Source organism: Phalacrocorax aristotelis, chromosome 2 (genome assembly GCF_949628215.1).
Source record: "Phalacrocorax aristotelis chromosome 2, bGulAri2.1, whole genome shotgun sequence".
In the NCBI taxonomy this organism is placed as follows: Eukaryota; Metazoa; Chordata; class Aves; order Suliformes; family Phalacrocoracidae; genus Phalacrocorax; species Phalacrocorax aristotelis.
Window position 1 is genome coordinate 22892492 of NC_134277.1, and position 72089 is coordinate 22964580.

The 72089-nt window shown below is 38.7% G+C and overlaps 3 protein-coding genes across 5 annotated transcripts; 2 read left to right on the forward strand and 1 right to left on the reverse strand.

Moving 5' to 3' along the window:
• Positions 1-2952: 2952 nt before the first annotated feature.
• Positions 2953-40042, reverse strand: STAM (signal transducing adaptor molecule). 3 transcript variants are annotated; one of them, XM_075082715.1, is made up of 14 exons: positions 39867-40042; positions 27495-27579; positions 19988-20063; positions 19807-19902; positions 19122-19268; positions 18762-18852; positions 16682-16874; positions 16276-16370; positions 14946-15034; positions 13106-13193; positions 10413-10467; positions 9925-10078; positions 7727-7902; positions 2953-6534 (listed from the first exon to the last, which is right to left on the reverse strand). In XM_075082715.1, the coding sequence occupies exons 1-14, from the start codon at positions 39904-39906 to the stop codon at positions 6285-6287; spliced, it is 1635 nt and encodes a 544-aa protein (XP_074938816.1). In that variant the 5' UTR covers positions 39907-40042; the 3' UTR covers positions 2953-6284. The 3 variants fall into 3 exon arrangements, with proteins under 3 accessions (XP_074938816.1, XP_074938814.1, XP_074938815.1); XM_075082713.1 differs by lacking the exon at positions 39867-40042 and adding an exon at positions 39820-39838; XM_075082714.1 differs by lacking the exons at positions 27495-27579; positions 39867-40042 and adding an exon at positions 21843-21927.
• LOC142052241 (uncharacterized) lies at positions 38178-44763 on the forward strand. Its single transcript, XM_075081987.1, has 4 exons — positions 38178-38193; positions 39481-40399; positions 42202-42313; positions 43549-44763. Exons 1-4 carry the CDS (start codon positions 38178-38180, stop codon positions 44029-44031), a joined length of 1530 nt encoding a protein of 509 aa, XP_074938088.1. The 3' UTR covers positions 44032-44763.
• Positions 44764-48673: 3910 nt separating this feature from the next.
• Positions 48674-62727, forward strand: HACD1 (3-hydroxyacyl-CoA dehydratase 1). The gene is made up of 7 exons (XM_075082716.1): positions 48674-48982; positions 52609-52726; positions 53927-53945; positions 54027-54115; positions 56552-56673; positions 58974-59152; positions 60588-62727. Exons 1-7 carry the CDS (start codon positions 48855-48857, stop codon positions 60668-60670), a joined length of 738 nt encoding a protein of 245 aa, XP_074938817.1. The 5' UTR covers positions 48674-48854; the 3' UTR covers positions 60671-62727.
• The last annotated feature ends 9362 nt before the right edge of the window (positions 62728-72089 follow it).

The window sequence follows — 72089 nt, forward strand, 5'->3', positions numbered from 1 at the left end:
AAACTCAGATCACGACCAGCATCAACCGAAACAGCCTTGACTTAAAATAATCCAGAATATTTAAATTTACAAATATTGTGAGAGATAAGTCTTCATCCTGCAACAGAGTTGCACGAGATTTTGAAAAACAGCTACTCTAGTAAGACAATGCATAAAGGTCCCCAGCTTCATAATGCAATATGAAGTGACTGCTATGAAGAGAGATTACATATGAACCAGTTCATCAAGAGTTTAGTTGGTTTGAAAAGTTAGAAGACAGTTGGTTTGATCCCCTTGAAGACAGACCGATGCTTATTTTATCTGTTGCCAGATTCAAGGCAGCAGCTTTTACAATGAACTTTAAATACTGTGTCACAAACTCTCAAACAGTATTTTCATCACAGGCTTCTCAACAGAAACACGCTTTCAGTCCAAAAGACAGGGGCAGGAAAGCAAACTCAGTATTAATTCCCCCTCCCTGTTCCAAATAACAGATGTTACATGGTTGATTTCTACACAGTCTGTAGGTCTTTTAGTTCTCTCAACTGAACCAATATTCTCTTGAAACACAGAAATTATGATACTGAATTAACCCACAGTCCGCAAACACCACTTACCCTAAGGTGTTTAGCTCACATTTTTAGGAAGAGACCCTAAGAGGCCAAACTGATAATCTGCTGCTCACTGCTCCCAAAGTCCCATGGTGATCTCAGATACTTATATTGGTTTAAGCAAGAAACTTATAAGTTTAGTATTGTTTTAATAACAGCATACGTCTGTCAAGATTATCAAGTTTCAGCTGTGACTGTATTTTAAGCAGTGATGGATTCACAACTAGGCTTTAGCCTCATCTTCAACTCATTTCACATAGATCAAACACCCTAGTTTTACACTACTTTGTGTTACTGTCATCAGAAATTAACCGTCAAATAACTGTGTAAATTAACTGTCAAGCTGCCAATAGTACTTGCTCATTGATCTGTAAGCAAATATATGCGTTAGACTGTATAGTTGTTCTCATTTGTTCTTTACCACCCCTTTAAAATATTCATGCTGTATTTCTTACTGAAAGAAAGAGAACATGCAGCATACTTGAAATAAGATTTACAATGTGTTAATTGGATTTTAGCTAAAGGAAGTTAATGACAGATGAAAAACTTTCGAAGTAAAAATAATATAATCTAGATGTAAGCATCACACACAAAAAAAAACCACCAAAAAACCCCACAACCCACCCAGAACAACCAAAAACCCTGCCTGAAATCAGAAAATTTGAGTTAAGTACTTCTAACAGACATTGCCTACTGCATCTCCAAGTCCCTCCAGCAAAGGAAGTCCTTTTCTGATTCTTCTTCCATGAAATTTATAAATTGACTTTGCAACATAATGAACTAAATACTCCAACTTTAATATTTTGCATTCATACCAAAAACAATTAACAGTTTTTACAAAGTGTTATTTACTAAAACAACTGTTGTACAACAGTGCAGTATATCTAAATATATACATATGCCGACATCAAAGGGAGCATCAAAAACAAACAAAACCAAAAATGCACTTTGCTACTGTGCACACTTTATTAAAACCAAAGCAGACTGCAGCAGGCTTCTTTTCCTTTTCATGACAAAGACAAAAATTATTTGGATTTCCAGAAGCACATGCAGGAGAGAAGAACAAAAACTCTTACCACCCTTTTGCCAAGGTAGCAGCATGAAAGAGTGAACTTTAGATCTGCAATTTTACATAGTAGCAAATGGAATGGTTTTAAACAAACACCTGAATTGAAGAAACAAGGCTTCAAAAACATACATAGTGTTTTTTACATATTGAAGCAAAAAGTTCAAATGTCAAGGCCTTCCCAGGTTCTACTTGTGGTGTTGGATAGTACACACATGGAGGTTACTGTTCTTCATTGCAGCTTAAAAGGGAAAAGGAGTAGCTGTAGTGCGGACTTGGTCAGCTTTACTAAGATTGAATAACAGAGTGAAAAATGATTCTGCCTGCTGTTAGCAACGGAGGGTTTTGTAGCAATGGAGGGTTTGCAACTTTTACTTTACCTTTTTCTTTAAAAAGAAGCTCCTAATTTTTAACTGGAAAAATTACGCTCCCTTATTTTTCAAAACAGATACAAACATCTTCTCCAAAGGGAGCTGCAGTTATGGAATTCAAAGGGCCATTGTAGCTGCTGTAATTAGAGATGTTCTTTTTCATTCTTTCTGTGAAACCCAGCAGACAAGGAATAAGGCAAGACCTTTACATGTAAAGACTGCATGAGTATCTTTGACATATGAGTGAAAAAGAAAGAATACTAAAAAAAATTGGAGAATGAGGTATTAAGCAGTTCTCCAATGCAAATCTGATGTTCCTGCCATCTAGACGAAATCAGAGAACTACAATAGCAGCCTGATCAGCAAAATACGTACATGCTATTAAAAGCAAATTTATTTCCTTTGTTACACCTAAGCATGTGCAATCCGGCAGAATTCTCTGACATCTGGTTACTCAAATTGATTTCAGTCATGTGTCCCCCCCCTCAAAATTCATGAACAGTAACAGTACCATGAGGGCAATATGCTGCTCCACACCTGTTGAGAAGTAATTCTTAAATTTTGTTCCTTTCTACTGTTGTTTTACTGCTGTCTGTATGTACTTTGGCTGGTGACATTAAATACGCATCCACATGGGTACCAGTTACTAAACAGAGGTGGGTAAATACGTTGCAACTGATCCTGCAACTGCGCACTCTGGAACGTACAGCCATGACATCAGTGTAGCAAATTTTAACACGCTGCCTCGGTATTTTTCCTGGGATGCTTTACAGTAAATCTTGACATCTCTGTCATGCCCACATAAATGGAGATGATACACCTGGGTAAATAGCTTTGTTTGTAGAAGTGAAATGCACAGAAGGCACTTTCCAGAGTTTGCTCCAGTTCATGAGAAACAAGCCACTAAATTACCCCTTCTGGAGTTAAAGAACACTTTTGTATTCCTTAATGAAAGGGTTAAATAACAAAGCTTATACAAAAAATTATGAAAACATTCCAGCCTTTCATTGACAATTTACATGTAAAGAAACAAGACATTAAAAAATTAGGTCTTCTATTGGAACATGAATAACATATCGTTTCCAGGGATTTTTAACTTTCAAAGAGATTAACTTCCTGACGCTTTATTTATTTGCTAAAAAAGCTTTTCCATACAGTAGCTGTACATGTACTTTCCCCCTCTCACCAATATTCAGTGTTCAATACCATATAAGACAGAACCTATGTGAACTTGCTCATTACAACGCATAAATGAGGAATCTCAGAATAAATCACAGCGGAGAAGCCCCACCAATGGCACCTCCAGGTTCATGATAGTAAACCAGCTGAGAGGAGGTGAACTGAAATATAATCATTAAATTATCAGTTAAAGAGGATACGAGAGGAGGAGTGAAAGAATTAGTGCAATGACAGCATCTAGCAAGGTAGGAGGCATCACTTTACAGCATCTAGCACATGGGACACAACTAAGCGAGAAGACAAAATAACCTTTTCTGATGAATGAAAAAAAACAACATGAAGCAGTACAGCTCCAAATTCAATTTAATCTGAATATTGCATCTGTAATGGAAAACGTAGGATGCAACAGAAATGCTAAGACTCCGGACCTCAAAAACTAGTGATCTACTGCGCCAATTGTGGACAACAAAAACTAAGTCAACCAAAATTCACAATTTGTTACAGGACATACCTTAGAGCAGTGACTCTAATAAAGGTATGAAGGAAAATAAAAAGCGTCCATCTTTTTTTCAAAACTTTTATTATACTGAATTTATAGTGGCATTGCAATTTAGAAAGTGTTTTTTTGGTCATGATGAACACAAATGAAAGGTGATTTTAATTTTCTTAAAGATGGATAAATGCCCAAAATGAGCAAGTTGGAAGGCAGAAAAACTGAAGTTTTCAGTGTTCAAAGGAAAAACCAGGAACAAGCATTTCTGTGTGTTAAGGAAAGAAGACTTCAAAAAATTTAAAAACAATCACAAATTAGTAACAAAAAGTATTTTTGCCGAGTCATTTCTGTACAGAAGTTCCATAGGCCCTTATTAGGGAACGTGTGACACAACATGTGAAAACCTAATACAGACAGCCAATGTCAGGTGGGCTATTTTGATGCTTCAAGCTCCTCCGTGAATCAGGGCCTAAGAACTACAGAGTAAAAGGTTATTTTCACTTTTGTGTAGAAATTATACACTTCTACACACATTGTTTCTCTGATTTTGGAATAAGTTACCTAAAACATACAGACAACGTTACCTAAATGATACTACATGCCTTTTCTAAAGAAAATAGTCTCTTCAATCTATTAAAAATTACCCATGACAATATGTTGCCTTTTTTTTTTTTGTAGTATTCCCTTTCAAACTCCACAGGCTTTTGCAATGACACCAAGTACTGAAGTAATAACAGTTTGTGAGGGTGCTTAAGTATTCTGGAGAAAAAAAAACATCTGAAAATACTACTATCAAAACAGCCATCTGGCTAGAACATCCCCAACTCAAACACATCAGCTATGGGCATGTTTTATAACCACTCAGGTTAGAAGTGATGCAAAGTAGTAATCTGAAAGCATTAACAGGCAAAATACCAGTGCCTATTAAAACAGTGAAACAAAGGCATGTTAGGTAACCATGAACAGACACAGGAGTGTATGGGATAACTGAGGTCAGCTTACAGTGCAATGTACAATCGCAACATTTAATTCTGGAAGCATCATGCTAAAATATAGTACACAAAAGCAAGCAAATTCTGACACACATGCTAACAAGACTGAAAATACAGATCCGATGTTGAAGCCATCTAGTATTGCTCTAATTGGAATTAGAGTCGCTGGAAAAGATGAGAGGAAACCAGGATGCATTTACAGAATGAACACAAATGCAAAGTAACAACAGTCTGTATACAAGAAACTCTAAGCAGGCATAGCTGAAGTGATGCCTTCCATCACTGTGTTCCTTTGCAGCACCTCAGCTGTAGAAAGAAAATATCATGCCTTGAAGAGCCACCTGGCTAAGTTACTGAGAAAAGCAAGCGTTTAAAAAAGACTAATGCATGTTGCTGCAGGACAGAATTCAAAGTAACCCAAAGGTGAATGAAAATAAGATGCCTCATAAAATATTCCTACTAGAAGGGCTAATAACTGAAATGGTACAACTGGAAATTGAAACAGATGTTTAAGGCAGAAGTGTTTGTGTAAGAACAGTAAACAGAACAAATTGCTAAGCAAGGCCACAAGAGATAAAATAAAGCCCTGAAGGTTTGTTCAGCAAAGTGATGTAAATGTCCGTAATTCTCCATGTTCTAACTAAGCAGACTTGAATAAAGTAGTGTTATTCATGTTGTGTGTTCCAGTTTAAGACTCCATCGCTTCTCCTCCAACTCAATTCCTCCGTCTTTGGTGTAATCTCTACCAACACACATAGAGTACAGTTCTGGTAAAAAACAGCTTGGAAAAAATAAATTACATGCTTCTCATGATAAAATGCAAGATCCTGATCTGTTGCATGGTCCCACGATATGTTTAGCAGCCTCTGAATAGCAGTTTTAAGTTATTAATTATATCTGAAGCAGAATCATAATTTGCTGTTATCCCCCCAAATCACTTACTAGTTAACTAGTTTACTTTGGTAGATAAGCCGACTAATAGTCATGATACACTTGTGTTCAATTCAAGAAGTAATGAAACCAAGATTCAGATAAGTTTGTAAATTCATATATAGACCGTAGCTTGTAAGTGTAACCACGATATGCAGAATTACTGTTTTTCCTCCACTGGAAAAAGACATCACATCCGTCATAAAACTAGACAAAACTATGAAACAGGGTTGTCAGTTCACGATTAAAATAAAATAGTAAAGTAAATTATTTTTAAACATTGTGTTAAATATATTCACATGATCACCATAGCTATACGAAATGGCCACTACTGCAATCACACACTGTATGTACATAACATATATGCCACACCAGTTTGCAAGTGTTGACTTTTCACAGACTAGCCAATTTTACCAACATAAATAATCTTGTACCAATTTTTAGGCATTTGAAAAGGAATTAAATGTCCTAAATACATCCATTCCTCTGCAAAATTAAAAAAAAAATCCTAAAAAGTCAGTGCAAATTGAACTAGTTCACCAAGATAGATTCTTATTAAGCTGAGGATAAACGAAGTGTAAGATATTAAAGGAAGAAACTCATAGAATTGCCAACTGCCTTTAGCAGAGGTTAAAGAAGATTAAGAATCAGAAGTCCTGGATCCTATAGCAGAGCCTTCTGTGAGTAACTATGCTGTGGTTGTTGAGGTGGCGGAGGCTGTGGTTGTTGTGGAGGTGCTTGTTGACTGCCTGCTGTTTGTGGCAGAGGTGTAGACGCTAAGTTATAGTTTGGCACCTGGGACATATTAGTTCCAGCATTCTGATAAGCAGCAACATCAACAGTAGCAGGTGGTGGACTATACACTGAAGCCTGGTTAGAGTAAGTACTGCCAGCAACAGAGCCAACCATTGCACTGAAGGAAAAAAAAAAAAAGTTCAATTAACGAACAATTTACCAACAGACCAGCAACACTGTATTGCTTCTTCAGCTGTTCTATACATACACACAAAAACCTCCTAACTCTGGACACCTTGCATATTTAAAACTATAACCAATTAATATTCCAATTAAAACTCAAACACACTCCTCAGATTTAAACACAACTAATGCACCTCCCATGGATTTAAAGCTGGACTGTGAATCTGTACTTTGTTTTATTTTAACGTGCAACATGAAATCCCATCTATCTTCCATTCTGCTCATAAAAAGCCACCAACCCAGCCAACTGTTTTAAATAGCAAAACAAGTCAGGTGAAGTATGCAGAAACTCCTTTTATCAACATATGTCTTACCACCTCAAATAAGTAACTTTGGGGTTCAGGCTAACAAATACTTTAATAACTCAAGATAGATGTCTCTCCCAACTTTATAAAATAAAATTATTTTATACAGAGAGTCTAAGAAAAAAAAACCACAAGAAAACCAACAACAACAAAAAAAAAACAATAAAAACCCAAAATCATCAAACACAAAATCCTATCTCAGGTCAATTCAAAACTTTTTCACAAAACAGAAAGCCACTTGTAGCTCCTTTATACAGGGAAGCTGTATACGCTTTAGTGAGGTAAGTGTTTATAGCCCATTCACATCTTTTCCAAAATGAGCAGAATTCTCCCCATGCTTCCACAGTACAATATTTGAAAAAAAAAAAAAAAAAAGAACAATACAATGAACACTATCTCAGAAGTTATGCAAAGCCAACCAGAGCAGCAGATAATCTTCACCATTAAATGTATATTAAGTTATCTTAAAAAAGAACAAAACGAAAAACCAACACAAACCCCAAAACAAAACCGTCAATCATGTCTGTATCATTTTCTAATTTTTTAATATGAAAGAACTATACATATAAAAAAGTTCTATATTTCTTATATATAAATGAAAAACTAGAGAAAATTATTAAAACAACAGAAAAGTTTGAAGTTTGTCAGGAAATTTTACCAAATACACCAGTAAAAAGCACACTGGAAATAGCTGACTGAAGTATCTTTCAGCTGTGTTTAAAATTATACTTCTGTAAAAAAAACAAATGTCCTTTAAATATTTTCTGTAGTACTTTATGTTTCAATTGATTTAAGCTTGAATACAGAAATACTTAAAATTACTTTGTGTAAGACGTCTGTGCAGGCTGGCCAGGCAGTACTGAGCTGGCAGATGGAGTAACTGTGCCTTGGCTGAGAGAAGAGAGTTGTTCAGGAGGAAGATTATAGCCTTGAATATGGCCCATCTGTGCACTGCCTGCCACCAAATATGCATTACTTTGAGGTTGCCCCGGATAAACCTAGGAAGTTAAATACAGGAATATTAAAAATAAAATACAAGAAAATTTGGTATTTAATATCTGATTTTAGAACTTAAAGGCAGTCTTTCAAAGCTTTTATTACAGATGTTTTAATAGAAAGCAACTGATTGTCTTCTATTAAGTGTTGCAGTATGAAAAGATTACACTATATACATTTCTAACCTCCAGTACCAAAACGGTCAAATAGTTTACTGGAAAACTTGTTTTCCAAGTTTTATTGTAATTACTGTCACTCACGCTAATTAAGAGCTTCTAATTTTGAATTAAAATACTGAAGGATTTAAATCATGTAACAAATAGCAGTACAAAGCAGAATACTTTTTGATGCCCAGATAACTTTCACTAAGTAGAACAGTTAAAATGGAAAGCCAATAATGGATTATCTTCATGTTGATTGTTAACCTGTCATTTCATGTAACTGTTGAGAATGCCATTGCAAAATTGTTTGAGCAGGACAGAAAGGAAGAAGAGATCTTAAGAAAATTTCAGTTGAAAATAAGGTAATATTTTACAACTAGCTAGAGGAAAAGCTTGCTAGTAGGTGTGTCAACTGTATTCTAAGTCAAGACTAAATTTCTAAACCCTATGCTTTTGTTCAATCATTAATTACTTGGCTTAACACAAATTATTAGAAGAAATTCTCAGGTCTCATCTACAATTGAGTTCATGTAACTTTACAATATACAGCCCTCCTATCATAAGATCCATGAACCTCAGATGACATATTGCTGGAAGCCTTATCAATATCGCAAAAGAATTTTAGAAGGCAGCAAAGGCATGAGCCTCCTAAGCTTTCAGAACTTTATACTGGCTCATCTTCACTCCAAAATCCATTTTTCCCTTTAAGAATCCACACACATGTCCATTTATAAAACATTAAAATTATATGATAGGGTCACAACATGATTGCTTATCATATATGAATGGAAGACAATGTTCCTCTTAATGATGCTGCAAAAACATACATCCTCCTCTTAAAAGACACTGAAAGAAAGTACATATTTGTAGGAAGCTAAAAGAACTCAATGTGCTTCAATGTTTATATAATACCATAATACTGCATAGGTATTAATAAATTGGCTTGAATTTCTTTTACTCACTCAAAACCCAAGTAAACTACTGAAGAAATAGTTTAAAATGTTGTATTTTCCTATAAACAGGAAAATACAGCAAGCGTGTATTAGACCATGGAATTAAACATTTAAATGTTAAATTAAACCTTTTAAAAATACCGTAGTATATGAATAAGCTAAAAGACCTACTCAGAGATAACAGTCAACTACATGGAAATGCTGTCTTGCAAGAATTATAATTTTTAGTTTTAATAATTTAAATGCTAGATGCTTTCTATTGATATTTCAAAAAAGGAAGCTAAAGGAGAGTTTGATTTTAGGGTGGGGAGGGCATAATCTTAAACATGAATTGTACTCCTTTGGTTCTTTACTTTCTTTGACCCACTCTACAAAGACCTGGTAGCTTTAATTTTTCATTTTATGTGCAACTCAAAGCACAGGATGGATTTTTCCTTGATCGAAAAGAATTGAACAGAAAAGAGCTAAAAATGTTAGAACGTGCAATAGGAGAATATTCAAAGCTCGTAGCTGAAAACAAACAATTTTTTTAAACATACTGTATTGAGAGAAAACACTGCTCTTTCATTTGAGATTATCTCTGAGGGAGCAAAATGATTTTAACCTAGCATTAAGGTAACAAAGATCATAAAGAGAGATTTCCAACTCAGAGGGCAAAGTAGGGGGAACAACAGAGCAGAAATAAGAAATAAATTATTGCTTCCAATCAACATGCTCCACCACACTTTATATATCAGTATATATTTGTTTTAGTAATGTAGAGAAGTAGACTAAAACAATATTTGAGCATGTTTTGCAAAAAAGTTAGCTCACGTGAAAAAACCGTTTAACATTAATAATTGACAAGAAATCAGCTAAAGCTCAGTATGTACTTGATAACATCGATGGCTATTAAAGGTTACATACATACCTGAGAGCCAGAAACACCAGATGACTGCATATAATACTGTTGGTTTTGTAGTTTTGCATACATGGAATACATGGGGTCTTCATTCATCAATTTGTTATACAAAGAAAGAGCCTCCATTGCTTTAACATTGAGCTCTGAAAGTTCTGAATGTTTCCTAGAAAACATATTTTACAACTTATTCTACAATTTAGATAACTTCAGTACAGAACAGACAATACAGGGAAACTTTCACGAGGTGTGATAACCAACATACTTTTACTGCCTCTGAAGTGACGCCTGATAAGTGCCATAATGTCAAACAGTAAGTACTATAAAATATTATGTGATTAGGAAAAAAAACCCTTCAGACCTCCCCCTGGAGGAGAAGCTACTAATAAATACGCCTGTTTTCTTTGCCAGTATTCACAGAAATGATTAAGATATCATTAAGTAACAACAGTGGTATTTCTAAGAATGAATCTCGAGTCAAAACACATCTACTTTTTTACCTGTCTATATCTTCCAACTTTTCATCTATGAGAGGTCCCATCTGGTGGCACATTGCTAGAATAGAAGGACATTAAAATGTATCAGAGTAATAAAGATTTCCATTCTGCAAGTCAGAAAGTATTTTTTAAAAAAATTATGAGATAGAAATGCATAGATGCTAGTCCAAATTTTTTCTTAACTATTTACTATAATTTGTGTGCCAAGAAAGTTATAGTAACAGAGGAAGCATCATGAACAATTTAAGAACGAGATCCAGCAGGAGTTTTCAGTAGTGATACAGTTTAAAAAGTAAACGTTAAAAAGAAAATAAAAATACAGTGAAACAAAACACATTTAATATCCAGGGAGTGTAAAACAAACTATTTTGCGTAAAAAAAGTTCAGGTAAATCTGAAAGGTGATCTATTCTTCAAGGAAGATTTGCCACTGCAACCTAGATCATGTGCTCAACTAACATTACTACAAAACAACGAAGGAGAAAACAGGTTGCAATGATTCAAACCTTCTACACATCAAAGACACTAACAGCACAGTGCTATGTCACTGGAATCCTAATTTGGGGATGGAGGCTTTTTCAAACCACTAACATGTGCAAAAAGCAACACAAAAACTTACAGAAGTACAATGGAAAAGCATCAAAATAATAAAAAAATGCATCCCTGCCAACTTTCAGCACAAAGACATGGGGCTCATGTAACTGCCAAGCAAACCACAGTTAACTAACAGATAGACTGACTTTGTCAAATGTAAAATAAACAGACAAGAAAGCTCAAAGGGTATACTACAGTCTAACCCTACTCCAGAATGCAAAATGTGCCCACTTATCCAAGCCATTAACTATTTACTAATTGAGCGGTGTATTTAATCCCAAGAGCCTCTCAACATTCAAACTGAAAGATGAGAAAAAAAGATTCAGGCACCAAAGATGACCTAAACGCATTATAAGCAGCTCTGGAACACTATCTTCACTCCTGGTTTTCCCAAATTAGAGATGCAGAAGGTCCTGAAAGCCTCTGGGCCATGATGCATGAAAGGGCATCATTGATGCATTCTTTGAAGGCAATTCCAGGTAAGAGAGGAGTTGTATGAAAGGTACCCATCTTCTTCTTTGCACATGGGATCAGTAACACATTGGCAGAAATGCTGGGAAAATATGTAAAACCTGGTGTAAATCCTGCCTATTTTTATGTATAACACAAAGCATGGTAAAACGGCATGACAAGGATAGCTTAGATGTCTGTACGCTAACATGATGACTGCACTGCTGCCAACTACAAACCCTGGGCTACTGAAAGTGTTGGGATAAACTCTCCAATTTTAAGACATTCGTGACTGGACATCTGGGTGGCAGAAGAAAATGAAGTGGTTTTTTGTCAAATTTGATCAGCACCTGCCACCCCTGGTAGGAACCCAAGATCTCATCTATAACATCTATAACAAAATTCTCAAACTATGCCAAAAATAGTAGCTACCCAAAGCCTATCTGAGTGTAGAGTAAGTAGTCTTGAATATGGCATTGTAAAACTATAAACTGCCATATGTTTGGCAAGCGCTCTTCTAGGTATCCGGGGAGTGATCATCTGACTACAGTACAGCTTTCAGATTCTAGGAGTAGTCCCACGGTTTTAATACAAAATTCAGCATTGTTCTAATGATCTCAAGGCATTTTGAAAGGAGATTCTAATGGTAGCCATATCTGGAGGTTGGCTGATAAGCATACCTTTAATTTCTTTGCCTCTGTCCTGCAGCAGATATAGGGAAGCCAATTCTTAGACAACAGCCTCTATAACTGTATTTGGTACTTGGAAGAATAAAAACATTCATGTGTCTTTTTACCCCCTTTTAGCTTTAGTGGAACTAGAATATGTGCAGACACGTCACTGATGTGCAGTTCCTAAACTAGGATTCATTTACAGGTACGATTAACCAGATAGGTGTGCAAAGATGGGGGATATTCAAAACCTTACAAGCTTACACACTTTTCCCCAATTAACTTCTAGATAGATCTGGAATCTGCTGTTTCCTTAACAAAGTCTGGCCCTATCTGATTCATCAACTTAAGCTGATGTTCTGTCTCATAAAGGGTAAGTTTCTTTACTTCCTTCTCCAAAGTCCCCTTCCAAAATTTTTGCTGCATCTATCAACCCAGGTAGAATGGTGTATAATGCCTCTTCGAAGAGGCAGTCTGAATCATCTGAGTCTAAAGGGCTAGTCTAATTTGTAGCACTCTATAAAGTATTTGCTAATACTGAAGTCCTACAGAAATACACGTGCAAGTGAAAAGCATGTGGGACACCCACAGGTCTATTCTAAGCCTCAGTAGTATTGCTGCTTCCTCTCATGGAATGTTCCTTACACTCCTTTTGCAACTCATGCTGTGCTACCCTACGGTGGAAGAAAAATGCACGAGTAAGATTGAATTAAGTATTCCTGGGCCTTGAAAATGAAACGAATATGGAATATAATTTCCCTGAGAGAGGAGTGGGCTTGTTTTAAGTTAATATTTTGTACTTTGGTCTCTTAGATGTGGGAAACAGGAAGTGAAAAGGTAATTACGGCTCAGGCACTGTTCTCAGGCATGCTTGTGGTGTGCACGTGAAGCTGAAGTAGTTTCAGCTTAGTTTCAATTTGTTTTGATATACGTAATTACTAGAGAAGAAAACAACAAAAAAAAAGCCATGAGATTTTCTTACCCTCAAGATGAAGCAATTCTGGGAGGTCTGGCTGGTCATCAGATGGATCCGCACTTTGCAACATCTGCAGGAGTTGATCCATTTTATCCTAGAACACAAATTGGGTAATCAGAACATATGTGGGGGGAGAATTAACACTTTTGGGATAGTAAATTAAAGCAGCTATTTACAACAGTCATTTGGATCTCTTGGGACTTGGAAATCATTTAGACTAAGAAAATACAAATCATACATGCTACTTTACAGGAATGAAGATGCTTGAACAAGGGAAAGCCAAGGTTACTACTAACAATTTTTATAAGTGGAATGTGCAGAATACCCCTTTATTCCTGAAAATCCTTCTAAACGGTATTTTCTGAGAGGTTTCTATTTTCCATTCTAGTTATTACATATGCAATACTACCACCTAGTGGGATTAGTGCAAATGTTTTGACAAAATACATTGAGAGAGTACTTTAAAAAGAAATGTGTACTTAAAACTAAATTCACTGAAAAAACCTACCCTGCATTTTGTAAATGTATGAGGCCTATCAGTATATGAGCAATGCCATTACTAAAGGGTTTTTTAAGATGATGTTTGGAGGGGTTACACGGTTGACTTCAGAATAAGTCATCCTTGATTAATCAGTTTGAGTGCAAGGCATTTTATAAAATTACAAAACGGTGGAATATTAACAGGCATAAACTTTTTGAAAAGTAGGTCTTGGAGAGAACTATATTGCTTAACCAAACATTACATATAAACAATTGAAAAATCACTTTTTAGCTGAGTGCTATCAAATCAACAGCCTTTACCAGGCCAGAGTTATATAGGTTTTATCAAAGTAGAAACTGAACCTATGCTTTTTCCTCCTTAACCCCAGGAAAGTCAGGAAGAAGCCGAATGAACTACTTCCTTAAAAATTACACTGTGATAATTCTAAAAACAAAACAAGACAATAAACTAAGATGGAATAACAGAAGACAAAAGCTGGAAGGCACCTCAAGGCAGGCCTGAGATAAGCTATTTCGGCCGATTACAGACTAACTTATATCTCTTCAGAGGAAGAATATTTGAAGCAGGAGTTAAATAAGACTTTAGGAAGGCAGTAACTGATTTTCATTTCAAAAAACAATGACAGAACCCTAGTTGAGAAAGAAATGGAAGGTCATGAGAGAGGAAGCAAAAAATTCTGAAGAGAACAGTTCTAAGCCCCCTGGGGGAGGAAAAAAAAAACCCAGACCAAAAAACAAAACAGACAAAAAAAATAACCACACACCAAAAAAAAAAAGGGGGGGGGGGGGGGGGGGGGGCGGGGAAATAAAGGGGAAAAAAGGCAGGGAAAAACATCCTGGGCTGAGAGTTCCTGAAAACCTTGCAGAATCACTGTGGTGAGATTGTGCAAATCTCACTAAATATTACTTACAGAGCATAGAAAGCTCACAGTTTTCAGAGAAGGAGAGATCTTTCAAGCTAGGGGAAGACAGTGGTGGTTATATGGGAAATAAATCTAAGCCAGCATTCAAGATACTCTGAGGTATCCTCAAGTACTTAAAGCAAAACTTGAAAGCAAACGCGTAGCTCCAACCAAGCTTCTAGTTTGGAAGTGAACAGCTGTACAACCCTGGAGTACGGCCCTACATGGGATGCAGTTTTCAAATTCAGTTTCACAAAGACACATGAATAAATTAGAATACTGCAGATAACTTATTTTTAATTAAATCAACTTTTCCTTCCCATTCTCATTTGATTATGTTCTCCTGATATTTCAAATTGTTTCTGAGGTACAGGATGAAAAGGTTAAACATCACATATTTAAAGGTACCAGCAGCTGAAAATCAGTACTTTTATCACGCTTACTTCATCAATATAAACTGGTTCAGGCTCAGGTTCTATTGTCTCTACTTGAACTTCATCACTGAACTGCACTGTTTTCTTCTCAGCTTTCACTGAAAGATAAACAGATTTTATTTTGTAAAATAAACAAAACAATTACATAAATGTTATATAGCTAGCATGTTGCCCAAGTTCTTAGCATTTGAAACATCTACTGTGAAAATTTTAAAAAATTAGTATTTTGTTGATCTGAAGGCCAATAACATCTCTGTAGAGTTAAACAATTTTCATGAACGAACCTGTAAATTGCATTAAAAAAAGACATCAGTTCACACAAGGTCAATAGAAACATGTTTTAGCAAGTAAATGTCTTTATCATCGTCTCCCTACACATAACATATTAATAAGTCATCAGGAAAACAGACAGAGAGAGTGATTAGAAGAAATAGGGCTTATAAGTCAGGCTTAAGAGAAAACTGGTAAAATCATCTCTGTCAAACTGGAGCCTTCTTTTCTCCAGAGCAAAGTATAGAATCAAAAGATCTCAAATTTTGCTATTCCTTCTCCATCAAATAGTACCTGCAAAAGCATCCTACTCCTCTGTATAGAGGCCACAACAAAGAAGCTGTCAAATACTACTCTTATCAGTTAGTCTTAATATAGAACAGATGAATTCTGCTGACCTGCTCACACCTTCGGCACACTCATACCGAGATCACAGGAGACTGATCTTGCAAACACATCATATTTACAGAAATCAGTTCTAGCATATTAAAACCTTGTCTAGTATTTAGTATTTTTAATAAATATTTAGAGTAGGTTAGACTGATATGAATAGATAAAAGAAGATTAATAGTATGCAGGGGAAAAAAAGATTCCTTCCATTATGCACACCTACATACCTACAGTATGCAGGTTTCTTGAATTGCTTGAACAGTGGTAATCTGTCTCTGACTCCCATCTGGCTACAGGCCTTCAGTTTTTCCTTGATTAGATATGTACCATTGCAACCAGACAAAAAGGCAATTTGGAAAAAAACTGCTGTTGCCTACATTTATCTGGGTGTCAATGAAGTTGTTAAATGAGTCTCAAGGAAGCAGTAGTCAAAGTCAGCAGTAGACAGCATCATATTTTTCAGCAGATGCCAGCTTGGGCAACCTTGGTCTCACACAAAGATATGACTGTCATTTCTGAGAGCACAGCAAAGGCTCCTCAGTTTTACTTTGAGTATCACATTAACTTGCAACTGACCTCTATCATAAGGGAAAGGAAATAGCTAAAGTACATCATAACGGAAAAATCCCTTGGGCTGTGGCAAGGCTTAATATACATACATAAATGTAGTGTTACTTACTCATTTCTGGCTCAGCAGAAAGATCAGCTGTTACAAAATTAGATGGAAACAATCCTATACCCTGATGAGTTTCACCTTTCCACCAATTTGGATCACTAAAGATAAAAAAATAATTAAAACCCCATACATTAAAAAACCCATACTCACATGGAATTTTCCTAAGAATTACACTGTACAAGGCATTTATATTACTTGTACATAAATACAGTTTGTATATAAACAAAAATCTTCATGCAATTACATTTGTATGTAAAAAATCTAGGAGGTAACTAAACAAAGTATTTAATATGTAAATATATTTCATTGCAATTGTATTCCAATGTATGCTTTTACACAGAAGATACAATTATTCTCAACTGATTTTTACAGTCTAATATACTTCTAATAGGCGTTCTATATAAATTACCTGTCATCAAGGATAGTTATAAGTTCTCCAGCTTTAAAAGTTAATTCGTTGTCTTCAGCAGCCTCAAAATCATAGATTGCACGAACCTTTCGGCCCTCATGTTTGTGATTTGTTAAAAGGCTTGAGGTGCTCGGATACAAACTGGAAAGTGTTGTCTGCTGTTGCCTTTGTTCTTTTAGTGACAGTTCAATAGCTACAAAAGAAGAGTTACTCACATAAAAATTCCCTATAAAAATGGGTTGAATTATATGAAAATTTAACTCTGAAAACTTTTCGTATAATTCCATTCCTGTTGCATCATAATCAACTTCTGCCTTTCACTTGGAAATCATGGTGAAAAGCAAAAAGATGTTTTACAACTAGAGAGCACAATTCTGCCCAAAGATTTACTGAGGCTTTCAACACGAAGAGGATGAATAAATAGCACTTAAGCACAAGTGGGATAACTCAGTGAAGTCATCCATTTTTTATTATTATTCTATTGTTATTATCTTGAACTGATATAAAGCATTTACATTCTTACTAGCACATACATGATATTCAACTTTTCCAGATCGCTTGGAACATTAAAAAGATAAAACTGTTAAGGTACACACTGTTTCTCTGTTAGATCAGGAGTCTTTAGCCTGAATTCATATAATCAGAGAATCACACAGAGTCGTCGAGGTTGGAAGACACCTCTGGAGGTCATCTTGTCCAATCCCCTGCTCAAGCAGGGTCACCAAGAACCGACTACCCAGGAGTATGTCCAGATGGCCTTTGAATATCTCCAAGGATGGAGACTCAACAACCTCCCTGGGCAACCACTGCCAGCACTCAGTCACCCTCACAGTAAACAAGTGCCTCCTTAATTCATAATTAAGAAAAAGATCTTTTGCTTAGACAAGCAAAATTCCATCCATTCCTGTTCTCTCCCTATCAGTCCTTGAATAATTTTACATTTCTTGGTCATTTTCAATTAAACTTAACTGATCTGATAGGTTTCACTCATATTAAACTCCTCCAAGTTTGTGAAAAAAATCATTACATTTAAGAAGGGACAGAGCAGGACACACAAAAAAACCAAACCAAAACGAAAGAACATTAGAGAACCCACACAGAATCTGAACTTTTGAGACACAAATCCCTTGAAAAGTAGACTTTGGTGAGTCAACTGTTGAAGAAACCATTAGTAGCACATACGATGGGCTAATGGCAATTTAAATAAATCAATGTTATATCAAGTAATAGCTAAACAAAAAAAATTTCTATCAAAGATGCGAAACTACAAACATCCACCAACTACTACTGCAAGAACTTCACTCACAGTGTTACAACTTTAAGCCCAAAGCGATGCTACATACAAGGGCTAACATTTGATGTCTTCACATTGCTGAAGTTTGGCCTCAAAAAACATTACCTAGACCATAAAGATGAAACCACTCTAAGAATAACTCTTCACACATCTGCTATAGGATCATTCAATTACCTTAAAATATACCTTAGTGCAACAGTAAATAGAAACCATCCTAGGTTTGTTTACTGGGACTGCATTGAGACATTTAACAGCCACTAAGGCTTACAGCAATCAAAGTCTTAAAAGTATACCACAGAAGCAGTATTCAAAGGAATAGAAGTTTAAAGTAATACCAAGTTACACTCAAAATACTGAATCCAACTTTGCATACAACTTATACTATAATCCTGATTTGCTCCTTCTACCAAGTGTTAAATTGCAAATGTATGATGTTTACTTGCCCCAGTAAGAGCGAAAATCCAAGTGCAGAACTTGTATCAAACATTTCCATAGTGGAACATGTCCTTAACATGAGATTTTGCAGATTTTTTTACTGTTATTTTGCTTTGGCGCGGGGTGGGGGTGGGGGGTGGGGAGAGTTAAAACCAGGAATTTTTCATATTTTTTACCCATAGAATCTCTAACCCTCCAGGAAGGGTACCAAAAAAAAAAAAATGGAAATAGAAACCATAACCACAACCCACAATTATACTGTTCACACAGAGGAAGCAAGCAAAATATTTGTTCCTGCTTTATTTGATATCTACCAACATATTCAGCAGGTCAGCAAGTAAATGCACTCACCTTTAGCTAAATCCTCCTCTTCCTTTTTGTTGGCTGCTGTACCAGGATCTTTGGCAACTAGAGCCGGACTTGCTTTTGCCTGTTCAGCAGCCTGGCCAAAAGTGAAAGATGTGAAAATGAATTCAACAAGAAACTGACAATGCATTAAGCTCACTGTTTTGATTTGTGTTCATCTGCAATATAAAAATCTAAAGTAAATCAGAGCATTTCATGCCTCAAAGGAATGCTTTATTAAGACAAGAAAGATTTTATTTTGTTTCCCAAACACATAGAATTCAAGACTACAAACTGTAAAATACAGAACTGAAGATAAAAAGAATTTGTGATACCCTTTAAGAACAACCACAAAATGTAATATACCTGTGAACCAATAGCTGGGAAAGTAACTCCTTGCTCCTTAAGATTTTTTATCATAGCAGATATTAAACTCAGCTGTGGGTCATTCTTGAACTCATCAGTCCATTCCACCATAAGGGCTTTCAGCTTTTCACAGACTTTTGGATGACCCTGTAAGCAGAGTAGAAACTAGTTAAATAATGTAGGAATCTGTTCTTAATTCCTTAATTTCAAATAATTTCATGTTACTGTCAGTTCAAACTACATAGACACTTTATCTTAAAGTCAAGTGTATCACTAAGGGACACCTTTATTAGAAACGGAGAATAGTACACCAGCACTGTGTTTGTACTACTACACTAGGCGCTAGGCCCAAAACAGAGTAAACGAAGGTTATGTGAAAGCCCTGTATTATCTCCATTTCCCACACCTGGATTTAGTATTTCATTGCTGTTATTTAACATGAAAAATAATTTGTATATTTACAAATTAACCTCCCCTGAACAGAATACATAAGTAACTGTACTGTGAAGTGGCATTCAGGAAGTTCTTTCTCACAGTCGCAGTGTTCCCAGTAATCTTGCATCCTTCCTCCCACCACCAAATTTCCAGTCTTCCAAAAGTAGATTCCATTCCACTTTCATATTACCCCAATTCTCTCTCTGATTTAGCTTTTCTATGAATTGTATAAATCAATGCAATACATTACCTTATTCAACACATTGCTTACTTCACTGGCAAAATCTCTGGAACAGACTTCTAAATGAAAGATTTTACCACAGTTTGATACGCATGCTCCTAGAAGCTAAAGAAAGAAAGATTAAAACTCAGAAGAATTTTTGCAATACAACTTTTCAGCAACAAAAAGAACTACATTAAAAAGCACCTACTGTTAATGCTTGCATAGCAACATGGGGATCTTTATGGTTCACTCTCTTCATAATGGAACGGAGACAGTCCTTAGGCCTAAAAAACACAAGACAATTTAAAAAAAAAATGTAATGGAATGAATATTTCCTATGCCATGCATGACAACGCATGATGACATTAACAGACAGCAAGCTCTCCCAATCAACGTCAGTAAATTATTCAGTAGCTTACAAGTGCAACATTAAATAAATTACTGCCATTACCGGTTGTAGCCATTTTTATCTGTAGGATTGCTAGCCTTCTTAGTTATGAAAACCTCTCAGTAAGTTACATTACCTTTTGTACTTAGTGAGAATTACTGTAAATACTCCAGAAATGCATAAACCCCCTTACAATTAGAGAATGGTAATTCTCTGTAGTCCATGCACCTACTCCTCTGTATTTCACATACACACCAACATTTGCTTACATACTGGCTACCGACACCTTTTTGCTACTCTTTTTTTTTTTTTAATTATCACCACTACATTCCTCAGTCTCTTTTAATCTACAGAATAACATTTATAAAGAATATATGCAATGAACCAACAAGCGCTAAAAAAAATTATTAGACATTTTACCTCAAAATTTCAAAACAATTAAATATAGAATTCAAGTCTTACTAATGTTGTAGTAGACAGAAATAATGTGGAAAGGAAATTTAATAAAGAATTTGAATAGGAGTTCAGACACAGTTTAGCATATTAAAATCTGTGACTTTCTGTTATTTTGTTCTGTCTTTAAAGGTGGTGGAAGGCTGAGTGAGGCTGTGGTAGGAATTATCATGGGCGTACAAGCATTATCTGTTTAATAGCCCTGAAAAGCTAACCCTGAAATAGGGTAAGTAGGGGAAGAGAAAAAGAGAAGGCAAATTTAAACTAAGAGATTTCATGCATTTCAGGAGTATTTACAGTAACTTTTCTTTCAAGCAAAATTATTTTTCTAGTGAATTGATATCCAAGAACTAACACGAAACTTAGGTATACCTAAGTTACACCACTGCTTGGCTATACTTTATTTGGCAGTGTCTACATTTTATAGAAATGTCCACTTCACACTTAGTAGTACTAATTATAGAAAATGCTGTCACACAGCAAGACTACATATCACTTGGTATACACCTTCATATACCAATTATTACAAATGAAGGCTATAAGGCAGGCACTGCCTGTTATCGATTAATTATGCAAAACTTCTCATATATTCACTTTAACTGAGAAAGAATACATGCTAAAATTTCCAGAAATAACTGCTTTTTTTAACCATTACTTCATGAGTGGGACTATCAATGTGATATAGCACAAGCACAAAAAAGTGCATGCCCATTAATTGTTAAGCCAGTATTTATAAACTTAGGATGCAGGGTCAAGAGCTTAGCTGTTTAGGAACAAGAATATTAGCCTAAGATTTTTTTAGTAAGGAACCCAAAGTCTTATTAAAAAATAATAAAGTAACAAGGGAGGCTCAAAACCAAATGATCTTCCACATGTGTGAAGTACAACTCTGAAAAGGTAGAAGAACCAATAAGAAACACCTCAGTAATGCATAAAAATGCCTTTTAAAAAAAAATTATATTTGCTCATAAATTTAACAGGAATTATCAATATTTCAGTGTTAATGTTTTAACATATTACATGTCTAAAATAAAAATCTTTTGATTACATCTCCACACACAAAAGAAAAACCCTAGGCTTACCAACGTTTAGTCACACAGACTAAGAATCCCTATTCTAGGCAGAACTGTAATCCTTATTTTTGCTTCAAATTAATTCATCATACAATTTAGTTTGTAAGTTATTACAAGCGTTATGCAGAAATCAGAGGGAAAGCACGCACCCCACAAGAACAGAATTCTATTTATTAGGCATCCCCCCAGACCATGCTACACAAACATCAGGCCGCAGTCTTGCTTCAATGATTCTACAATCAAAATTTCAGAGGCAGCACAGTGAGTGGGAATAACAAATCAGTAGGGGGAAAATAGGGCAAGATAAAATAGAAGCTATATAAGTATATACTAATATATCCAAAAACATTCACAATAAACTTAAATTTTAGTTTTAGAGAGTAAAAAGTAATTTATATTTTATTTAACAAAGACAAAATTAACAGCAATTGGAATCTAAAATACTACACTGCACAAAACATTCCATATATTTTCATGAATTTACTGTTCATTTATAGTCCAAGGTAATGGACTGTGGGGCTCAGGACTACACAGTTCTCCTCCTTGCTGCTTTAGAAACAAGCTAGTCAAAGAGCTTCCTGATCAGCCTTTTAGACACAAACTGCAATGACTATGTAAAATACTACTGAGATTGGGTAACTTGAGGGGGGAAAAAAAATAGTTTGGATGACTACCAAGTAAGCAATTTCACTATTCTCTCTTGTATGAACAGGCACAAAAACAACCAAAGAATAATCAGCTAACCAGAATACTGACTCACTGAGGCAGTGATTAATCCATAAGGAATCAGGACAAAGTTAGGCAAAGCAATAATACAGACAAACCATTTCTCAATGACAATTTTTCAATACCCACCCCCACCCCCAATAAAGCATGCTGCAATTAACATTTCTATTTTCTCTACCACCAGTGTCTTCTCCCAGTCATTGACTTAATTCTTTTTTCCTTCAGTCATCATTTTTATTAAGTAACTTTTCTGGAGAAAAACTGAAGTTGTGATAGTTTCAGACATAAAGATTCATATGTCTCATTAAGTTACTACAAAAGGCACAACCATCTCAAAGCCAAATGCAAACAGAATTAGACTTAGGAACTGGCTACCACTAAACTGACGGGGGACAGCAGGAGGCTGACCTCATGCTAAAATATACCATATGTGGCCTTCAATTTTCCCTTTCAGAATCACAAAATCATAGAATCATTAAGGTTGGAAAAGAACTCTAGGATCAACCCAACAAAACAATGTCTCCTAAAGCATGTCCCAAAGCGCCACGTCTACATGTCTTTTAAATACCTCCAGGGATGGTGACTCCCCCACCTCTCTGGGCAGCCTGTTTGTTGCAATGCCTGACCACTCTTTCAGTAAAGACATTTTTCCTAATATCCAATCTAAACCTCCCCTGACGCAGTTTTATGCCATTTCTTCTCATCCTATCGCAAGTTACTTGGGAGAAGAGATCAACACCCCCCCTCACTACAACCTCCTGTCAGGCAGTTGTAGAGAGCGATAAGGTCTCCCCTCAACCTCCTCTTCTCCAGACTAAACAACCCCAGCTCCCTCAGCCGCTCCTCAGAAGACCTGTGCTCCAGACCCTTCACCAGTTTCACTGCCCTTCTCTGGACACGCTCCAGCAACTCAATGTCCTTCTTGTAGTGAGGGGCCCAAAACTGAACCCAGAATTTGAGGTGCGGCCTCACCAGTGCTGAGTACAGGGGCATGATCACTTTCCTAGTCTTGCTGGTCACACTATTCCTGATACAAACCAGGATGCTGTTGGCCTTCTTCAAATTTTGTAACATTATTTTACTCAGACCTGATAAACTATAGGTTCTGTTGTGTAAGCATTTTTATTGCAGAAAACCAACACTATACAAAAATCTATGCCTTTCATGTAATCAGACAATTTAAAATGCCAGTCAAATATGATAAGTTTCTTAAACAAACAAGGTTTCAATAATGCTGTGAAAGAACAGAAAAAAGATTGCCTGTAATGGTGAAACCTTTGTTTTAATCATGTTTCCATGTTGAAAAGGCAACATGCTCACTGAACTACCAATAATCCTAAAAAATGGGATGCGAACAATGTAATATGCAACCACTGAGCTGTATGAGTTCCTAAAATGAATTCAGCGATTAAAACACATGTTGGTTGTCTCATAGTTAGACAAATTTTAGATCATCTTAAGAACCTGGTATGCAAAATATGCAGAAAGTCTCAAGTTAATTCCACACTACATATGGCAATACTTTATATATGCTATCGTAAAAAAGGCATATTACTAAAAACATTACTGAATTTACTGTCCTTCCAGTGTTTTCTACGAAAATTCTGGCATCAACTCTAATCAATTAGATTTTGAAATTTAATTCAAAAGCTAATACATTAGATTTTTGAAAAAAATAGAGAAAAAGGTCAGAAATTCACTAGAATTCTAACTTGCTAAAACCTGGTTTAGTTGGTTGGATTAGGGGAAGAAAGGTAAAAATTTCATCTACCAGTGATTCTCTGTGACTAAGGTATTGCAATGTGAAAATTAACAGTAGCAATTCTGTTACTGAACTGTAACTGGTTTATCTTCAGAGAAAATGTAGCACCTTTGTAGCATTATAGGTTTCCAACAATTACTTTGGATGGAAACAAGTTGTTGGCAGATCTAAATGAGACAATACACCACATAACACTATGGGACAAAAAGTGCCACTTAATGAAGAACAGTCCTTCTAATCTACTGTGGCTTCAGGTGTGAGACAACCTACATCTAAAGTGCTGCAGGCATGCAACAAAGCTTACAGACTGGTACAACGAAAACCCATAGCAGAGATTTTAATAATCTAAACTTCTGCCAAGAACAGTAACAGACTGCTTGTATTGGACCAGAATTGGTTAAAAGATTAAAGCAGATCCCAGTAACGAAGACTAGCATCCTTGCCACAGGAACCTGAACTGCAGTAAAATGTCAAAGAGGGTAGCATATCTGATTGAAACTTCTTAATGAGGAACTTGGTCTTGCTTTACCTTGCTATGGCATGACATAATCCATCAAAACAAAGAAAACCCACTACTAGCAAGTTTTAACAGAACCTGATTTTAAGCAATGAGTCAGCTGGCAGCGTATTACAAGCAGGGTAAGTATTACAAAAGTTAAAGTCACAGCCAGGATAAAACTACTGTTCTATTAAAAAACAAAACAACAACCAGAAAACAGAAAAAAAACACAAAAACCAAACACCAACCCCACACACAAACACAAAAACCCCAGAAACAAACAAACAAAAAACAAATCACAACAGAACCTCCAGCTGTCGCACAGAAATTCAGGTGCACATTACCAGAAGATTTCCAGGTTTGCCTGTACTTCCAAGCAGCTGTCTCATGCAGCTAGATACATTTGAGCGCTTGCACTTGACGAAGATGCTGTGAGACTAAATCTTGCCTATGGAAATGCTTTCAGTGACTGAACAGAATACTGAAGCCTTCAATAATATAGTTATTTTTACAGGCTCCGCATCAACATTCACAAGGAGCAGAAATGCAGTTTTACATATACAGACTAATATGAAACATTATTAACAACTTGCCAGCTCTTAACTGCAGTTATACAAAACAGCACAGGTCTCAATATGCCATGCTATTTATAAGTACTCCTCTAAAGATCACCTCTAATCCCAAGGAATAAGCTTATTTGCAAACCTGTCCTTTGGAACAAAAGTCCAAAGGTGGGAATTTGCTGTCTGGCATCTCATACTGTTTCCTGCAGTCTCAGAAAGCAAACCAAGTCATTCTCAGAGAAGCCTTTCACTGAACAGCAGCAGTGGAAAACTCTCTTTTTGAGGCTATTCCTTACCGGAATTGTTACAGGGAATGCTTGGAGCAGCTTTATTTAAAACGTTTCCAAAGCCTAATACTAATCTGAAAAAACCCACTACAGATACACTGTAGATGTATATCTATATATAGATACAGTTTAATGTCTTTAAACTGTATTTTTATTTGCTAATATTATACATTTGCATTTTCCATATTAAATGATTTCACACAGTGGTTTCTTTGCAGGGACATTTCCAAAGGGAAAACAATTTCTAACTGATAAAAGGCAAGCGGGGTGGGGGGAAGTGGTGCCTGTTCTGCAGTATAGAAGGAACTCTACAAACCCTCTGTATATGTAGTAGGCATACAAGGCAAATTATACTTTAACTTTTAATGTCAAAAAAAACCAAACGCATGCATGAAGTCCACGAGAGAGCTCAGTAAAGAATCAATAATGGAAGCATTAGTGGCCCATATTAAGATGTGTTTAATTTAATATCACATTTTTCAAAATGTACATTTATCAAAGCCCTGATGTCAGAGAACAGCTTCTCAAAACAAGGGGAAGAAACACAGAACCTCACTGCTTTCTGTGACAGACACTGGTGGTGAGGAAAAGGGAAGGGCAGCAGATGCTTTATACCTTGGTTTTAGCAAAGTTTTGACTAACAGTTGAAGCTTATATAGTCTCCTTATCACCCAGTTGGTGAAATATGGGCTGGATAAAACGATGATAAGGTGGGTGGAAAACTGGCTGGCCTCCTAAGCTCAAAGAATTGTCACCAGTAGTGCAAATTCCAGCTAGCAGGCTGTTACTAGTGGGGTCCCTTGGGGATCTCTGCCGGGACTAACACTGCTCAGTGTCTTCACTAATAACCTGAATGATGGGAGGCAAGGAACTCTCAGCAACTTTGCTGCCAACAGCAAACTGGGGTGGAGCAATCAATATACTGGAGGGCAGGGCTACTATTCAGAGGGACCTGGACAGGCTGGAGAAATGGGAAGACTGGAACTTCATCAAGTTCAACAAGAGCAAGGGCAAGGTGTCGCATTTGGGATGGTCTGCACCAGCAAAGGCAAGGAACTGACCGGCTAAAAAGCAGCTCCACAGGAAAGGATCTGCAGGTCCTATTGGGTGACAGGCATCAGCAGTGCAGCCTGGCAGCAAAGACAACCAACCGCATCCTGGGTCAAACAAGTGGTCAGTGCAGCCAACAGAGCCAGGGAAGCGATCCTTCCCCTCCATCCAATGGGGAGCTGCCAGGACGGTCAGAGGAGAGTCACATACAAGGAGAGATGGAGAGCTGCCTTCAGTTTTGGGAAGAGTGAACTAAAAGGGTACCTTACTGCCTTCTATAACTAATTAGCCAGACAACACATAGAAGATGCAGCCAGACTCTCTCTCAGAGCTGCACAGTCATAGGACAAGATGCAACAGCAAGTTGGAACCGGAGAAATTTTAATCAGATTCCTGGACTATTTATTTATTTACTTACTTACTGTGAGGGTAGTTAAATACTGAAACACGTTGCCCATAGGAGTTGTGGAAACTCTGACCTTGGAGGCATTCAAGACTTGACACGGTCCTGAGCAACCTGATCTAATTAGACCTGTTTCAAGCTGGGGTGTTGGACTACACGACCTCTGGAGGTCACTTCCAGCCTAGATTATGATTCTGTAAGAAAAATCCCTAATGAAGTCTCCTGGGTTTACAGTGACACTGCTAAACTATATCAGTTTATTTATTCTGTTACAATGATGAAAAGCTGCTGTACACAACTCCTAATTTTAACAGATCAGCTGGTATTTCCAAAGGAAGAATTGCAAAATTTAGCAGAAAATCCATAGATTTTCCTTTTGCTTATAATAAACTTCAGTTAAATTGACCTGTTGCAGAAGTCTATACAAGATATCAAAAATTCCATTCCTGTCATCTGAGACTGAAATAACAGAATTTAAAAAGTTTGGGGGGAAATTTCTAAAGTTACTTACCCTGTACGTGACTGTCCAACTTTATCACAGATGTCTAAGATGAGGCCCCAGTCCTCTGCAGTGTTCATCTCACTGGTTGCTTTCTCTGGTGAATAAAGTATAAGTAAATCAAAATACAAATAAAAAAAAACCACCACAGAATTGTGAAAGATGTTGCAATATTACCTCTTTGTATATTGATAACTGCATAACAAATCCCCATATTTAATAAATTCCTATATTAAAACTGTTTTACCTAACTCTTTCCAATTTTCGAATGTTCACTTCTGGCCATGAATTTAAAATCATAAGAAAACACGTATTTTGGGGTTGTTTTCCTACATAATATATACCCAGAATATGACAAAAGTAGTATAGCTACCAACAGATTTTTTTTTCCCCCCATTTGGAACTATAAAGTTCAGTAGTATATGAATACCCAAAGCATTAGTTCACAGCATTTCGCACTTCCTCAGACACTAAACTGCTGTGTCTTGCATTTCCTTTCTATGTATTACAACTCAAAAGGAGGATCCAACAATTCAACAATCAAAAAGTTTTATCTCCCCATTCTCGTCTCTGCTTTGGATGATACATTCCATGCTGTCTTTTCAGCTATAAAGACTGCTAAACCAAAGCTAATCTGATAGAAGCCATTAGGACTCTTTCTAAGAAATCTTTTGAGTAGGACAAGAAGAGTCCCTGTGAAGACTGAAGAAATAGAGAGGGTAGGTGGAGAAGAAATAGATTCCATTCAGAAAAAAAAAAACGAAACAACCCACCAACAAAAACCAGGCTCCCTCCCTATTTCTCCCCCAGAAAAGTTTAGGTACACAGAGGATAACAATAAATAAAAGTGTTAAAGGAAACTGAGCTAGTCACCAAACAGAAGGAGAATGGGCACAGAATATTACTCAAACTTCATCTAATATTCACCTCTTAATCTACAAAAACAAAATAGGCCCCAGCAGTGAGTACCATCCCTCAGGGGATATCTCAGACTACTCAGTTTTACGAAAGAAAGCAAAGATTTCCTATAAAACTTATATGCCAGGAAAGATTCATTAGCCATATTAGCACTTGCAGAGAAGAGAAAGACAAAGCAAAGCATCTAATCTCCAAAAGCTGCAAGGAATTATTCCTCCCAAAATTGACAGCTTGTCTTGGTGAATGAGTTTCTCTGTCCTACAATTTGAAGTCAGGTTAAAAGGTTTCTTAATTCAGACCAAAAATGCAGGAAAGCAAAGCTCTATGGTTATGTGCTTTCAAAGTATTTCTGAGGAAAAATTGACACTCCCATACCCAACTAGAATGATAACACATCAGTTGTACTGCCTGACAGGGAAATCCTAAATGGAAGTTAGTTACAATTCTGTATGTTCTCTCATATAAAGTAAAAGAGCATGGCCTCCCCTCTCTAAATTGAATCAGAAAACTTACTTGATTACCAAAATAGTCATAATCAACAAAAATATGAAAAAATCTGGAGAGACATCATGCTAACATCTAGCACTAAGATATATCAGCTGATCAACCAACCACTTCATTTTCCTTTCAGTCTACTATTGTTCCAAATCATGTTTAGGACTACTACAGCTAACAGTCAGAGAAACTCTTGATTTTTAGAAATTGTTCATAAAAGAAACATGTCAACTGTGAAACAAAATTTGAGAGGAACACCATAATGGCAGAATCCACTCAGAATGCCAACTAAAAATGCCAGAACATGAGAACAGAGCAATGAGACTGTACCCTGCTTATAAACAGTGTTTCATTACTCCAGAATTTTATTTCTTTAGTTGGGGATACCTTATAAATTCATGCAAATGAGACGGGGGGTGAGGGGGGTGGGGGTTTAAGGAAAAACCCATAGCAGAACTATGCATTATACTTTTCCTGCTTGTTATTACACTTTTCCTGCTTGTTGTTATGGTTTTAATATAGTCAGCTCTCAGTCACCTGTAGGCAGAATACTTTGACCACACATGGTAAGACACCTGAACTGAACGCATGTGCACAGAGCCATCACAGGCCAGGGCAGTCTTCTGTAACCACAGTCCATGAGCGCAGCAGCTGTACTGCTGCCAAAGCCAGCCTCAACTCTGAAGCATCAAAACCACTTTTTTGAAACATGGACCCTAAGTGGAGTTGCACCTGAGCTGAAAGTGTGCCTACATGGCATGCCCAAAACTAAAACCAGCTGATAAGCACAGTCCAGACAAACACAAAACAGACCGCATGGAGGCAGTTTGTATCCAGGACTCCCCTGCCTCAGTTCAGTGCCAGTTCTGCAGGAGCTGGACCAGCTCCAGTCAGAGCGTGTCTGCACGGTGCTCTCCACAGCCCTAAGTTCCTGCCAGGCTCACAGCTCACGTGCAGCCTCGCAAACCCAAGCAGTTCACTTACACCTAGTGCCGTGCTTCAGTTAGCACATCCTTCAGCAGTCAGAGCTGAGAAATCCAATGCAGCTGAAACTCTGACCTTTTCCATTATTCTACACAATACACAGTTGTCTGTACTTCTGGCAACAATTGATCCTTCTTTCCTCACAATGTCATCAGAGAGAAATGGCACAGCAATCAGTTATGTCTTTTACAAACCAAAAAGTAAAATCACACGTGCTTAAGGTTTGAAAATAACAACAAACTGTCTTTTATGCTAATTTAAAGTTTGGCTAAAACTAGAAATAAGATGGTGATTGATGAAATCCCTGATCCGTATCAACCACACTGATTACAACCTCATTCTCAGTAAGAACGTTTTGCAAATTTATCCACAAGTACAATTACAAGTTTTCTATCATGGCCACATTCCTTCATGGAAGTTGAACTAGCCCGGTATAAAAACTGCCATTTTCTTGCAACACCTTCCCCCTTGTTAGCCAGGCTATTACCTCCACCAACAAACACTAGATAGTTTCTTACACAATTTCAGTCTGAAACCCAGTTCCAATGTGTGTTTTGTTTTCTGCAGTAAAAAGCATCCATTAATTCCCTCAGATAATAAAATTAATTGTAAGACATGAGGGGAAAAAAAAGTTTGCCTCTAGCATTTTATTTAAATTTTGTCTCAAACAAGCGTAGTTAAAAGTTAAGGGCATAGTGTGAACGTTAGCAGTACACTATCTGACATTGACTGCCCACAAAAAAGGCCACTATCTCTGTCAGAGCATTAGCGAGTGCATATCACCTTTCACCACTCTCGGAACATGAGCAACAAAGATACTTTGACAAAATTCCTATGTTGCATCAGTGTCTCGTAGACCAAATTATGACTTAAAGCTACTTAAGTTAAATTACTTACACTATTATCACTTAAAATCCACGAACACTCTTCTAATCTGAGGCACACATTCACAGCCAAAAAAATCTTTATTCGCATTCAGGATATGCTTTACCCTAACAGCTGGCACCCTACCAGCCTTCAGGTACAGCTGACATGTCACTGTTGGACTCTATCTTAGTACCAAAATGAACTCTGATAGGGAAGGAAAAACAGACATTTGTATTTAAAGTCTTAGGGTAGGTTAGCACAGGAGATAGAAGATAACTTAAACTAGAAATGTTCATCTTCCCTCTCTGATCAAAAATAATTCTGCCACAGCAATATTAATGTTTACTCCAGACCCTATCCCTCCACCTCATCATTGCTACAAAATCTTATTCAACTTAGCAAATGCCAGGCCAAGATCAGATAACATTTTGGACTTTACTAAAACAACTTTTAAAGGCAGCGCTGGCTCCTTCATGAAATCAGCATTAATAAGTTTTGAAGAACACTGCGTCAAACACAAAAGAAATCAGGACTACATGACACGTATGTGATGGAACTTCGGACATAGTTTTCCAAAACAGCTCTCTCCCATAAGGCTGTATCACTCAAATTCAAGGCATTGTTTTCCTAGCACAAGCAAGGCCTTAAAATTAATGTAGTAACTGTAACCAGTGCAAGACCATAAAATCCTGCAGCACCTCAGATTGTAATTAGTAGCTTTTGAATTACAACTGCTTTTTTCCTTTTGTTTTTTTTTTTTTTCATTCTGGGTCTTCAACTTTCACCTTTATTTTTCTAGAGTTACTTAAAATTTTTTTCTTACAACTAACTCCACAGAGACGCAGAAAGTGGTAGAGTGCCATCATTTCAGACGAAAAGAGTACCTAGATCTATGGCTTCTTTGCACAATAACAATAACAATGACTCTGCACAACGAAAGAACACCTTTCTAAATAACTTCAACAATTTATTAAATTCCTAAAATGAAAACAGAACACACAAACCCAATATACCATGTCTTTCAGCCACTTTGCAAGGCACAGAGCATGGGATCACTAGGCTTCTCCCTTTATCCTTCCTCTGTACTCCTAACACTAATCATACCAAGCCAGACCAATTCCATCTTGCCCAACATCCAGTCTCTAATATATATTACACCTAAAGAAGCAGATGCCTAGGAAAACATAAAAAAGAACAAGGTAAGCATTAGTTGTACTTCCTACAACACACCTTTCAGCGACCAACAATTTGCAGCTTCGTAACTCCTGAGTCAGAAATGGTGCTCCAACCACACAAATGTAACGACAAATCACAAAGAACAAATAATTAAGACAGTGTTCTGAAGCAAAATACATCTCCTGTGACAGAAATCTCAGCTGTGTCTGTATCTTCAAAATTTCTCAGAAAGTTCTAGAATATAATCGCCTTCAAATAAAATATCTAGATGCTGAACCCATTCATCATTCTTCCAAACGTATTTTCTATCTCCTTTTTTTTTTTTTCAACTAAACCTCTGAATAAAATTTATACAAACCTGATCATCATCTGCCTTTTAAAGAAAACACCATTTATCAGTACAAATGCTGTCTAGTCTCACTGAAATACTGTACCAAAAACACAGGAGACAGCGTTACACCTATTAATCAGAAGCCAGGCCAGAAAGATCTAAGTATATGAGTTACATTACTTATACTTCAGTTGTGGCGAAAGTACACAGGGCTTTTGCACAGGCTCTTTTGGGATAACTAAATAAACCAGCCTCTCCTTGTGTTGTAAAATTCATTAGTTTTGTTGAGGTCCCATTTCCCTCCAATTTACACAGACCTGAAGGCTTGGAGCATCGATAAAATTCTGCTTTATCCCTTGGTTTTGTGCGTTATTTAGAAATTATAACCAAAGCAAGAATATTTGCACTGTGTTTCTATTTGAAGTTCCCCATTACATAACAAACAACTGCAGTTGATCATTTTAGGACAGAAGTAGCAAACTTTTCTCAGAAGAAAAAATAATAATTTCCTAACAATTCATAATTGTCCTAAAAAAAATTTATAATCAGATTTATAAAGTACTATTAGATAGAAGAAATGTAGTACATGTTGAAAAAAAAGCACTGCCAAACTTAGTGGTTGACTGTTTAGGTGCTGGTAATAGAATTATAATTATTGCTGCATGTTTTCCATGCAAATATGTGCTAGTCACTTGATTCTGCATCTTAACAATAGCATTTTACTGGCTTATTAGAATTTTGCAAGAGTAAATACCTTTGTCAATGTTCAGATACTGCAGTGAATACCATGATGCATTTCTTAAGGCAGAAAACTTAAAGACTATCAATTGCTAACAACATTTTCAGAGGGAAATCCTGGCAGGTTGGAGCTTCCTAAGCTTTAGATTTGACGGAACTTTATTCTAAAAAAAGTCCAATCTTAGAACTGAGCTATTTTTCTTCTAGAAAGTCTCAAAGATGTTAAAACTACCTAGATCAAAAAACAGATCCAATCATCCCCAAACCAAACACTTAAAATATCATGATTTGAAGCAGTTTCATAGAATCATAGAATGTCTTGAGTTGGAAGGGACCCACAAGGATCATCAAGTCCAACTCCTGTCCCTGCACAGGACAACCCCAAAATTCACACCATGTGACTGCCTCCCTGGGGAGACTGTTCCAGTGCTCCACCACCCTCTGGGGGAAGAACCTTTTCCTAATATCCAGCCTAACCCTCCCCTGGCACATCTTCCTGACATTCCCTTGGGTCCTGTCATTGGTCACCAGAGAGACAAGATCAGTGCCTGCCCCTCCTCCTTCCTCCCCTTGTGAGGAAGCTGCAGAGTGCCATGAGGTCTCTCCTCAGTCTCCTCCAGGCTGAACAAACCAAGTGACTTCAGCCACTCCTTACACAGCTTCCCCTCTAACCCTTCACCAACTTCGTGTCCCTCCTCTGGACACTCTCTAGTAGCTTTATATCCTTAATGTACTGTGATGCCCAAAACTGCACCCAGCTCTCGAGGTGAGGCCGCACCAGGGCAGAGCAGAGAGGGACAATCACCTCCCTCGACCAGCTGCAATGCAGTGCTTGATGCACCCTGTTTAAACTGCACTTGATGCAGCTTAAACAATTACAAGTAAAAACTGTCAGAATGTTCTGCTAAACTAAGGTTTCATGGACATAATTCCATTTCCACAGTTGCACATCTCTCAAGCGAAATACTGAAGTTCTCAGTAATTAAAGTTACAACAAAAAGAATGGGTACAGATCTTCAAAAGGGCAGCTAGAGACAGTCACTCACAGACTAAAATTCCAACCAGTTGCTAGCATGATAAAAAAAAAATCATAAAAAAATTCATTATATAAATGTAAACACCACTGAATTAAAAAAAAAAAATTCAAAACTCCCCACAACTTTCTCTCCCCCTCCCATTGAAAGTCTTGTTTTCTTCCCAAGTCTAAATAAATAACTTTCTCCCTCTCTATTTAAATGAAAATACTAAAACTCCAAAGCATCATAAAAACATAAATGTAACTACTTCATCTCTTCAATACAGTTTAAATAGTCTTGAACGACTGAAACTGATTGCAAACTTTTCTTTCTTTTTGTGGTCACTTGCCAAGAAATTCTGGTTACATACCATTCCACATCACTGAAGTTAAAAGTAATTAATTGTGTTCTTTTTGTCTGTCAAATAAAATGAACAAATGCATTTTTGGCCCATTCTACAAAAACCACTGCTTTAATATTAACCATTCTGCATTTCACTAGCATGGTCAGAAGTTCACAGAAGAATATGTCCAACCAGGTTCCATTTAGACAAGATTGAAAATAACCTCTAACAGGCAACACCACCTAGAAAGAAACTAGAATTCCCTGTTGAACCATTAACTTCAGTAAAGCTATTCACCAACTTTTTTAGTTAACTGTATCCTCATTTACAGTATTCCTAAAAGGTCCTCATGGGAGCACTTGTAGAAGGTGTCCTTGAAAGCACTGCTAGCTGACCCAAGGCAGAGCAAGCAGCAGTGTCTGTGCTGACATGAGGCCACCTCAACTCATTCCTTCAGAAGGCTGTGTAAGATCTCCCCGTGCATGAGGCAGCCTAGCTAGCCAAGGCTCAGTAAGCTGAGCAGAAAGAAGACAAAAGGATTCAAGATCTGGTAAGACAATGATGAAAACAGCAGCAAGACAAGCCAGGCAAAAATAATTTAGATGTTTAAATGCCTTATGGCAAACTCTAAAAAATCCACAGGACTCAAACTACCTTTCACCCAGAAATATTACAACAGAGCAGGAAGGTGAGCACATTAGAGATGTTTGAGAACGATGATGATTACTCTGTAAACAAGGTGTATCACAGGCATATTATAGTAATAAATGGTGCCAGGACTTATTTGCAGAGCCCCACAAACCAAGCCACAGTAGAAACAGAATTTGAGAAGGAAGATCAGCAAGAGACTTAACTTTTCACATCAGATATACAGTGTTATTTTTATCAGCTAGAGAAACAGTTTTACATGTTGAAGACTACTTTGATTCTTCTGAATTTTGATATTCTAACGCACACTGTCACCGCTGAAATGAGGGGAAGCACTTCAAATGACAGCTCTTCCCTGGGAGGAAAGAAAAAGAATTAGCGGGAAAGTACAGTCTACAGAAGCTCCTTTGCCTATGGAACATACTACGTCAGCTTCAAATTGCCCACCTGAACTCAAAGTCTGGTGATTCATTTTCAGAAAGGGATACTGAAAAAGACTTGTTGTTGGCTCTTATACAGAAGGGGTATTCCACTCATTTTTAACCTGTCAGCACTGCCATTTTTCACTGAACTTACATCGGACGTATCTCTAGTGGGAAGTTCTTGTTTTTCATAAACATTTATAAATAACTGAAAAAGGGGGTAGCTACAGCTCCTTTCCCACACATTTTCTACTCAGCCTCCCTGATAGCTCACAGGTAAAATCCTTCTTCCTAAGACAATGCTGAGAAAAGCAATAGGCCAACCTGGGCAAAAAAGTGCCACCCTCATGACAAGCTGAGCCAATCCCTGGAATTCATCTTCCCTCGCAGCCCCAAGTTAACCCACAGTCTGCAGTCTCCATAATTATCTGGGGTCAAGAATCTCCTCTGCAACAACTTTCCCTCCTTTTGGCAAACCTGGCCTAAACACAAGAAAGCCCACCTCAGAGAGACATGCACTTGGACGGTTTTGAAAATGTTGACTAACTAAAGGGATAAACCTAAAGAATAATGAGTTTAAATAGCAAGAGTATTTTATTACAAGAAATTGCACCATGGGAAGCATTTCTTACATTCTAATACATCAAACTATATGCTGCGGTACCTTAACATCCCTACTCACCTACAATCATCTGTAATTCATGCATATTATTAAATAACTAAAGAGCTGGGAGCATAAAGTGATCAATGCTATAGTTAGTAAAACGTGGGAAAAATCACAGCAAGTCACATCAGGTTGACAGTTCTACTACATTACTAAGCTACCTGCTTAATTTGCTATTACTGTAAATAGTAAGCCTGCACCTTTCCTTTCTTTCCACTCCTGTGATGCCTCAAACCATCACACCAGCTATATTTAGAACTAGACTAACATCCAAAGCAAATGCAAAAGTGCCTTCATCCCCTACTGTGCATAAGCGACAAAAATCATGAAAAAATGCCCGTGTTTCTTAAACACCTACTCTTAATATTATATGTGATTTTATGACAACTCATACCAGAAATCTGTGTTTATTGCAGCTTATAAAGCTTCAGAAATAATAAGCTTACAGAAGGGAGCAAAAAGTTCTTCCAGTTCTCTTCTTGCAACATAAAGTTTACAATACTTGACATCAAGTTAGAACAAAGTATGCACTACATTAAGTCCAGAGTTACAGATTTTATTCTTGAGATAACATCTAAATGATGCTTCAGAACTGCTTTAGCAGTAAGTCCTTCATCAAACCCAGCCTAACCACCGCTACATTACTAATTACCCTGTCATGACAGATTAGCAGACAGTCTTTTGGTTCTTAAAGTACACTTCACCATTATTTTGCTGGCATCAAACTTGCAGATAAACCTGTGTTTCTCAGGAACTATTCTCTGGGAGTAATTTTATGATCAAGGTTGTGAAATATGGCAGAAATAGACTTCCCATCAAAACTAATAAGACCACAATTAATTCTAACTCCTTAAATGGAAGATTAGAGCCTCTTAATTATAACCTCAGCAGTCCAGTGCTTAGGTTTTTTCCTTCTGTTAAATTCCAGAATTATGTTCCTTACTTGGACACACTATCAAAGGTTCCCAGACTCAATTGTGAAAATCCACACTGACTTGTGTCACCACTGACTAGTAACCCTTCCCATTTAAATATTCCTAAATATGGCAAATAGAGGGTTCAGAAAACAAAAAGAGGGTTCAGAAAACCAGGAAGTGTTTGGGATTCATCTAGAGATTTGGACTCTGAGGATGACAACAGCTTACAGCATTCTTTAATACTGTTCTTTTGCCATTCACATGTAAAGAAGAGGTGCATCCCTCAAAAATCTCTATACAAAGTTGACACCAAATGGTAAGCTATTATGGATGACCAGGTTCCACAGCAGGAGCATGATAACAGGACTAGACAAATGCTGATGACAACTAAACTGAGAAATTTCTCCCTCTGAACTTAGAGATACTTATGCTCCTCAAAACAATGGAAAACGATTTAGTTCCAGATGCGTTCTCTGCAATCCATCATCCTAAATGGTTCCAAAATAATTTCCAACTATTGCACAGTACTGATTAGCTGTACTGGACAGCTATCACAGCAATACTAATACTATCAACTACACCAAAGTCCAAATTCATACAAAATTAAGAATAGCTTTTGCCTGCCTTTCTGCTTCCAGAATCTGATCTTCAAAAGAAAATGTTCCTGCTGGGCAAGAACAAGAACAGAGCACTCAACTTTCACTCTGAGAAAAGAACTGAAAAGTAACACTACCACTTGTCAACTTTTAGAAGTTTCCCGAGAACATGAGAGCTTACTTTACAGCTGACGTTATCTTATGAAGCCTGCCAAGTAGTTCATCCAGATAATAGCACATTCCCAAGGGGCCTCGGGGAAGAAGGGCCCAGGGACACTTTCCGGGAGGCTTCATCATTCCCATCTCCCTGGCACAAATCCAGTTAAGTGATGGATGAAGGCAGCAGGCTCCTGAAAGGAGGCTGCCACCAACTGAACAGCCTTCTGCTCCTTCAGTCTCCCTGAGGACACCACGAAAGGGGCTGGTGGAAAGAGGGTGTGTTTACTGGTGAAAATTAGCCCATTGCCCACTATCTGCTTTTCCAAGAACAATTTGGGATTGAGTGGTTATTTCCATCATATTCCCCTATGCTCATAACAGTATGGAGAACAGTACTTTTGCAAAATATCTACTGGTGATCATGCTAGGCAAGCACAGTAGGTAAGGTGCTGGCACTCTGCACCTAGAAAACAGCAAATAACCCAGCGAAGTAACAGCTGGGGGCTACTGCCCTGCATCATGAAACAGTGCTGACAAGCACATATATCAGACTTAGCTCTAGAGAAACCCACTCAAGCAGCCTGACCTTCGCTGCTAGACAGAGGCCTTGGGAAGTAAAAAAGCAAACATTTGCCAGAACCTCCGCTATCACTCTTTCATCTTCTTAGTTCAAATCATTCTCACAGATAAAATTACCAATGTTTCAATCCTCTAATGGTCCATGGAAAATTGGCAAGCAGTGCAATATCTTCCTCATTTTCAGCTGCCAAATTACACTAGTAGACAGCGAAACAATTATGAAAATCATTTACTATTTTTCAAAATAAGTAATCATCAACTTTGCCACCAAGAAAATTATAAATTGGAGGGCAGTCTTCAGCAGAAAAGTTTTCTTAACTGTTCAAAATGAGAAGAACAGCGAGCTATGCTTTACTAAAATGCAACAGACTAAGAATTCCTGATAACATACATATAGAATTTGTGCCACAGTCCTTCATTTATGCACTAACCCTTCCCCCCAGAAAGATACATACTTTTCAAACAGTTTTGAGTTGGTTTTTTGGAAAGCTGGAGGAATTAAATTGGAGCCCTGACTTCTACAGCTGGATAAACATTAAGAAACAACGTATTTGTATCTGAAAGCTACAGCAAGTCTAAGGCTACTAGAGTAATTTGTTCAAGAAACATATGCAGTGTTATAATGCTGTAAGAAAATAACCGGGGGGGGGTACTTATCCAAATATGAGAGAGTCCCTTTATGTCACACTGTTCCCAGACAAAGCTTTTATCACTGTAAGTAAAACAGACATCAGCAGCAGGTAGGAGACCAACCGTATTACACAGTATCAAAACAGACGTGCAAGACGAATTTCAAACTGCCTGTATGTTATTTTACCTTCAATGTGGACACATCAGCATTAAGCATGATTTTTGTCAAGTAAAAGCCATACATTTCTTCTCTATGTAATTTGGCCTTAGAACAAGCAAGGTAGGGATGAAACCTGATCACAGCACGTCAAGTTTCCCTTGAAAGGGCAAAAGAAAGCTCCCACAGGAATTCACTTTAAAGCACTGAATGCAAAACGCACGGACAATTTTCTCGTGCCTCTCGGCCAATCCGTTGTAGACGGTGCTTTTTACTTTTCACCCTTTCAGCAGCACTACAGCACAAGCATTTCTCACTACTTGTTTTGCTGCGCTGCAGCGTTACTTCTGCTGAGCAGGCCGGCTGGTTTCCCAGGAGCACCCCCTCGCCCGCAGCCCGCGGAGCCAGCCAGGGCCCGCAGCAGCCCCCGCCGCCCCGGTGCTGTCACCGACCAGGCCGCAGCCACCGCTGCCCGGAGGCGCCCCCGGCCCGGCCGCTTCCCGCCGCACCGTGACAGCCGGCCCGGCGGGCCGCTGCTGCACCCGGCTCCCCACCGCACGGGCGGGCCCCAACGCACCGCGACCACCGCTGCAGCCCCCCGCTCCCCGCCGCACGGGCGGGCCCCGCCGCAGCGGAGGGCTGGGGGAGCGGGGTGGGAGGGCGGGAGGGAGGGAAGGAGGGCCGGCCGCGGGGTTACCTCAGGCAGGGGGAGGCCGGGGCGGGGGCGCGGCGGGAGCCACTCACCCACATCCTGGTCGAAGGGGTTGGTGGCGAAGAGCGGCATCGTGGGGCGCGGCGCGGCCACCCCTCCCCTCCCGGCAGCGCGGCGACAGAGCGAGAAGCACTCGGCGGCGGCTGCGGTTGTTGCTGCTGCTCCTCCTCCTCCTCCTCCCCCCGACCGGGGTGCCTCCGCCGCCGCCTCCTCCCAGGGCCGGGGGCCAGCCCGCCGCGCGCAGCATGCTGGGAAGCCGGGGCTGGCCCCGCCGCCGCCTGACAGACCGCGGCCCCACGGCGGCCCCGCCAGCCGCCTCCAGCCCCGGCCCCGGCTCCAGCCCCCTGCCCGCCCCGCGGCGGCGGCAGCGGCGGCACAGCGCCCTGGGAGCGGGGCCCGGCGGGCGGGAAGACCCCTCAGGCGGCACTCGCGGCGCCGGCTGTGCGGGGCTCCCCGGAGGCACCGGCACCGGCCCCCCTCGGCCCCGCAACCCCAGGCCCGGCGCAAGGCGGGGGTCTGTTTTATTTAGTTCTGCTGAGCCCTTTCGTGACTCGCTAGTTAGTAGGTGAGTTGGCTTCGTGCCCAGGCACTTTGACCCCCGGTAGAAGGTTTTCAGAGCTTCCTTATACATCGGGCTGACTTGAGTCTTTTCATCACTGCCGCTACCGTGCTTCTGAAGTAGGCCAAGGTCTGCGCGGTGGTTGTGACGGCGTCTGTCGCGGCATGGCAGGGGGGCCTGACCGCTTCTCCACGGTCAGATCCTGTTGGCATCAGTAGCCATCAGTTGTTCACAGGGCCTTGACTATCCCGTGGCCTTTGGTTGCGTATTGTGCTGCTTCACTTCGCGAGTTTCTTGTTCGCTTCGATGGGATGTATCCCACCGAAAAACAATTTGTCTCGTAGGATATGACACATGCCTATTCCTCCTGTCACATAAAAGTCAAGTCATTATCCCTAAGGACTTTTAGTACTGTTTAATTACTCTGAGCTAGTTAGATCGCAAATTAAGCAAAAAAGGGCACATGCACATGCTTAAGGGAAGAGTCATAGACATCTAAAAGTGCAATATGGGCAGGTCACAAGAGTGAAAACGAGGAATGAAAAAGGTACTACTACTGTTAGCAGTACAGAAACGCTAGATGCAATCAATAGCACTAGCCATGCTCAGTAATGAATGTGATTGCACGCATTAGGCAGACTTCTGACACATCAAATGAAAACTGCACATCAAGCCTCTTCCCACAGGGATTAACACTCATTAGGGCCTTCCTTATTTTACCAAATTTTTTTTCCAGGATCTCAAGTTCTGCTTCTTTCCCTATCCACAACATCTGCTAGATATTCTCAAAGGGTGCTTTACCTCCTCACCATTCATATCCCCCATTATGTTCACAAAAGACATATGGTAGATGTTCTCAGAGCCTGTTTTATCCCTTCCTTTTTCATCCCTTCTCTCTGATGGGCTTCAAAATGAATTGTAGGAATCCTTGCAAAACAGGCAGAGCTTTTATGCAGTAGTCCTGCAGTACAAGTAAACACAAGAGATGTGGGGAACTGGGGTTCTACACTGAAAGGATGCCCATGCAACTTTACTTCCCAGGCAACACCCTACTCAACACTGAAGGAGCATCTCAGGGCTCTGTAGTCATGGCTTATGGTTTGTTTCTGAAACAATTTCTTCGTGTTGAACACAGTGGAAGTACAGGAGCCCTCTGAATGCTTTGTACTATACTGTATCTCCCTCTTTTCCCTGTCCCATGGATCTAGCATTCTTCCTTGGCACAGCAGTGGGTGGTGGCTAGAGTACGAAGTGTGGGGTTTGCCCTCTTGGGCACAGTTGGCTACGGAAACCAGCTTTTCCACCTTACGTGTGAGTACTATAATAAGCATGCTATTAAAAAGGTGTGTTAAGCTTCCTTTGTTGGATGTAGTTCAAAATGTATTAGTTCCTATTATTTGCATGTGTTTGAAATAGGACTCGTGCCGCCTAAATTAGCTATCTGAAAGTAAGGAATCTATTCAAAGGTACAGTGTCAAATTGCATCCAATTTCAGGGTAACTACAGCTGATAGAGAATGCTGCAACGCTGCACTCCCTGTGCCCACAACTATGTGCTGCCACCACATTTCTCGTATTAGATTTGGGATTTGATCTAATTCATTTGTGGCTGCACAGTCAGCTGATCCAGTGAAAAACTACCTCACCGCAGAAAGTTCCCTGTTGGATCATGTGACTCATCTGACTCACCTTGCAATTAGTTCCCAGGCGAGGGAAGAGGTGGGAAGGCATGGCTGGGGACTGTACTTCACCAGGCTGGGTCAAGAAAAACAGGCACATCCAGGGGATTATTCATCTGTTCTATTTCAGACCTTCCAAAGGTGGCCTCCGCAACAGTCTGACTCTACTGATTTCACAGAGGAGCTCATCTGCCCAACAGTTCTCTGACTTAGGACTTGCCTCCAGACAGCCTTATAGCAAGGTATATAGGTAGGGCGTTTTTTAAAAATATGTGCTACTTTTGTCCAAAGTAAACATTCTCAGATGATTGGTGTGGATACTTCTTTGCATGCTTCATTTTTCTATATAGTACAGTTGTTCAGATACTGCTAAGTGATAAAGGCATGTATTCAGTTAATTCCAGTGCAACTTGCTTCCTGGATTTTAGAGATGCGACATACTTCTGAATTTGCTTAAGTAACTGCTTAATTTTGTTGTCTGTTTATGTAATTTATTACTTATTTTTAGAATTCTGACATGGGTTTATCCATACCAAGGTTAGTTCCAGATTCCAATGATATACAGTCAATCATTTCCCTCTAGTCTTCTGGGAAGAAAGGGTATTTAGGAACAGCAACTTATAAATGCCAATCTGCTAGAGAAGTTCTAATGGTTTTTACAGTCACTCAACTGACACACATCTGCATTAGACAAGCCTATTTTTTAGATGAAGACAAAAACATTATGGCCATAGAAGGGAAGCCCACTGCAGTTCCAGTGTACTTGAGGAGTACTATACTTGGCATCCCCATTTATTTTAGCACATAGTATGTTGCTAGCTGCTGCACTGTAAAGGTAAGGTGTATAACTCCAGAAAAATCAGCCCAGTATACTTTTAGCAAGAAGACACATATGGAGACCAACAGTTGTGTCAGGGATCCGTCACACTGACCTCCATTTTAACTGCATTTGCATTATAGTCCACTGGGTACTTTGCTTTCAGAACTGGAAGCTGGGCAGAAAAGATAATCAAAGGAAAAGAGGAAGGTTCAGAATAGAGAAAGTGCCAGCAGTCCATTTAATCACAGCTTTTGTCTTTGACAAGGCAAGTACAGGATGCTTTGTATGGTGTACAAGATGCTGTAATGCACAACAATACAATGATATCATTAAGACAATATTTATCCCAGTCACAGGCCACATGTAAATGTTTTAAGTACTGGACTACAGTGATTTATTCCATATCTATAATTTCCTCGTACACCTCCTAATATTTTGCAAATGTCCAAGTTGCATGGTTTACTTACGGTATTCTTATCTATTTCTTTATATAAAGAGAATATATGAAACCCACCAATACAATACGTCTGGTGTCCTCTGTTATACAAGAAGTCAGGCTAAAATTATTTAATTGTCTTTTTTGGCCTTAATATTTATGCAATATGCAAGTAGCATTCTATGAAGCATATTATATGATATTATATTTTCTGTAAGAAGCAGAAAATCTGGGAGCTGCTGGGACTTCTGGGTGCCTGGACTTCCCTGGGGATGTTGGCGGGAGCATCACTCTGTGCCAGCTTCCTGACACCGCCATGGAGAACTACTTGTCCTAGTGCTTTTTTTGGCACAAACACCTGTTCTCAGTGTGGCCAAACTGACTACACCCAATATGGTCTCTTCTTCATGCTGATAACTCAGACCAGTTTTCAGCCAGTGATAAGGTTAAAATTAATCTTTTTGTTCTCCACCACTCTTCTACAAAGGAAAGTAGAAATACTTCCACTGACCGTAACAGGAGTTAGATTGGAACATTACTCCCTTGATAAAGTGCCCTTTCTAACTCAAGTCCTTGAGGTAAAACTAAATAACAAAGATTGTGTGTGCTCTGAAACTAATCATGGAAGCAGTCTCTATAGAAATTGTAGCGTCACACAAGCAAGTTACATTCGAAATGCGCTGAGAATCAGAGGGAATTTTTAATATTATTGAAGTGTGTTTTGGGAAACCCTGTGAAAAATCTGCCTGATACCTGTTGGCAAGGTAGCAAAGCTTCTTTTAAGAAAAATATTACATCTATTGTGTAATACAGGGAAGGGAATTTAAGAATATCTTACTTGTGCTAGCAGTTAATTTTCAACATGAACATGCTTTTACTCATGTGAACAGTACCATTGAAGTTAATGGTATTAATTTTAAGTTTTGAGCATTTTATATGTATATCCATATAATTAGGACATCAGAGTGGAGTCAGCTTCTTGATGCAGCCTGTCTGTGTGGTGTGCAAAGGTGCCGACTGCGCAGATTGCAGTCTGTGGGACTGGTCTATACATAAATCTATCCAAGCCTAGCAATGCAACCAAATGTCAGGATAGTTAAACAGTGGTACAGTCCCATAAAGAAAAAAATAATGTACAGAGTCCAATTAGTCTGTTATAGCAAAAAGCACACTGAGTTTGGATAAACTAAACTCAGATGAACAGGATACTCATCTCCCTTTAACCTGTGTGTGTCCTCCAACATTGCAGTCTGGGTTATAGTTTTGCTTCTGAAGAGGATTCAATAGAACAATACACCAGGGCATCTCAAACTGGTGCTTTTCAGAAGATAAATATACCTGTGCTTTTCAGATCTATAGAATCATTAGTTTTCATACAAATGTATGTCAAATAAAATTCCTAATGTCTTTATAACAGAAATACAAACATCCACTTCAGCCTGTGTTCATGATGCCTGTTTTCCTTCGCTGGCTACTGCACTGTACAGTCAGAGGCACATTATAAATCATTTATCTTGTAGTAGCAGTGCAAAACACCATCTGCTTCAGATGTGCCAAATACAAAGACACCTTCTAGGTCTTCCTGCAAGACTTATGCAATCCGTTCTACGCCAAGTCTTTTGGAAGCATCTTCTGTCCTATTTCTGGAGTAGTAAATAAAATAATAGATACACACACCCAGACGAATGCACAAAAAGTGTGTAAACGGTGTGTTGTTCACTTTAGACATAGCTAAATTCTGTTTACTTGCACTTATCCTGTCATCTAAACACTTCGTTCTTGCAAAGTGTGTTGGGAACATTAAGTGAAGACAGGTCAGAAGGACAAGCAGAATTTCAGTTGTTGATTTTTTTACAAATTCTCCTTCCTCAGGATTTTAAGCTGTCATCTGGCATTTAACTATTCTGAAGTATAAAGGTAATCTTATGATTCTGCAGGGTCACACTAAGTAATGCTTGCAGTGTTTCATAGTAGATAACCTTCCCCTCTGATAGTGGAGCGGATAAGTCACTATATTTTTTTCAGAGCACTACCAGTTTTTATTTCATAGAAATGTTCACATATTGGATATGTAAATTCTGTAAAAAAAAATCATTATAACACAATGCATGAGAAAATAATACTCATAAAAACTTCACCTTGTATTTCTGGAAATAGATTCGAAATACCTATTCGGCTTTATAAGGTATTGAATATTTACTTGTGCAATAGAAGCCTAGGAGATAAATATACATTGATAATATCAATCTTGAAGACGGCCAGGAAAACCATTCATTTTTGTAATCACAGTATAGCAGTGTTGATGGTTTGGAACTACAGTGAATAAAGGAGAACCGCCTGTGAAGGTTGAGAATGAATATGAAACATGAAGATACACTCACCTGCAACACAAAAGACCTTGATCTGACTATCTTAAAATTTATTAGGAAGTTTGATTTCAGACTGTACTTGAATAAGAGCAAAGTTGAACTAAATTGATAAGCCAGTCATAACCAATTAAAAAAGCTAATTCAGATAATGCAATTAATGTATAAGCCTCTTCAGTTCCATTGATTACATTTCTGGGCATAGACAAAATCTGTCTTATGAATCATTTTGAGCTTTTTTTGGGCCAAAAGGTGCTAGCCAAAGTTGAAACATTAGATGAAATAATTTTGCCATTATAAAAGTACAGTATTTAGAGTTAAGCACAGGTACTGTACTTAATGCTTTGAAAATAGCTGGCATTTTATCAAATATAAATAAAGGATCTTAGAGTGATTCAGAAAGTACAGACTAGTAAACCACAAATATATACATGGTAGATTGACAGAAATCATAATTAAAAGCATAGCAATAGAAAACTTATGAAAAGGAGATTATGTTTCAACTAATTTATTGCAATTCCTGGAACATGTAATTAAAAAACCATATTTTTAAAAAAATTATTAACACAACAAACACCTTTTGAAAACACTGCTGAAAAATTGTCACACAGGAACTACCAAGGATATGAAGTAGTTACAGATTAAGGAACAAAATATCTCCATGGATCAAAACATGGGAAACAGAAACAGAGAGCAAGTTTTCTTTATTATGGCAAAACGAAATCAGCAGGGTGTTTATGAAAGTTCTGTAATAAGTTTTGTGCTTAATACATTCATAAATGATTGGGAAACAGACAGGTGTGGGATGGCAAAACTTGCAAAGACACAAAATATTTAGTTTATTCAAATCTAAAAAGGATGATGAGGATATTCAGAAATGTTTCATCAATTGGGTGAATGGGTAGTGTGATAGCAAGAGAAATGGTTCATAATAATGGTTCATAAATAAACCCCACAATGTTAGAGCAAGAACATTGAGCTACTTATCCTCACTAATAAGTTCTTATTTGACTAAATCAACTCAAATCAAATCTGGTCATCATTACAGATAATTTGTACATTGAAAATCCATAAGTTTCAGCAAATAAATAGTAGGAAGGAAAAGAATACAGAATTCTAATGAGAATGTGTCAAATATTGCTTATCAAAGTTCAAAAGATCTTGTGCAAAAGCAGGGAAAACATCCAAGGAGCGATTTAAAAAGGGAAAATGTTTACTTCAGAGAGCAAATAGGATTTGTTCCCTCAACTCTGCTGTGGAAAAATCTGAGAGAAGCAACAAACAATAGCTACAAGTATTTAAAAAATCACAACTAATATTAAGAATTGGGATAAGGTGATGCCTTCCTCTGTGTATCATAATTTAAAATCAGAAAACCTTCATCAATTAATAAAGTCTTAAGTTGGCAAATTCAAATGAGACAAAAAATGTTTTTACATAGTATGTGGTTAATTTGTCAAAGGTAGGAAGGTTTGAAGAGGGAACTGACATTTGGGGAGGAAAAAAGTATAAGTAAGGTAGCAGGAATACCCAGAATTAACACAGTAAATATAGAAAGTATTTTGGAAAGCTAAAGTTTAAACTATCTTATAACAGTTACATTAAGATGAAATTTAGGCTCAGATTATCCCATATTTGCCCCCTAGTTTCTGCATTTTCCTCTGAAGCATAAGGTTGCCAAAAACTTATGAATTACGCCATTCAGTCCTGTGTGTAAATTCTTCTATCTATATTTTTTAACTATAGGATTCCCAAATTGGATTATAGCTATGACTACTTGAACACAGAATGTATAATACGGGTACTTGCTATACTCTTTCTGGCACATACATGGTGCTGTTTTGCCAACTACTCATTTTGCATGCACATTACACATTTGCTGTTGTCAGTGGGTGTGTATTTTGGGGCTGAAAGCTGAACATCTGCTTGTGTGCTTTGGTGAGGAGAGGGGGAGACCAAGCTTCTGTATGGCACATCTGCTTATCTTTTATCTGAAGGCCCAGGATCTGAAACCACCATGACCTGAGATCGTGATGACCTATCATGTCCTGAAGGAGTCAGACTTGGACTCTTGTGATCTTTTAGGGCTGGCAAAGTAGCATTTCAAAGATATATCCTGACCCAGTTTTGGAACTCTTCTGTCTGTATATGCCTGTGTTCAAGGCATTTGGACAGAGTGGCCATGTTCACCATGCTTAGCTACGAAAATGAGGAGCCTGAGGCTATATGTACGCTACCCAAACTAGCGAAAGGACTCCCCAGGGGGGCACAGGCTGAGCCCGGTGTCAGGATGGCGGATGCAGCCTGCAGCTCTGCAGGGCCGTGTCACACCAATACAGCTCAGGCTGAGGCCGCTCCCCACTCCGGAGCAAGTCCCAGCAAGGCTCCCCGTGCAGCTTTGCTTCCCTGTGAATATTCAGCCTGCCAGCTGGGTTCCCTTCAGGCCCTAGGAAGAAATTTTCCCCCTTCTCGTGCGTGGCCTTCAGTTTTCCTCGTGTATTGAGGGTGGGACTTACTGAGACCTGAGGCTGGACGGTGTCCTCTCCCCGCGGTCACCCTGGCAGTGGCCGTTGCGCCCCCGAGGCAGGACTCTGGGCGTATTCCCAGCAGCTGGTCTCTGACCGGACTCCCAGATGCGCCACCTCAGACACACACCTCTGTGCTTTCAAGAACTGTGGTATTTTCTGTCGCTTTGGTGGGGGTGGGCCGTGCTCGATGCTTTGCCTCACGGTCACCAGCAAGGCTGGAGACGCGGTCCCAACCCACGGGCAGCCTCCTCAGGCAGGAGGGGAGAGCGGCGTGGTGCCCGGTGGCCGCCCGTGAGGTCTGGAGCCCCGCCCGCCCCGGGGACCCCCGTGAGGTCTGGAGCCCCGCCCGCCCCGGGGACCCCCGTGAGGGTCGCCGCCAGGCTCGCCCGCCCCGCCCGGAGGCTGCGCCTCGCCGCCCCCGGAGGGCCTGGCGTGCCCCGGGGAGCCCCCGCGGGGCGGAGGGAGGAGCGCAGCGCCATGTGAGGAGCTGGCGGCGGGCAGCGGCCCTCAGGGAAGACAGATGGGGTGAGAGAGAGGGCGAGGTGCGGCTGTCAGCGCGGCCGCAGCCCCGCCGCGGAGGGAGCCCCTCCTCCCCGCGGCTCTGCGCCTCTCGCTCCCGGCCCGGCGGGAACCATGGCGTCCAGCGAGGAAGACGGAGGCGGCAACGGCGCGGTGGAGGAGAAGGAGAACGGCAAGAAGAGGAGCCTGGGCGCCCTGGCCACGGCCTGGCTCATCTTCTACAACGTCGCCATGACCGCGGGGTAAGCGGGCGCCGGTGCGCCGTGGGCCGGCAGTGCGGGGCGGCGGGAGGCGGGTGCCGCTCGGGCGAGGCGAGGCGGGGACCCGGGGACCCGGCAGGCTGGCGTGGCCGCGAGGTAGCCGGGGGCGGGAGCCGGTGCGCAGGGGAGCCGCCGGCTGCGGGGCTAGCCCGAGCCTGCCGGGCATTGCCTAATACGGTGCAGCGCTGCCAGCCGCCAGCGCGTCACCCCGAGCCCGCCGGGGAGGTTAAGTATAGCCGGGACAGGAATGCCGGGCGGGGGCGCCGCGCAGGCCGCCTCCCCCGGCACAGCCGCCGCCGCCCCTCCAGCGCCGCCCGCCGCCGGCCACCCCCGCGCCCCGCCGGGGGGCGGCTGCCAGCGGCCGCGGGGAGGCGAAGGCGCCCGGCGGTGCCACCGGCGGTTTCGGGGCGCGGGGTCCCTGCGATGCTCAGCTTTGAGGGTAGTGGGTATTTATCTTGAGTAACAGATCAAAAGAGCACTCAGGTTTATGTTGTTAGTGCTCCAAGCGCGTATTTTCACTTCTTGAAAATCTGCCTTCTTCACTAACACCTGGAGGAAAAAAAAGCCCAACCTATTAATTTCCACATGCTTAAAGGAAAACTAAGAACGAACAATTTCATAACTTCCAGGCTGGCATTCATCGTGGCAACAGTTTTACCGTGGTTACCGGTGGGTGAACCCTGTGCCGTTTGAATCCCGTAGAGCAAAACTGACGCTGTAGTGGAAGCAGGCGTCCAAGCACTGATGCAGAAAGCCGGGGTTATGACCGTAATGGCTTTCTTCTCACTGGATTCTGCGAATCTGAACATGTATTCAAGTCTGTTCATACACTGCAGCAGCACCTTTTGAAAAGTGCTTTTACTCAATGTGATTTTTTTCTAGCTGGAAGGTTAATGATACCTCATTGAATTCCCAGCCTCGTGCTCAATGTGTGAATTTGCTAATGAACACTGACTCTTGCCACTGGCTTTTATACGTCTGTAGAAGATTACTGAAACATTAGTTTTGACCTGATTCAGTACCTCCCACTTCCTTCTTTCCTATCTTCCGTTAACATAAAAAAGGATTAAGACATGCAAAATTGCATATTTTATGTGGAAACACAAAAATAAGAGATAGGAACAAATTCTTATGATCTTTCATGGATACAATTTAAGAGAAAAATAAACATTTGAAATAAAGCAATGCTGAACAGGGGCACTACACAGGATAAATGTATTTGTCCATTGGTCCAGGCAGTGCAATATAGCAAAGTGTTTCCAGAGTTTTAACAAACTAATACATAATTGCATGTTAGCAACCATTCTAAGAAAAAATTGCGGCTTATCTTTCTTTCTGACAAAGATTTAAGGGACTGAAATGGCAGATCAGTACCCAGTCTTACTGAAAGTCCCAATTGGAAATGCTACCTTTATTAAGGAAAGTGTTTTCCATTTCCTGGTGATTTGCAATACAAGGGCTTTTCTGAGATCCAAAGTCAAAGCCACTGGTAGCTAAATAAAATCGATCTACAAAAATTCATGTCCAAATAAAAATTTATTTAAGAAAAATATTTGCAGTCTCTGCTTCTGATTGTAGTCCAAGGTTACTTCTCTGTGCAACCCTTTAGTTGCAGAATGAGGTGCAGAAAATGCCTTGTTAGATTAGAGGTATTATGCTAGGCTAGGGCAGAGCTGTTGCTGCACCATTTGTGCTGCCAGCTGGATGTAAACTCACTGTCATGTTCCTCCTGTCAAACGCTTCCCTATAAAACAGGGCAGTTTTACTGTGAAGGACTACCAGTGATATTCCAGTAATTCCTTTTTCCACAGTGGTGGGAGAGAATGTCAAATTAATGCACTCCAATTTAAAATCTGTTATAAAATCTAAGTAACGCTTGTGGGGGCGAATTTTGGAGCACTGGCAGATTGGATTCATGGGCTTAAAGTAGAAGGGATCAAGGAGAGGACTCATTCCTACAGTGTGAGGAAGCCCGACTACCTCTAAGTGAGTTTGAAATGCCATCATCAAGTGCTGGAATGGGCCATGCCGAGTGACTGTGTAGCAGCGGGAACCGTGTGTAAGAGTTAAGGGGCTGATACTGAAGTACATGCCATCCGAGGCGAACAGAGAGCTGTCATGATCCACATGACACTAATGCTGTTACAGCATAACGGGTCTGACCAAAGATCAGTATTTCCTGGTACCCTGTTTCCAATGTTAGCCAGTACCTTATGCTTAGAGAAGAGTGTAAGAATAGGAAAGGTGTTAAATATTTATCCAAATGTTTATATAAATATTTCTCCAAACGCTTATATGCTCTCCAAATCTGCCTCTGAGTATTTCTCAGACCCCTCTGCTTTGTCACTTGGGTCCTTCCTTAGACAGAGCTCATGTCACTGTACAGCATGTTTGCTATGGCCTTACATACAATGAAAGGACTGAGTGATTGTTCTGAGTATCACCAGACAATCAATTAAGCTGAAGTTATTGTAATCTTTGTATTTTTATATTTAACTCTCAAAATAGCCACCCATAGCTCTGGTTATGCCAGTAAGCCTATATTAAAGAATCTTTGTACTTTCTTAGTCTTTGTGGATTGAAACCTGAAGTTTCAAGGCATCTCACTACTATGATGTTTGTAAGAATGTGGTGTAGCTCTGCATTAAGCGTGGAACATACATGGTACGCTATTTTGAAAATCTTAATTATATAAACATGGATTAATTTTGCAGAAGGAATTGTGCATGCCTTGGGTTATTGTACTGGGTCTGGGCCAGGTGGTGGGGATCAACCCACCACAGTTTAGAAGTTTATTTTTTTTAGTCTAATTTCCATCTGAGATCTCAGTTTAAGTTTTATATCAAATTCCAGTTTGATTAAAAGATACTGTTCCTTTCTTTCTTTTACACTGGAAGGGTTATCAGTTGGTAGTATTGTTCATTTTCCTTAAAAAAAATACAAAAATATTAGCCATCAAGTATGTTAAGTAAATGTATCTGCCTTTGGAAGCCAGGAGTGTAGAGCGCCCATCTTTCAGCACTTCAAAGTCTGATTATCAAAGACAACACTTCTGAAAACTGAATCATAATGGTAACTTCAGTTGGACAATGGCAAACAGAACCATTCAGATGACTAGTCAGTTCTGAAAATTATGAGTTGAGGGGCCATGAAAAATGTAAAAAAGATGTGTACAGGTTCCAGTCCTTTACTTATACAAGTCTGCAACCCAAAATGGTGGCTTCAGTGTCGAGTTCATTGCATGTTTTCAAATAACAGTAATTCACAGTAAAGGTGCATGAGGATTTAATAGTAAAAATATGTAGTCACTACTGGTGAAAAGTCTGATGGACCCACGGTTTTGCGGGGTCCCCTTAGTTCAAGTCAGTCCTCTGAAGGTAAACAAGTCATTCTCTATCCTTTTGCAAGTAAAGAGATAAAAGAGTGTAATGTTTACATAACATTATATAATATTTATGTCTGAAGATATTTTTAATAATCTCATAAGAACACCGACAAGTGCAAAAGCAAAGATATTCTGTGAAGAAAATACTCTAATAAATTATTTACAGCGGATGGATATTTTTAGAATTCTAATTTGAAATGTATCCATTCTCTTTCTTTTGTAGGTGGCTGGTATTAGGTATTGCCATGGTGCGGTTTTATATACAGAAAGGAACACATAGAGGCTTATTCAGAAGCGTTCAAAAGACGCTTAAATTTTTCCAGACATTTGCTTTGCTTGAGGTAAATTTTAAACATTAGTTTGCTTTACTGGATGCTGCATATCATAGGCAAAACACGTTATTAACCTGAATTTAATATCAAAATATTATACTATTCCTTAAAGTCCTTTCAACTCATTATTTAATGACTTTGGGGGGGTGTGCAAGGTGATTAGTTGAAAAAAATGGACACATTTTTTCAAACTTAATTCTAATATTTTTTAAAAATCAAACACTGCCTGGGAACTGCTTTGATGTGAGAGTCTCTAACTCAAAAGCAAAGCCTCTGAAGGCATTCCAGCCAGCAGACCAACCCTCAAGCTTAGTAGGTATCTTGTCTCCATCTCCAGAGATGATAGCTTCCCTCTTATTCCATATACTGGACTCATGATCCTTCTGTGCCTTTCCTGGTTCTGCTTATTTCCAGACTGGATTCACGCTCCCCATATGATCCGTTACAACAGGACCTGTGCACGTTGTGCAAAGTATTCTTTAAATAGCGTGACTTTTGCCAACTGGGCGGTAGTGGTCTCACTTTATGGTACATCTGTGGAATGACACTGTTGGGTGTATTGAGCACTTACTGTTCTTTCCCAGGCACGACTAAGAGTGCTTATCTACCTTTTAACTTCTTTTCTCAACCTGTAGTTCAAGCAACTATTAAATCATGTGGCCAGCTGTATATAGGCTTTTATGCTATTAAACTTCCACAGTAACTATTTTTACTCAAATTTGTCAAAATAATGAAAAACACCCCATTTGCTAAACTGACCATAAAATACAATAAATCTGAAGCTTCATAGGTGTCATTGGTAAAATTCTAATAATGTTACTAATCCGTAAAGAATACAGAACATTTTAAAATTGCTTTGCGTTTAGCATCCCTTATATGACTCCCTCCACACTGTCCTGTAAAAATCTTATTTTAATAAGATAGTGGAAGGGAACTTACTAGTTGAAAAAATAAATGCTTTTTAAGTATCTAAATATGTAATAGATACATTTAATTAGGAAAATAAATCTCATGTGTTTGCAGAGGTCAGATACTGAGCCCATCACAGGTTGCCAGGGCTCTAACGTTTATTTCTTTTAAAGACTGTTAGCTGTAGACAATAAAACAGTTCTTCAGAATTAAGCCTAGGTTTATATCAAAAGGCCATGTTTGTAGTGTAGATAGCAACATACTGTACATCAGTAACCTCTAACTTATTTTTATTTACAGGTAGTCCACTGTGCAGTTGGTGAGTTCTTTGTTTTAGTTTCTCCTGTAACTAATTAAAACATGAATTGTGGAACAGAGATAACATGTTTCTCTTTTTAAGGAATAGTTCGCACATCTGTGCTTGTGACTGGGGTCCAAGTGAGTTCAAGAATCTTCATGGTGTGGTTCATTGCGCATAGTATAAAACAGGTATGTGTGTGAGCAAGTGTTTTTAAGGAGAAGCTATTAATACAGTTCTCATTTTTCCAGGAAGACCAGTTTAAAAATTAATGACATATACTTACATACTTGAGTGCGATTTTGGAAGTTGGGGTTACAGGATGGCATTTATGTGCTTCTACCCAGGAGACTGGGTCTGGGCCTTGGCTGTGAATCGGTACCATCTTCGGCATCGTGCCGGCTGCAGTCTACCTATGCGAGATCAGTGACTACTGCTGTTATTTACCAGCAAATCTACCAGAGTGTTACCGGTTCCCTTTCAAAAACTTGAATTAGTACTTAGTGAATTAATCTAAATGAAAATATGTCTTAAATTGAATTTAGCTTGATAAACATGGTTGCGATTTTGCAATTTAATTTAGGAACCTTCCTAAGATTTTAATGTTATGGGAATATTAACACTTGATGGCATGCACACTGCATTGTTTTCATTAAAAACGTATCAAGTCATCCAGCATGCCACAGAGACACTTAAGGTCCTGTATAAATGGTGATAGTTTATTTGCCTGGCTGTAGGTGGTTATTGTAAGGCTAGTGATTTGTCAGCAGAATGAAACAAGCAGGCTGCTTACAGCTAGTAGATAGGACATTTAGTCCAGGTTCTGAAGACTGCTTTCTGTGAAGGGCATGTAAGAATTTAGTGATAGATTTTGAGTCCATGCTCCTGAATTTCTTTAAACTTAAAAAGCTGAGCCATTAAACTGTCTCACCAGCAGATGGCATATGCTTTTCTGTTGATGGGCTGTTATAGCACCTGCCCCAGTTGTCAAATCCCTTTGTTTCAGTTCACAGAGGACTTGCTTTCTACACTTATCTTTTCCTTTACTGTCGTTTTTCTTAACATGGAATAGGCTTTTCATAGCTGTGCCCAAGAAAAATACATCTAAATGTATGTCTGATTGTATTTCACGCTGTTATTGCTTAGCAGGCATGAATGTTCAGGGTCACTCTAAGTGGTGAGAGGCATGTTAGTGATAATAGCCAGACCCAGATCTTTCTACTTGACTGGAGATTTGCCAGGCAACAGATAGGAAATCTCTGCATACTTATTTAGATCTCTTCTGCTTGGATTTAGCACTGTGACATGAATCCAAGTTTGGGTTATCAATGTTTGTCTCTCGTCGCATGAGGCTAAGAACAGCCTGATTCTGTCTTTCCCTTTGCTTATTTGTTTGGATGTCTTTGCACTTCAGTTGTTGCTTTGTTTGTGAGTTTGGTGGTATTTTCATATCTCCTTTTGTGATGTTGGTGAGATCCTTTCACTGAAAGTGCACCTTCTTTGATTGACACATTGAGGGCACGATTTTATGAGATGATAAGCCCTTAAAATTTTTCTTGACTTTTGACAGTTTTGCATTTTCAGCATCTTTGAGATGTATTAAGCTTTGCCACCATGTTGCATTTTATTAAAAAAAAATGTTTCCCTTTTCTGTAATTTTAACAAAACTTGTGTTACTTTATTTTATTTCACAGACATCCCTGGAGCTTTTCAGCCTTCAGGCATGGAAGTGTATTACAAAATTCCTTCCCTTTTAAAGAAAAGAAAATTACTTGCGTGTAATTCTTCTCAGAAGGTAGTGTTTGTGATAGATCCCCATGTGCCTTCTCTGTATTTGGGGATTTTTGTTTATTTGTTCAGTTAGAGTGGAAAAGAACTGATGTTTTGAAACAGCAGATAGGAGTGCTACCTACCGATGAGGCAGTTTAATGACTCAGAACTTAAATCTTAAATGGGACTGTTGAGTGAGTTTACCCAAAGCTCCCGATCTAACTACTCTTCATTTAGTGATCCACCTGTGTTCCAGCTCCTTAATTATCTTACAGCTCTCTGAAGTCTGCCAAATTGATCTTCTGTGACTCAGGTGCAGTTAGTAGATTACACCAAGCAATTCCTTTTGACTAAAGTTTTGTGGAGATATGCGTTACATGGCTAGGAAAAAGCAATATAAAAATAAGAGAAAATCTAGGAGGCAGAGTAGTGAAATGCAGAATGGGTAAAAACGGATTACGAAAGGAACATATCTTCTGTGTTGTTCTTGCTGTTTTGAGGAACAGCAAATAAACAAATAAATCAACCACAAATAAAAAGTGGGACAGTTAGATAGCATAGTGAAAATGCAGATGGAGAATAAAGAGGAGGAATAAGCTCAATTATAGGGTTTTATATTGTGATATTTGTATAATAGATAAAGATTGCTTAGTTTGCAAAAAGTCTGTGTGTTAGTAAATACATATGATAAAGAACTGTACATGGTAATGGTTTCAGTATATCACTTTTATGCTAAAATTTTCTCTCTTTACAAGATGTTAGTTCTGTTCCATATATCTTAAACAGCAGTCTGTTGCAGTTTGCACAGAAAAGAAGCTTAAGGATGAAGCAAGTCTTGGTTCTTTATACTTCTGCAGATCCAGAATGAGGAGAGCGTTATTCTTTTTCTGGTCGTATGGACTGTGACAGAGATTACTCGATATTCCTTCTACACATTCAACCTGCTCAACCATTTGCCATACTTCATTAAATGGGCCAGGTGGAGATGTCTTGCACTTGAGTTTCTCATGGTTCTGTGCATGTTAGTTTCAAGCATGCTGAGCTAACACACAGGAGAGCAGATGTCTGAGCTTCGGTTATGTGTCGGCAGAGTGCAAGTCAGTTGCTTTCTGTACTTGGGATCGTTACTTGGTTTTAAAATGTTAAAAATATTTTAGCTGACATTCTGGGCTGTGATTTGTACTTTGCTTTCAGTGTCTCACAGTTTGAACTCTGCTTTAATTTACTTAATTGTTTTTTTGTTTTTATCTTTGGAGTCATCTTTTAACTTACAGTATGGCTCCTTAAGGTGCTTTTGAATACAATGCCCAAAATTAAGTACCTGTGTTAGTCTTTGTGGATTTCAGGTCTTTGAAAATGTGGGAGTTGTTGTCACTAGATCTTATGCATATTAGTACTTTATGAGAAGATCTGCTTTATCAGAGCTTTTTTAAAGTTACATTCATGTAATGAAGCTAAATATTGACTTAGTTTAGCCCACATAAAAAGTGTGTTCCATATCAAAACTGCTTTGATTTTGAAGCATGCTTAAGGTTGGCCACTAGATCAGATATATTACAGAGACTGCATGTTTATCAGGAGACTTAATTGGAAGAGTAGTATTCTCTGTAGTCATTTTTTGGAAAATACATGTAAGACACAGCCTTACACTGTTAGAAGGAAAATATCTTACCTACATTCAGTGCAGGAGACTTTTATTTGAACGAGCGTGTTTGTTTATTTTCCTATATTTTTGCTTTATAGCTAATGCAGTTCTGATGCTTCTAATGCACTTCTTTGATATGTCTGATATTTATATCTATTCTTATAATACGTTATCTTTTTGCTAATACCTAAGGTGGTAAGTTTGGTTATGTTTAAGCACTAAACGGCAAGCTTAAAAATAATCAGGTCTGGTTTCATTAATAATTTTTTATGTAGGCTTCAGAAAGAGAAATGCATTCAGAAAGTACTACATTGACAGATACACTGACTTGATGGCAAAAGGTGTTATCTTGAATGACAAAATTTTTGTTTCCTGACAATAGGAAAAACTGACATTCTCACCGCAGAGATATGTGGTGAAATATACTATAAACAAAACATTTGAAAATGTGTTATCTTTTCATAGAGTCCAAAATATCACATCAAGATTTATGGATAATCAAACAGCACAACTTGGCATAAATTCAGTACTCCCAAGGGATCTGGAAATTTCTGCTCTTTAGCCTATAATTGTAAAAATGTTTGCCTGTCCATTGTTAACGGAATAGGTATGCTCTGAACTGTAGTTCAGAATTTTTATTTTGGGGTTTTTTTTTTCACTGCACAAAGACAAACTGTTTGTAGGTCATGGTATCAGTTCCTTCCTACACCTCCCCTAATCTGTTCTCTGACCTGTGAGTCCTCTAAGCCCATTTGCTCCTAGGAGGGTTTCATGTTTGGTTGCTGGTGGTTTGGATCTCATGTCTTTTGGTCATGGAGCGCACACTGTACCTTTCTCTCTGTGCAACAGTTCTCATTGCTGTTCCCTGCGTGAACTCGAGAGATGTTTCTTAGGAGAAACTGCATCTCCATGGTGCAGTATGGTAAGGACAGCACAAACTGTAGTGATTATGTTTTTCATTTTGTCACCACCTATGTGGCCTACAATATTTAAACCACATTTTCTTTAAACTGAATGCCTTCACCTTTTATTTGAACATCTTCTTTCCATATTAAAATGGATCTGATAAGTTTCTGGCATTTTCATTTTCTTTTATTTTTTATTTTCATTTCCATTAGTGGTAGATGTAGCATTATTTGGATTCCCATGTGGCAGTGGATAAAACAGGCTTCTGATGTTTCTCAATATTTTCATTATCTTCAAAGAAATTATAATACATAGAGTTGACCCAGTATGCATGCACTGTGACAAAGATATGTAGGATCATCTGAATTTGGGATCCAGCCCTGGTCTGAATCCTATCGGTGACAACAGGAGCAAGAACAGTAAGTTTTAAAAAAAGACATTATTGGAGACTACAAATCTGTGGATTTTTCAACTCTTTAGTATTAGAAAGATATACAAACATTCTGATACTTCACTGTTTTTAAATAAAAGGACTGAGGAATGCATTCTCTGTAAACCTAGCAACACTATCCAAAGTAACTGAAACAGGTATTCTGTGCCAAGACAGGATGTGGTCCTTGGTTTTGGTGCGGAAACTACTGTAATACATTGCTGTGCCACTAATAATAGCGAGAGGAAATTTTTAATTCATGGAGTGTTTCTTACAAGGGTTTTCTTCTTAAATGCAGATACAACTTTTTTATCATTTTGTATCCTGCTGGAGTTGCAGGTGAACTGCTAACCATATATGCTGCTTTACCCTACGTGAAGAAAACAGGAATGTTTTCACTGAGACTTCCCAACAAGTATAATGTCTCCTTTGACTACTATTACTTCCTTATTATTGTCATGTTCTCCTATGTGCCATGTAAGTATTACTTCACTGTAGTAACACTAACAGCATAATAATCAATTATCAGCAATGCTGGAAATGCTGCCTGTAGTTAAATTTGCCGAACACTTTCTATTGTTCCAAGCTTTGCTGTGCTTTAATTGGTTAGACTGATTTTTTTTCCATCCTGTTATCTGCCTCAGAACATAAGCTGTCTTAAAAATTTCAGTGGAAATGCTAAAAACATTCCTAAGACTTGGACAAAGTAAAAAACCTTTATACTTACACAGGAATGTCTGTAACTATGTCGCTGAGAATTTTTATACCCTCTGCCACTTTGAAGCAATAGCTTAAAAATTGTCCTGCAAGTTGTGCCAGAGATTTGCCTTGTTTTTATGGCTATTAATATCCATTTATGTGTCACCTCTGAAAATCACCATTTGAGCATGCTTGGGAAAAACTCGAAGCAATATTCTCCAAGATTTCATTTTCACAGAAATCAACCCTCCAAACTTCTCTGAACGTAATTCAGTCCCTGGTTTAATCAGATCGTCCTTGTACTTCTGGGTACCAGAAGCCACAGATCAATTGGCTAACCAGAGCTAAGATTCAAGAGACTATCTGTCTTGCACTTCCAGGTTATTTCCACTGGTAGCTAAGCAGTGTAGACAAGGAGAAGGCAACCTGATTCAGATATAGCACCATGCATGGGGCTAGACCAAACTAGGCAAATAGAATATTTTAGATAGTCTGGGCAATGAGGCTAGAAACAAGGCAAGAGATCAGGGAGAGGCATTGAGAAGAAGGAAAATTGAAGTTAAAAGGGTCTGTGATCTGCATCCATAAAAAGTAGTCGTTTAAGAAGTTGACTGTAAAGATGGCCTTTCACACATGCACACACACTGAGAAATATTCTGTCACAAGAAATCATAAAGGCCAATGAGAGAGATTTATATGAGTAAAAAGTGTCCTAAGCTACCATAACTTACTAACATTTTTACAATTGTTTATATAACTTTATGCTTCAGGAATAAATCCATTTTTTCTGTCCATTAAATATAAGGATCAAATTCTCTCAGAGAGTCAGGAGAGAGGGAGCTCCTCACTTCAGACTTGAACAAGTAGGGAAAACTGTATCCCCCTCAAAGTCTTAATTCAAACATGCTTACCACAGCACAAATCTGAAGACTTCAGGCACTGCGGGGAAGTGGTTAATTCCTGTTTATACAAAGAAAGTGTTGGAGGGAAGTTCCTTGAACACAGGGTATACATTCAGGGGCCCTTGTCTGACTTTTGAGTAATTATTGTTTTGTAATTCACTGCAATGTTCATGACTTGCTCTTATTTACCTTAATCAGCTGCAACACTGTGTGCCATTTTTCCTCAGTTCATTCTGCAAAACTGGATTTTTCTGTTATGTGATCTGTTGAATTTTTCCATCTAATTTGCTTTCTTTTATCCTTTGATCAAGTATTTCCACAACTCTACTTCCACATGCTGCGGCAGAGAAGAAGGGTGCTTCATGGAGAAGTGATTGTGGAAAAGGACGATTGAATCAAGCCGTGTAATTATGGTGCTTCTAATGGAAAAAAAAAAAGAGGGTAAAAACCAAAACTTCCTGTGATTTTTCTGAGTCCAAGTTTTAAAACATGGAACAAGAATAAACAACTGTGCATAAAATAGCATGGACTGTATTATTTTTACAATTAATATATCTTCAGACTTACCTTTTCATCCTTGGTTTCGCTTTGATTTTTGATTGTCATTTCTTCAGGCAAATTATTTTCTTATTTTCAGTAAGCTGACAAATAGCTGTAAGAATTGGAATAGTTGGCTCCAGTGCTTTCTGTTCTGGAAGTTCTGTTATGACCTGTAGTTATCATGAAGAACAGAAGGAGAGTAAGTTGTACTGAAAGTGAGTCTTCTGGAAAACAGAGCACAAATTAGGTAATGGTGTTTTTCATAGGCTAGGTGGCTTAAATGTTATTTAAGCTTAATATTAAATAATACCTTTCCAGTTATAAGTACTGTTAGCATGTTGTTCAGCATTCTTTGATTTACAGGATCACACTGTAGAATTCCAGAAGGACTTCTGAAAGGAGCTGAATTCTTGATTGTCAGTGCAAATTTAGATTTCTCTGTATTTTCACTTGTAATTTTAAAGATATGTAGAAGAATAGATATATCTACTGGTTAAATGTTTATGCTGAGGACTGAACTTGATGTGCCTACCTTTCTCTGATCAGTGGCTGGAATGGGACTCGTTTGCAGAGGAAGACTGATCGTCAGCATGTTTCTTATTCTACCTTTAATTACATATGCAGAAAAATCATGGTATTGCATTTAGAAACTGTAGCTATAGTGAGATATTTAACTTATAAATAGCTAAGTGGGATAAAATATATTTTTGAAATAGTGTCTTAAAATATAAATTGTGCTTTGAATCATCCCATTGTGCGATTTCAATTGTTCCCTCCCCATTAATTGTTTATACTGAGTTGACCTAATTCTATTTAATGTCTTCAGTAATCTGCAAGAGGGATCTACAGTATATTAATAAAAGTTACAGATGATACTATGCTATATGATACCTGAGTGGGAGAGGTCCAACAGATGGATTAAATGTAGACAAGAATTAGATACAGCCAAAGAGATGCAGAGAAAAGGTAATGCATTTGAGGAAACTTGGATATTTAATGAGAGAGAGAGAAGTTTGAAATGTAATAATGTAGTAAGAAGCCTTGATAATGTAGACAACAGAGTTGCTTCTGGCATCACTAATGTCAAAAGAAGTGTATATATGCAGAGGAGCTGCATCAGGCAGCTGGAATTCAGAATACTCCTTGTGATTGCTGAGGGAATTTCCAGATTATGCTCTTATACTTTGGGTACCTCAGGGGTGAGGAATTGAGTTAATCTTCTGAAAAGTCAGAGAACAGTAACAAAAATTAGTTGAAGTGAGAAAGAAGTCGGAAAGATCGAGTTGTTGTGTACAATTTTTTGTTATGTGACAAATACATGTCAAGGAAGAGGCTTTCTAAGTATGAAGGTGTGACTATATAAATTTGAAATAAGGTAAATATCCATTGAATATCAGAAGAAAGATCCTACTAATGAGATCATTTAGGTTGTGGAATGACACAGCAGTGCTTATGAATGCATACAAGTTCTTGGAAGGTTTTAAGTTAGATGTAGTAGTGGAAGATAATCTTCCTTTGGCAAGGGTTTGAACCACACACCTGAATAAGCAGTTTCCATTTTTAGCTTCAATGATTCTATGATAATACAGCTTTTTTGAAAATTGTAGATACACCTTTTTCTTCTGTATCAGGTAATTTGATGAAAAAGCAAGGATTTACTACATCCCTAACTTTCAAATTCCATTTTGTGCCTTAAATTTGTGATATTTGTGCATGTCTTCATTAAATGTAAATCAGTTTCCTTTCAAATGACAGGTGCATAGTGGACTTGAGATAGAATAGTTGTATTGCTTGCAATTTAAAAAGGTGTAATCTTTGTATTTTTTAGAACAAATTTCACGCACGGTGCTATAATTTATTCTTTATTTTATATGCAGCTAAAATTATTAAAATTTTAAAATAGAAACTACATTTACAACACTGCATCACAAGATGATTGTGTTACAGGTGTTCAGGCTAGCAGTTGTATTTGTCCAAAGTTCTTAAGAGTACTGTTGTATAAACTTCATTTCCTTTTTCATCCATGAGGAACATCATGGCAGTTTTTAGAAATATTTCTCAGTTAGCAAGCAGAAGAGTGTGATGAAATATGAGTAACTAAGATTAGACTAAGTTCTGTGTCTCTTTTTTTACTGTCAGGGCAGCTCACTGAAGACCATAGCTATCAATTCACTGAAAATGCATTGCATACTTAAGGAAGTAATTTTGAAATCCTTGATTGGATGAGTGTATCCCACAGGTAATGTTCCTGTAGTAAAAGGAATACCTGTGCTACAACACTGACATATGATAATATCCTTAAGCCACAATGAAAACAAATATAATACAATCAACAGGCTATTTTTACAATCTTTTGTACATGTGACATGAAAAAAATACAGCACTGTTTGCTAAAATCTTGGGTGTGCGCTTTCATAAAGCAAGAGTGTACTAAGTAATGATACAGCTTTAAAAGTGATTTACAGCTACAGAAGAGTCTTGCTAAATGATAAATGAATAAAAATCAAGCTAAAAACTACTTAGAGGTTTGTATTCAATGTTTGACAGACCAGAGAGATTGCCATGTAGGTTAGCTTACATGGCGTGAACTTCAAAAAATACAAGCAACATGTTCTTTGCTGCTTCTTTTTTGATTGAAGCCTTTCACTGAAGCTTCAACATATACCTTTTGTTTTAGTTTCTTCTCAAAGATACTGAGAATGGCAGGTAAAATCCTCTTACCATTGACTTCAGATGGGCCAGGATTTTATCCTAGGTAGCTTATTTAAACTTCAATGTAAGATTGTGAAACATTTAATTAGCTTGTTAAATGGACATAAAAAGTTAAGTATGATTTTCATTTGGTGCTCTCTTTCCAACTTCTTTTTGACACCTGTCTTTTTTGTCTTCCTCTGCAATATCCCTAGTTTTCTCCAGCATTGAAATCCTCCTGTTTATGAAAGATTAGGAATGTATTAAAACATCAGCATCTTCAATGTTTTGATGTAGTCATTAACAAATTGTTCATATAAAGGTGTTTTCTTACTTGTGCTATTTATGCTTTCTGGAATGGATTAATACAGAGCATGACCTTTTGAAGCTTTTTTAATGACCATACATAGGAATAGGCATTTGGAAGGAGATTCTTGTTCATCAGGTGACATTTCCTAGTACTGGTAGTAACATAAACACACCATCCTTTTTATAAAATCCACCTCAAGGCAGTTGGATTTCTTGAGGTTCCCCCCAACACCCACACTGTTCCCACTAAGGATGTTCTGGGACAGATTCGGTGAATCACCTTGTTCCATAGTTCTGCCCAGAATGTCTAGAGGCCAGATCGTGGCCTCAGGGCATGGGCAGTACAAAGGAATACAATGCGGAGAAACTGCATCTTCCACATGAGCTGCCAGGAGGGTCACTGAGGCCGTTGCAAACAGTAGTTGGTAGACGTCATTTGTCATTTCTCTCACCTCTCACTACGCAGGATGTGAGAAGAGAGGAAGCTCAACGTGCTCTCATACCTTCTGCATAGGGAGCTTGTGAGATCAGCTGGGAGGATCTCTGTGCACAAATGGTGTGTTAGAGAAGGGGCTTTTCTGCTCCACTCAGCTATCTTACTACTATCTATAAGCCTATATTTCATGAGATAGATACTGGTATGCCAAACAGCTGTGCCACACTGCTCTCAATAGTATAGTTCAAAATTAACAGCCTGGGAGAAACAGTGCAGTGTGCTGCTTCTAATTCCCATTGAACGTAACATTTATCCAGGTTCATGTTAATGGACAGATCGCAATGAGAGAGGTGCGTGGAGACCTTTTCTGTGACCAGAGGGAGCCTACCTTTCCTTATCCGGAAGAAATATGTGCATTTTAAATCTAGGTCTAGCTACTGCTCTGACTCTGGTACTTGCACTCTATACAGTAGCTAACTTTCATGGATATTTGGATATTTATGTGATTACTAAATAAACTCGAATGAAAACAAATTACAACCATTACAAAAGATTATCATTTAAGGTAATTGCTACATTAACAGTTTTTGTGAATTCAGCTCTTAATCTGCCTTAGTTAAAAAAAAAAAGGAAGGAAAATTAATACAAATAAGTGTTCTGCACTAGGCAGGAGGGCTTCATAAATCAAAATTTTCAGGCAGGCAGGCAGGCAAGCTGGCTGCAGTTGTTTATAAAGGATTGGTTCAATGTGTTTTTGAACAAAAAGGTTAAAAGCTTTTCTGAAAATTAAATTTTATTTCATAAAGTATATTTTAAAATATGCTCAGAGATACTGTATTATTTAATACCAGTTTACAGTTTAAAATCATGCTGAACATACACTTTTTATGGATGATTGACTGTAGCCCATTAACATGTTCTATTCTACGTTTGTTAAAATGACTGTTTAAGAAACGCCTCTTTTTTCTGCAAAGCTCTGTGTTCTCTTGCTCAAGTGAGTTGCAGTATTGTTAGTGCCTACTAGGCTCTACAAGGCTGTTAAAGTGACCAGTTAATATTTGCCAAGGATAAGTCCTTAACCTTGCTTTCATGACGACACACCTTACTAGTGGGTTGGTACTCTTGGTTCAGCGTCTGGTCCTGTACGGCACTGATGTCGTTCTAGGGCCCTCGAGTGCCTTCAGTAGGACTGAAGGCTTTACAGATGTCAGTAAGTGATTCATGCTTATGAATTACCAGGTCGAGAAGACCTGTCTTTTGGACTCTTAGGTCACAAAAGTGACTAAGTCTGACAAGTGAACTTAAGGCTGTACCAAGACAAACTGTGGAGCACCTGGATGATGGGTAACTCTAGCCCTCTCATAGGAACTTGCTGTCAAGTTCAAGCCTGCAGCTGGTAGTGGCTTTCAAGTTCTAAAATGTACAGTACTTTTTGTGTCATGTTGTATCAACTTAAACATGTTGTCTTTTTATTCACAGCTATCTTGCTTCTCTGTTCAGTCTTGAATGTATTTTATGTCCTTTCAGTTGATGGCTTTGTAAAAGTGTAAGTACAGAAATATTTATCTAAGTGTATCATGTATAGAATTGTACTTAAAGATTCTTAACAATGTAAGTGCACTGCAGCTGCTCATTGTTATTTTTTCTGAAATGTGTTATCATTAGGAGTTTACACAGACAGGAAAACAGCACAATATGATACTTCTAATTATTTATTTGCAAAGATTATAAGATTTGTTGAACTGTAGATTTAGAAATTTATTTTAGAGATTGTTAACACTGTAGCGCTGTAGAAATTCGTCACCAATTAAAATACATGTTCTAAACTATGTTCTATTTGATTATTTTTTTTTTTGGTAGCATGTAGATGTCAGTTCATACAACTGTTCAGCGTATAACACCAGACTGGTATCTGTTTACAAATACTGTACTTTTTTATCTGGAATTATTTCCCAAATTATTTTTGAGGTCCCCTAAAATATATTTGCTATTAGCTAGCCTTCCTTTTTATATTTCTTAAAATATATTCCATCAAAAAAATGGTAGGTGTGAGTAGTAATACTGGTTTACCAAAAAAGAGGGAAAAATACAGGGCATTAAGGAGAATGTATAACAGCTGTCAACATGTATGAAGACAATTGTGTTACAGTGGTCCTGAAATAGATACTACAGTAGTGGATATTTCAGTGTTTTGGAGCAGGACTTTTGTTGTATTAACCTTTGAGGGGGGGCAGAGGCAGTGAACATCCTCTGGCTGTCCTTTGCTACATGACTAACAATGACATTGCAGCTATGAGGATTTTGTTGCCATGGCAGTATGATAAAGCAATATGTGAGCATTCACACCTACTTCTTTTGAATTAGGAATCAAGTGGTTGTAACCCCAAGGAGCTTAACTGCGTACAAAGGCTAAATCCTGTTAGTCAGATGCATTATAATGGAGATGTAGATCTCCTAATCTGAAAGTTGCAGAAGTGATCTTCTGATCTAAATTTACAGGACAGGATTTACTTGTCCTGGACGTCTACGAGCATCGAACAAGTCTAATTTCTATAGGAGCTGGTGGAAGAATATCCACTGATCTCAACAGGAGTACGATGGGACATAGACATTTATGTATTCTGTTCTGTGTAAATCTGGATTTACCAGGAAACGAGTAAACTGTAGCCTCCCTGTTAGCACTGTCTGGGAGAGAGCGTATGGTTGTTATGCATTAGCGGTTGTGTGGTGGCTCGCCTGCTTCCCAGCTTTACAGCGCGACTGCACCCAGCACTGCTCCCTGTGGAACACGCCACAAGACCAGGAAATCTCCAGCATTACGCTACTATTGCATAATACTAATCTGAATCAGCAAAGTCATAGAAACATATCTGCTGAAGTATCTTTTATTTCTGAAATTAATCTAAGCCCAATGACACATCCCATTAAAAATAGGCAGGGTAGATCCACCCTCACAGCTGCTTGGACATTCCTAGCTTGGAATGCTGCTGTCACTGAGCAACTTTGATTTTCATATGTAGTCTCTTGGCGGTCTGTGCTCTTACCACTCTCATAAAATGGCACTTCGCCTTCCCCTAAGTGGGTGTTCCAGATTCAGTAGAACAAACGGCAAATGGCGAGCAAGAAAAGATTCAGATGGGTGTGCTACTTCACACACCAAGCACTCTCCTGCATCTTGGAAAAGAATCCTGGGTGTGCAGTCAAATTTGTGTGCCACTTAATTTGTCACGTATGAAGCTGCATTGTATAATAGAATAGACGTTCAACTCACGAAGGAAAGAAACAAATTTCAGTACTGAAGGCAGCAAATTACAGTTTATTGTGTAAATTCAGTCTGTGAAGACCATGAAGATTGAGATTCACTCAGTGACAAAACAGAATTGTGGCTCTTGTAGCCGACACTTGTAGCCAGCTAAAAGCAAGTATTTAACATTACTCCTGTGCTCTTTCAAAGTGAGGTGATATTACTGAGGGTAAAAATCTGGAATTCTTGTCAGGAGGAGTCTTTTACAGTGATCATCTCTGAGTGGGGCTCGGTTGATTTAACTTTCCAATCTTTGTATCATATTCAGCAAACTCTTAACAAAAGGGTCTGCCTCAAGAAAAGGCAACCCTGGAAACAATTCCTCTAGAGTTTCCTAATGTTCCCTATATGGATATATAGAATAGATTCCTTAAATAGAAAATTTATCTAAGAGTTCATGACATAGAAGCACTTTGGAACATTTTCATACTCTTAAAGAGAAATAATAATTTAAATCATACAAGGGTTTATTTGTTAATTTTGTCCTCTGTGCTTACTACAATTATACCGTGCTTGAGAAGGAGTTGGAAACCTAGAGGACAATGTCCAGATACTAAATATGCTGGTGCTGAATCTTTAAAACGATGATAGTATCTTAGGGTTAACAGGAAAAAAAGCAGAGGCACAAACTAACTTTTCTCAGATGGAAAGAGTAGCTCGAATCTTGGGTCTGCCTGTTCAGCTCTGTTTGATCCATAGGCAGGGTCTGCTGTTGTCTACCATGGTCCAAATTTCACCGTGTTCGTACTTGATACAGCAGGGTTGGTTTTTTTTGTAAATCAATAGACATAAGTAGTTACTGATAGAAATGTGTTACTGTCATGTAAAACTCAGGTCAGGAAAAAAAAAAGGACATGGCTTCTCCTTTCCTCAATGCTTTTAAGTGGAAAGTTTGTCTTATCTTAAAAGCCATATTAGACAGTGTTGGCATGATATTTTTCTTTTGACATGAAACCAAAATGAAGCTACTTTTTAGATTAGTCTTTTCCCACCTTTTTTTTCTGCTATGTGGGAATGAGTGTATGGTCTAGATGATTTCTCAGTTGTCTCAGAGCCCTGCTGTTTTATGGGTCAGCAGTAGTCCACAGCTGGAAGAACACTGTATCATGATATTCCTAAATTAGTGCAATGGCTACATTCTTCACAAGAACTTCATTCTCCCTATAATTCCAGGATGAAGATAAAATAATCACTACTAATATTTTTTATTAACGTGATTGCCTCCTGTTATGTGTGAACAGGGTTTGGGATTTTGTTTGTTTTCTGCCTGTATAGTTACTTATAAACTAATTAACATAATTACCTACTGAATATGGCTTTTGTGGTTGGCATATGTGTGAGTTCTCTGAGTTTATGGCAGCTGTGTAGTCCACTTCCTTGATTGTAAGTTTTAACTCTTAGCTGTAAATGTTGTGGGAAAGGTACAGTGATTTCACCTCCTGTCTGAAGTGAAATTTACACTTCAGGATATCTTTGTCAACGCATTCACTATTTAAGCATGATTCCCTTTTTGTCTTGCTTTTGTCTGATCCATGCAGGCTACTGACGAAGGGGGAACAATCACAAGACCTCCTGTAAATAACATCAGGCTTTTGTTCTTGTTTCACCCCCTTGACTCCTTTGAACGCTTGCTACAGTCCTTGAGCTGTTAAACAGCACTCAGTTGGACGTAACTTGGTCACCTTCATACGGTCTGTAAAGTTTCCTTTTCATCTTAGAGCAAGACCACGGCCTGTTTAATTTTCATACTGTGAGATCTGGCACTTTCTGCCCAGCACTTACTGCTTGAATGACCGGGAGCTTTAGGGGGCAGTGTCCGATTTCCAATGTGCAGAAGACAGAGAGCCAGCAGAGAACAGCAGCGCTAACATTTTGTGTTAGATGAGGAGTGGGCAGCTTTAGCCATGTGCTGAGCGTAGCGTTTAGGGAACAGAAAAGGAGACTGTGTTTCTAAGTCAGTCACTCCTGGATGGTTGCTGTGCTTGTGACTGGAACAAGCTTGCTATTTAGCCCTTGGTATTGAGAAGACACATGAGACGTGCTTCACTGACAAGTGCTATCATTTATATGTCTGCTCTTGTTTTTCATCTCTGGGCACACTATGTGCCTGCAGTTGCACAGTTTGCAGGTGCTGCTTTTTACATGTTAAAAGAATTAACACCTTCCTCTAGTGTTTTAATGTAGTTTAATTCTGAGATGTCAGGAACTTCTTGGAAGAAACAGTGCCTTAGACTAATCTGATTCCATCTTGAGAGTATGAACGTTTCAGGCAGCAGAAGTGAATCTAGTCAGGCTTTTGGGTGCCCTCTGTAAATAGTTCTGGCAGCTAACTTAGTCCTGTCTCACATCTTTCTGATGTCGTCTTTTCCAGCATAGCCTATATCTTCTAATTCATTCTGTGCTATGAAATCTCATTACACAAAATAAAATATGCATGAAAGAGAAATACAAACTATGCAGGTGGGGCAGCATGCTTAAAATATGAGACCTTCCTTCCTGCAGTCATTCATGGCAAGAAGGAATGTCAGTCCGACAATTCTGAGGAATATCAAAAAGGTTGGTCACTAACAGTGGTCTTCAAGTTTCCTGACTGTGAAACTCTTCGAGGGGAATCTGCTCAGTGATGGGTTTTTTGTCAGTGCTTGCTAGAAGCCAGTCACAAGCTCTTTTTCCCAAGGCATGTTGGGGTGGTCTGTCTGCTTTAAGACGAGCGCAGGTACTTTGCTCTGGAGGTGATGCTTAAACGTTCAAGGTTGTGCTAACACTAAGATTTCTACCTTTCAAAGGGCTTTAACCATTCTGTTATTCAGCCATAGTCCCAGCACAGGCTGGCAGCATCCCCCTAGTGATGATCTTTTTCAGTGTGTATTTTGTATTTCCCTCGGAAGCTGTGACTGTTGTACTTGAAAATGTTCAGAGCCCAAGTAATATTACCTACTATTTCCTCTGGTTGAGAAAATTACCCTTGTTTTGGTGATGGTAAGCATGGAGGTTTTTTGATCAACACATGCTTAGTTTCAAAGCTGTGAGATCTACAATGAAACCTGGAAACCTTAAATTGGAGGAAGGGGTTAAATAACTTCATTATTTACTGGAAACTCTGAGAGCTGTAACAGGTGCATATTAAATGCAATAATTAGGCATGCTTTAAAGTCAGCTGCAGTCAAGCTATTATTTCAGTATCTCAGTATCTCTCAGAAATCACAGGTAGAGAATTACTGGTTCTCATGATAGCAAATGCCCTGAGAGCACTACCCAGGCTAACCAGTGTTGTTTCCCATTGCAACTCCTCTTCCATAGGAAACTGGGAAATAATTAACGTGTAAGTACTCTGAGCTCTAAATAGCTGTTTTTCTTTAGGTATACTATTTACCAAGAGGTTTCATCTGCAAGTAGTACCTCTTGAAATGGCTCATGGGAAGGATGTATCAATTTAGAGAAGCCTTTAAGAGATCAGGTTTTAAAATGTCACAGCTGAGTAGGTTTGCAGTTCACAGTAGGTTTGGAGATATAAATCATGGGACCAGATCCTCTGCTGCTATGCCTCAATGGCATTATGCTGACTTACACAAATTTGAAGACTTGACCCTTAAAAGAGCTTTTCTAAGAAGAATAGTTCAAAATTTGAATATGTAGTACATGGGAAATGGAGATATTTTTCTTTTTTAATTTGGAAAAAATGCTAGAAATACCAGCATTCCTTGCAGAACAAGAACTGTAGAAAAACAAAGCTGGAAACTGAGGGATTTAGTTTTGAACCAGCTCTAGTTTAAACCTTTTTCTGAATATTCTGACACTGTGAAAATGCCATTTTCTGTCAAAAATTCATTCCTTTGCTAGGAAATTCCTGGCTAGCTCACAAGTCCTGAGACTGAGGATGAGGGTATAGGGAGTGGGGTAGAAGAAGGTGAATGAAAAGCCGTGTTGCCTCCCCAGCTGTGAGCAGCCAGCGGAGGCTTCGACGCAGAGACAGCTGCTGTACAGGACTGCGGCCCCGGCAGAATGGGGTCAGTAGGTGGAGAGACAGCCGGCTGCCAGGGGCAGGCTTTAGCGATACCAGCTGAAAGAAGCTGTGAAAGGAGTAATACGGAGTGAAGCCTGCCAAGCCGGGGAAGCAGGGAGTGGCCAGAGGGAGCAAAGGGAGAGAGGAGCAGCCCTCAGTTGCTTAACGCACAGTTGTTAAATCTGGAAGAAAGATTTCTTGGGTCTGCAGCCCTGCAGAAAAAGGAGGTAATGTTCCTGGAAGAGAAGGGTAATTAATCCTAGACTTGAGAAAAATCTAGTCACATTCAATGAGATTCCACTGTATTAATTTTACCCCACTCTGTCACACCATGTAATCTTTTTATCCTGAATTAATCTGTTTCTTACCAATATAAGCAACAGGGTGGAAAAATCTTCTGACTTGTCATGGCATCTATTTTCTCTCCTGGTGCCTTTGACTTTAAATTTGGAGAACAGTGGAAGGAACTTGAACTGGGAACCAGCTAACTCATCCTTCTGTGGGCAGCCGTGCCTGCCTTTGTGCTGCAT

What these genes read in the sequence shown, in the direction of transcription:
- LOC142052241 (XM_075081987.1), top strand. An exon ending in CGTGACTCGCTAGTTAGTAG is followed by an intron (nt 40,400 to 42,201) that starts GTGAGTTGGCTT and finishes GTTCTATTTCAG; the next exon opens with ACCTTCCAAAGGTGGCCTCC. An exon ending in CCAGACAGCCTTATAGCAAG is followed by an intron (nt 42,314 to 43,548) that starts GTATATAGGTAG and finishes TTCTGTAAGAAG; the next exon opens with CAGAAAATCTGGGAGCTGCT.
- STAM (XM_075082715.1), bottom strand. Translation starts at nt 39,906, where the DNA reads ATGCCGCTCTTCGCCACCAACCCCTTCGACCAGGATGTGG. An exon ending in TAAGCAATGTGTTGAATAAG is followed by an intron (nt 19,269 to 19,806) that starts GTAATGTATTGC and finishes CTCTGCTTACAG; the next exon opens with GGTCATCCAAAAGTCTGTGA. An exon ending in TCCCAGCTATTGGTTCACAG is followed by an intron (nt 18,853 to 19,121) that starts GTATATTACATT and finishes ACTTTTGGCCAG; the next exon opens with GCTGCTGAACAGGCAAAAGC.
- HACD1 (XM_075082716.1), top strand. Translation starts at nt 48,855, where the DNA reads ATGGCGTCCAGCGAGGAAGACGGAGGCGGCAACGGCGCGGTGGAGGAG. An exon ending in AACGTCGCCATGACCGCGGG is followed by an intron (nt 48,983 to 52,608) that starts GTAAGCGGGCGC and finishes TTTCTTTTGTAG; the next exon opens with GTGGCTGGTATTAGGTATTG. An exon ending in CATGTTCTCCTATGTGCCAT is followed by an intron (nt 59,153 to 60,587) that starts GTAAGTATTACT and finishes CCTTTGATCAAG; the next exon opens with TATTTCCACAACTCTACTTC.